Raw genomic sequence first — 72,089 nt, forward strand, 5'->3', positions numbered from 1 at the left:
ACGTTTTAACATGTTTTTCACGTTTTCAAATGTTTTCACGTTTTCAAACGTTTTCACGTTTTTTACACGTTTTAACACGTTTTCACACGTTTTCACACGTTTTCACACGTTTTTCACACATTTTCACATGTTTTTCACGTTTTCACGTTTTTCACACGTTTGTCACGTTTTCACGTTTTTTACGTGTTAAATGTGTTAAATGTGTTAAAAATGTGTCAAACGTGTCAAAAACGTAAAAAACATGTGAAACGTGTCAACAACGTGTTAAAAACGTTTTAAACGTGTTAAAAACATGAAAACATGTCAAAAACGTTCCAAACATGTGAAAAACGTGTTAAACATGCCAAAACGTGTTAAACGTGTCAAAAATGTGGTAAACGTGTCAAAAATGTAAAAAAAAGTGTTAAATGTGTTAAAAACGTGAAAACAGGTTAAACGTGTCAAAAACGTAAAAATATGTGTTAAATGTGTCAAAAACGTGAAAACGTGTTAAACGTGTCAAAAACGTGTTAAACATGTGAAAAACTTGTTAAACGTGCCAAAATGTGTTAAACGTGTCAAAAATGTGGTAAACGTGTCAAAAACGTAAAAAAATGTGTTAAATGTGTCAAAAACGTGAAAACGTGTTAAACGCGTCAAAAACGTGTTAAATATGTGAAAAACTTGTTAAACGTGCCAAAACGTGAAAAACGTGTAAAACGTGTCAAAAATGTGATAAACGTGTCAAAAACGTAAAAAAAACGTGTTAAATGTGTCAAAAATGTGAAAACGCGTTAAACATGTCAAAAACGTGTTACATGTGTCAAAAACGTGAAAACGTGTTAAACGCGTCAAAAACGTGTTAAATATGTGAAAAACTTGTTAAACGTGCCAAAACGTGCAAAATGTTCCAAAACATAAAAAACGTGTCAAAAACGTGTTAAACGTGTTAAAAATGTGAAAATCATGTTAAACGTGTCAAAAACGTGTTAAACGTGTCAAAGACGTGAAAAACGTGTTAAATGTGTCAAAAACGTGTTAAACATGTCAAGGACGTGAAAAACGTGTTAAATGTGTCAAAACGTGTTAAATGTGACAAAAACGTGTTAAACGTGCCAAAAACGTGTTAAGAACGTGAAAATCATGTTAAACGTGTCAAAAACGTGTTAGACGTGTCAGGAACGTGAAAAACGTGTTAAATGTGTCAAAAACGTGTTAAATGTGCCAAAAACGTATTAAACGTGTCAAAAACGTGTTAAACGTGCCAAACTATTAAAATATGTTAAATGTGTAAAAAACGTGTTAAAAACGTGTAAAACGTGTTTAATGTGTGAAAAACGTGTTAAACATGTCAAAAACATGAAAAACGTGTTAATTTGGAATTACAATTCCGACCTAAAAAGATAAGAATTGAGAACTATCAAATTACACTATATTGAATTCCATTGGAATTCCAATTCCAATTCTTAATATTAAAGTGTCTAACAAACATAAAAATTGGAATTGGACCCTCCAATTCCAATTCCAATGCCAATTCCAGGGCTATCAAACACACCTTAAAGTGATATTATAAATTTAATAAATACCGAAAACCTCTGCTTACTTTGACTTGTTCGTGTATTTATTTTGCACAATCAATAATTCATTCATTTATATTTGGTTTTACTCAGTCAACCATAATAGCTTGGTCAACTTAGATTTGAAGTTATTGATGAAAAAGAGGAAACTGGAAGGCATCTCAGCTATCAATGAATATGAATATTGAGGACACACATACAATAAATGATGATCTCCAAGGACCTATTTAATTTATATACTTTTTATTACATTAATTTCTATGGATTTATTTTGAGTTGTTTCAAAGAGAAATTATTGTTTCAAGGCAAAATTAATAACAATACGTCATTACTTCAATATTATCGAGACATCAATATGGAATTAATGATAAAAAGTTATCATGATAGTATATCATGAGTTTTCAAATGTTTTTAATTTTTTTACAATAAGATACTAAAATACTAAGTAATTCTATTAAGATGTCGATCCTTAGCAGAATTTATATTTAATGTTAAATGTTTGTGAGAACAGAACCAAACAAAAGAGAAGTCATAAAGAGAAGATATGTTGTCCCTCTTCTAAATTCATACAGGTAAATTAAATTGATGAAAATTATGAATGTTTTAATCTGGATTGTATATTTTCAATAAATTGAATGACTAATTGTCTACTCACAAATAATTTTGAGCTAAGTTTTTAGCTTAAAAATGTTATTATTATAAAAGATTATCTTGTTGTCATGATTGTTAACTCATTTCAATTAAAATATTTTCAATAAGATTTAAATTTATAGACTCCAACCTTTTAAATACAAAGTCTATGAAATTAACTTACCGTTATGAATGTGTAGAAGAATAACTTTCATTATTATGAGTGTCATATTAGTTTTTTCTTATTTAAAATAAAAAATAACTTTCTTAAATACCAAGATGACTTAGTATATATAAAATAAGAATAATGATAGAGGGGCGACTAGGGCAACGACTCCCCCGTGGCATGTCAACGTGGAAAAAAATTTAATTCATTTTCAAACCTCAGAGCGCCATGACGCTTCGTGTTTCTATTAACCCCATAATCCAGAAAACTCACAAAATCCACAAAACTATCGTGCACGTATGAAGATTCAATACCATAGCCATCGTCCGTTCTCTTATTGTCGTCGTCGTTCGCCTATCGTCTAGTAAACCTAAATCGTAGCATTCTTCTAGTCTCCTTCTCTGTTCTACATTTTTGTTCTACATCAAGTTCAGTTAAAACTCTTCCAGTCGCATTTCAGTTCTACCTAGCCATCGTTCGTTCACTTATCATCACCATCGTTCATCTATCGTCCAAAAACTATAAACCGTAGCCAATTGCCCACTCTTTTCTACGTTTCTGTTCTACATAAAGTTCAATTAAAACTCTTCTAGTCGCATTTTCGTTCTACATCAACTTCCGTTCTTGAATCTCAAAATGAAGAATAGAAGAAATGTCAATTCTTCTAAACTACTTGGGTACATGTGTTTTTTTAATTTATGACCTTCTATGATGTTCAAGATTCAGAAAAACAAATTGTGGTCTTTGATGCCTCGAAGAATAACGAAGCCAGGAGACTAAAATCCAAACAAGGAAGAGTCCAAACGAAGCAAACGAATCTAAGAAAAGGAAGTTCTCTGACAACGCTGCAACTTAAATGTAAGAATCGATTAAAATATTTTAGACAATGAAATGTAATGTTAGAAATGTTAGGCAATGACCGTTAAAATGTTCATCTTCAACTGTTAGACATTACAGTTTAAGTTATAAGACATTACAGTTTATTATAAGACAATACAGTTTAATATATTAGACATTATATTTTAGTGTACAAGATACTGAATTTTAGTTTAAATAATATTATAATTCAGGTGCGAAGAAGAGAACTCCCCATCCATAGAGAAAACAACTCACACTCCCTGCGAGGTTGAGATCTCCATTTATAACAAAAAGGATAAATGATAAAACAAATGTCAATAAGCTTGTCACTCTAGAGCAAAATTTGAATGAGCCTCTATACTCAAATAACCACTCGAGCATAACTCGGTGGATGTTGTAGGCAATGCAACATGAAAAGTTTCTTGATGACAATATAATTAACGCACGGGTCATTAAATTGAACAAGACTGCACAAAATCCCTCGTCCTCTTCCGATAAATGTCAGATCTTCTTCTCAGCATTACACAATGTAAGTTATACTCTTTCTTACAACATAATCATATATTTGTTGTACCTATAGTTTTTAACACATTGTTAATGTTCCACAGTCCATCTTAGATTGTGTAGAGTCTATATACAACGATACACTCAATGATGAAGTTAAGACATTCAACATTACCCTTCAAGATCTTGACCAAACAGACCTTGTAAGTGTACTTATAAATACTGCATTTATGTGCCTAAGACTAAATTCATTTTTATTTATGTGTAGATCTTTTGCCTTTGTGTGTAAGTGATCAATTTTACTTAGCCGTTTTCAATAAGAACAAGCACGAACTCAAAATAATTGACAATAAAAAACTCCCCGAGGGTTTACCTATGATGATAAGTCTGCGCGAGTTCTGGAGATATTGAAGAAATTTATTGATTTTTTGCACTACATGAAGTCTCCAACAATTTATTTACTCTCCACCTACAAAATGAAGTTATTATCCATGTCATGACAATATAACACAAACTACAACAGTTGTGAAGTGTATCTCATGCATCATATAGAGATCTATTTTGGTGAAGAAAGTCAATGGGAGTGTGGCAAAAAATTTCCCGACTACTTCACTCAAAAACCAACAATCTCAGAACTCATATTTCTTTGTAACTCTTTGTTAATTATACTTGAATACTATCACATTATGTATAAACTTGTAATGTTATGTTCTATTAACCTGAACTGTTATGTTTATTAAATTGAAGTTTAATGTTTGATAAATTTAATTGTAATGTCTGATACACTGAAGTGTAACGTCATTTAAACTTAAGTGTAATGTTTGATGAACTCAACTAAATTGTAATTTATTATAAAACTCAACATTAACATTTTTTAAAACTCAACTAAATTGTGTTTTAAACTGAAATATAATTTCTTTTACACTGAAGTGTAATGTCTGATGAAATCAAGTGTAATGTTTGATACACTAATGTGTGACATCATATATCATAAAATATCATTTCTTTTATACTAAACATTAACGTTTTTAAAATTCAAGTAAATTGTGTTTAAAACTGAAATTTAAATTCTTATATACTGAAATATAATTTCTTATATACTCAAGTGTAATGTCTGAAGAACTCAAGTGTAATGTCTGATGCACTCAAGTGTAATGTTTGAGACACTAAAGTATAACGTCTGATATATTAAAGTGTAACGTCATATATCATGAACTATAATTTATTTTACACTAAACATTAACGATTCTTAAAACTCAACGAAATTGTGTTTTAAACTGAAAATTAAATTCTTATATACGGAAATATAATTTCTTATATACTCAAGTGTAATATCTAATATACTAAAGTGTAATGTCTGATACATTGAACTATAATGCCTGATACACTAAAGTGTAATTTCTGATACATTAAAGTGTAATGTTTGATATATTGAACTGTAATATCTAATATATTGAAACGTAATGTCTGATATACAAAATTTAACATTTAATTCACTAAAATGTAGTATTTACAAATATTTACAAATATCCAAATATATTACAACATACAAAATGTTCATACAATTACTATCTTCGGGATATTTTTGAGAGGACAAAAGTTACGTGAAGGAAAATTGAGTCGACACTTGATCATTCCAATGTTGTTGTTGTGTTGAATCCTGCACTATTGTTGTTATTGTTGTATTTTCCTAATAAATAAAATGGAATTTGCATTTCAATGTAGTATTTATAATAGTTTACAAATATTTAAATAACATCACATCAAAGAAACTAACCTTATTTCCACCCATTTTGTTCATAACTCTTTCAATGGAATCTTGTTTATATTTTGTGTGTGGTCGACCTCTAAATCTTACTCTCATGGGAGAGTGGATCAATTTTGTTGGTGTAGAAGGTGTTGGTAAAGAAGGTTTTGGTGTAGAAGGTGTATGTGCAGAAGGTGTTGGTGGAGAAGCTAATGATTTCGAATATGCAATAAATTTTTCCTTCGTTTCTTTTACCACTTCAACCAAAATAGAAGTATTATGATCAGATTGTGCTACAATTTGTTGGAGCTATTGCAACATTGGAGTAAGATAGTTAGACCAAATTCTTTCAATGTTACCCATATCAGAATCATAAATGTTATTGATACTTTGATAACCTGTTTTCAAATCTTTGAACCAGTGGTCCAAGATATAATTATCTGACACCTTATTCACCTTCATTCTTCTCAAAATTTCCAATATATGTCTGCACAAAAGCCCTCTAAACTCAAACATTTGACATTGACAGTTTACAGAAGTCTCTATTGGGGTGAAGAGTACTTTTATTGAAATATCTCTCGAATGTTCTCCATCAGTACCTTATGGTCTCCACCACTCCAAATATAGTTGTTGTTCCGACGTCTTCAAGTATGGAGGTGTCGCAAAACATCAATTATTTCACCTCATTCTAGAACAACTTAAAAATGTCGTTAGTATATACACTCTAAAATTGCATTTCTAAAGAATACCTACTCACAATTGGAATAGTGAAATTATAATATTGAAAATCCAATTTCTTTTCTTTCTCTATGTTCTTCTTAAGTGCCCTGTCATATTGCTCAATAAATTGCTTTAGGATATTTTTTAATGTACAGAGTCATCATAAAAAGCATTCATACTTTCACTTATTTGCGATGTTGATATACCTGCCCAGAAGTGACATTTAACATACACAAAAATATATTTAGCTCTTTCTACGTGTAAGGAGTTCAGCCAATTATTGTCTTGCAACTCAAAGTCTTCTATCATTTTCATCCAATTCTCTTCACAATACTCGATTGTGATTGAGTTATAGACAATATCCTTGAATGTCTTTTTTATACCTTTATACTGAGCATGAGTAGACAATTTTTTAGGGAGTTTCTTCATTATATGTTAAATATAAAAACGATGATGGGTGTTCGAAATAACTTTTCAATAGCAATGACCATTGATCGGCATTGGTCAGTGATTATTACCTTTGTTGCAGGTTCGTTCATATATGTCAACCAAAATTTAAAAAGTCAAATAAATTACTCTTAATCCTCACTAGACAGTAAGCCACATCTTAACAAAATCGATTGTCCATGATGATTAACTCAACAAAAGTAGCAAAAGCCATATCATAGTGATTTGTCAAATATGTTGTGTCAAAGGTGATGACATCCGAGAAGTACTCATAAGAATTTTTGCATCTTCCATCAGCCTAAAACACATTTCTTATCCGGTTTTCCTCATCCAGATCATAAACATAAAATAAATTAAACATCTATTTTGTATTCGGTAGAAATACTAAGAAAGCGCTTCAACATCACTATTTTATAACCTCAACCGTCTATCTTCAGAAATATAGTTTCTACAACTTTTCTCATTAAAATTCAAATTATCATATCTACAAATTTCAACTACTAATGATTGAAATGTTTTTGCCAAAGTAATTCCAACTTCGTCATTTAAATATAATATTCTCTTCGCAATTGTATCTAGAACCTTGTGAGATCTAAGATGTCTCGACTTTCCCGAGCTCAAAATATGGTTATGTTCATTGAAGACACTAGTAATCTCAAAATCACCTTCATTCCTAACTGCAATGTGTATCTTACCCTTACAGTTCGTCTTGGTAGAAAGGTCTACATTGTAAAATATTTTTCCTCTTTATAGAACATGCATCACTTTTGGCACAAGCAATGGAGAACCACTTTTTCTTGTCATACGGACAATTCCTTGCTCCTAACTTAAAAATGAAAAAACCCTTTAATTGAGCATAGGCGATATAATATTCATGAAAATCCTTTTCATAATGAAAAGTCATTCCAATAGTGGGGATTTAAACATCGGTAATTTGAACATCGGGATCCATGAAGCTACAAAATAAGAGAGAAAGTGTGTTAACAAAAATTACACATCAGTTTAAATGACAGTACACTTTAGTGTATCAGACATTACACTTCAATATATTAGATATTACACTTCAGTTTATCAGACATTACGCTTCAATGTAAAAAAAAAATACATTTCAATATATAAGAATTTAGATTTCAGTTTAAAACATAAGTTAGTGGAGTTATAAAAAACGATAATGATTAATGTAAAAGAAATTACATTTCAGTATATAATAATTTAAATTTTAGTTTAATGATATTATAGTTGAGTTCATCAGACATTACATTTGAATTTAAATTACGTTACACTTCAATGTATTAGATATTACACTTCAGTGTATCAGACATTACACTTTAGTAAATCAGACATTACACTTGAGTTAATCAGAAATTATACTTAGGTTCATCAGACATTACACTTCAGTGTAAAAGAAATTATATTTTAGTATATAAGAATTTAAATTTCAGTTTAAATAGCATTACATTTGAGTTCATCAGGCATTCCACTTGAGTTTAAATGACGTTACAATTTAGTGTATCAGACATTACACTTCAGTATATCATATATTAAACTTCAGTGTAAAAGAAATTATATTTGTGGTATATAAAAAATTTAATTTCAGCTTAAAACATAATTTAGTTGGGTTTTAAAAAATGTTAATCTTTAGTTTAAAATAAATTACATTTGAGTATATATGACGTTACACTTCAGTGAATCAGACATTACATTTTAGTGTATCAGACATTACACTACAGTATATAAGACATTACACTTTAGTTTATAAGAATTTACATTTCAGTTTTATAACACATTACAGTTCAGTTTTTAAATGACATTATAGTAAAGTTCAAATGACATTACATTTTAGTTTATTAGACATTACAGTTAAGTTTATCAAACATTACACTTCATTTTTAAAAATAACACTAAAGTTTAGACATTAGTTCACTTTAAAATGAACATTACAGTTTAGTTTATCAGATATTACGCTTTAGTTTTAAAAATACCATTAAAGTTTAAACATTACAGTTCACTTTAAAAAGAATATTACAGTTTAATTTAAAAATAACATTACAGTTCATAAATTACAGTTTAGTTTAAAAATAATACTTGTTAACGTCTTCTTTGTAGTGGTCGTCTTTTTCTCAGTTTTTTTTTGCGATAGTCGTCTTCTTCATAGTGGTCTTCACGATGGTCTTCTTATCAGTGATGTTCTTAGTGCTTGTCGTCTCTGCAATAGTCGTCTTCTAGGTTATCGTTTACATCAATTTGGGTTTCTCATTGAGAGAGAAATCTAAAACATGAACTTATGAGCTCTTTTCGATAGGAGAAGGTTATGATTTTTGGGGGGAATTATTTTCTTTAAATTGGACAATGGATTAAGTATGTAGCCCGTAAACACACTTAACCATTTAACCAGGAGCAGAATTTACCGCCTAACGGGATCGAACCCAAGAACTTAGAGTTAGTATCCACTTCTTATTGCCGCAAGGTTAGAAGATAGGATAGAGAAGGCTATGATTTGATCTGAACTGAAGAAGAGCGCACGCACTCACTTTATTTTTTCCACCGTGATTTTTTTCCACATGGCTGCCAAGTGGAGGAGTCGCTGTCCCCATAGTCGCTCCCCTTATCACTCATAAAATAAAATAAGTACATTTATGGAATGTTTCATCATAATAAAAAACAACTTAATAATGTTTGAAACCTTTTAATTTATTTTTGATAATTAATCAAAATGTAAAGACATGAATTAGGTCGGGGTGGCTGGTAGTTTTGGGATCCTCAAAGTACTTTTAAGATATTTTATTTATTCTAAGTAACTTTTATCAAATAGTTCATAAAATTTTATTTATAGTTATTAAATTATATTTATATTTGTGTGTCTTGATACATATTTTTTATATAAAATTTTGACTACATATTGACCAACGAATTTTCTATATCTAACTCATTTACAATCGATCTTAGTGACATCCGTTAACCATTTTTATTATGTACAATTGGTTCGGTTCGGTCGATTTGTACGCCCAAATACACAAAAAACTAGTTAAAGTTAGTTCGAGGAAATTCTCAAATCATCGATTTTTTATTTAACGAATAAGTGAAAGAACATGATGTTATTGTCTTCAAACGTTGTTATTCCTTTTCTTTTATGTAATTTTCTCTTTCTTTTGTGAATATATTGTTTCTTAGCATCAACGCCAATTTTTTCTAATTGTTCATTTGAACCTCTATTTTTCCTTTATTTTTTCTCTGTTTGTAAGTGATGGGAACGATTCGAACACCCTTCTTTTTCTTTTGTTTATCACTCTTTTCCATAATTGGTGATTGGACTGTTTTATTTGATGATGACTGTTTGTGAGCAATGATTACCTCGTTTCCTAGGACATTCTTAAGAAGCTTCCCTTTAGTTGTACCAAAACTTAACTGAAAAAAAAATGTTAGAATTTTTAAACTAATTCTATAAATTCCATTAATGAATGGAAATTAGAATGTGGGTAATAAAATTAAATCAAATTCACATGAAATTCAAACGTGAATTAAAAGGTGAAATTTGATCCAAATGTTTGAATTAATTAATTTAAATTAATTAATTAAAATGCCTTGATGACCAATTAAAAAAATGTTGTTAATTTGTAGCGTGACTTACATGAGTTTGTTATTATTATTAATTGTTATGATAATTTAATATTATTATTAACAGATTAAAAAACCATGTAACGTGAGTATTGCAAAATAAATGTCTTCATTAATTTTGGCAAACAATTACCCTTCAATAAGAAGAAATATTAAGGCAAATAAAGAGGAAAGCAATGGCAACCGTTGGATCAATTGATGATTTAATTAATTATTTATTATTTTAATAATTTAAATAGCCATTCTATCCCACACCATCCCATGGACAAAAAATACACATCACTTCATCCTTAATTTTTCTCACTCTAGAATTCCAAAAGCCCTCTTCTTATTTTGTGAGTTTTCTTCGAGTTCTTCGCTCGATATTTTTCGTTGAAACCCACCCGGTGATAGTTCAGGTACACTGATCAAGCTCGACGAGTAGTGATTTCAGTGCAGAATCACTACTGGATTCGTTGTACCATGGGAGACAGTCATCTACGATAAGCTCCAGCACAAACGGGAGACGATGGAACTGTTTTAAGAGAAATGTGTCTAACACATGCCTCGAATCAACATTTAATCTGGTGATTTCGTTCTTTGTAATATTGTATTTATTTAATTTATTTGTAACATCATTTTATATATATTTTCTGTTATTTCAAGACATTATTTCTAACAAAAAATGATTATGTTTTAGTATTACTACCCGTAGTGTTATCAATTATTGCCTCCTTGCTTGTTCCAACTTGCCTTTACTTGTGCATTCCCTTACTTCAACTTTACCCGAGTCTGCTTTTCTCTTCTCATCTGCACTTCCATCCCTTGATTTTCTCTCTTGATTTTCGGTAGTACTCTTGGCAATCTGATTATCAGTTTTTTTTGTTACTACCCTTGTCTTTCTTTCCATTTGTCTGAACTACTTCTTATTTCTCCATAGATTCCTCATTTCTCTCTTTTTCTCTCTTTGGTTGTGCTCTTGGCTTCTTTTATAGGTTGTCATATTCCTGATTCTCCAGTTCCATTTCCTTGACCATTCTTTTCCTGAGATTTCTGGCTTTTCTGATGTTATTCAATTTCTTTTGCGCATTAAGTGATGGAATGTTCAAATGTATTGCAGACAACACACTTGTATGGTCGTCATTCATATTTAATGCCTATGATATAAGAATCGTCATTTCTGTCAATTAATGTGGATGATCTAGGAGTACACTTCTTGGCTAGACTTCAATGCTAATTTTTTCTTTTGTAATTTTTTCATATCTTTTACTATTTTGATCCATATAGAGTGGTTTTCCAGAAGACTAGCAAAATGACTAAGAGCCTAAGCGTTGTACATGTAAGGTAGAATATTTATGAGGTTGATCAAGATTTGGGCTATCTCCTTTGAATGACTGTTAAATTTCATACATTCTATCTAATTTTTCTAACTTCATGTAGTTATGTTCAATGAATGTATGCCCATCTTTTAAAATGAGATCTAAGTTGGACCCCTCCTTGAATGTTTAAAAATACAACCCATACGTATTAGAGCAAACATTTTCCAGTCCATCTTTTTCCCATTGTTTAAATAGAGCATTCATAGATATATGTTCTTACCAATGAGATTTCTATCTTATAAATTTTACATCAACTTCCTCAGGAGGAAGTTTAAACTTAGGGTGAGTTAAGAATTTTCACTTTAGGATTGTATACCCCAAGAAAAGTTTGTCCACTAATTTTCATATATTTTTCTCATTTACCTCCACACATTGTTGACTTTCCAGAATTTCAGAGTGATTGTTGGGGGATAAAAATGAGATTGAAGTAGTATGAATGAAATGTTTGATGTAATATAGGATTTACAAATGGTTTGAGTTAAATATTTCTTTTTATCTGATTTTATTTGTGGATAAATGTATTTGTTTTTATTTAAATTAAGGTTGGTTAATACAATTTTGATATAGAAGTAGAATTAATTACATCATTAATCCATTATATTTATATATATGTTAAATTTATTAATAAACTAAAAAATATTCATTTTATATATAAGAACTTGCAAAAATTAGTTAAAGTAAAAAAATTAAAATTAAAAATAATTAAGATGAATAGTGAATGAGAAAATTATTGTAGAAGCCAATAAATGTGGAAAGAAACTTTGAATCCAGATAAATTCTAAATAATACATCACATTAACTTCATAAGAAAACTATCTTATAATCTACTCACATATTCAATTTCTCCAATCTTCTAAAAGATTTTTCATAGAGTTACTAATATATGAGTTACTTAAACATCAATACAGACTAGGCTTTCCACACAAATGTCCGCTTCAATAAATTCTTCGATACCATGAATCCTAATTTCCTCAAATGTCTTCTCTTCTAAATTATACCAACCAAGTCTCTCATCATCCAAGTTCAATAGTACTTTCTTACCACATTTTGAATAGGCAATAGGAACCATAGTGGATTGAACCTGGAAAGAAAAAGTTGGTGACCATGTAATTAACTTCGACCAATGTTCATTCTCTCCACCATATTCCTTCAGCAAAAATAAATCCATAGTCAATGAAAGGTAACAAGAACAACTTATTGAAAGGCATCCTTCTAAATTATCCAAAAACAAGCAGTCATAAGGATCTTGACTCTCCGGCGGTGATATTACTCTATATTTTTCTGTCCTGAAATCAAAGGCAACAATCATCCTTTTATTTTGTGAGTCCAATTTCATGTCTGATATCCAGTGCATAGCTCCACCAGCCACAGAATTTCCAATGCTCTCCGTACTCGGATAATAAGGAAACTTCTCCGACGTATGCCACGAATCTGTTTTCATACTATAAACCTTAACTTCATAATCGGGTTTTCCAAAATATTCTTTTAAATAAAACGCAAGTCTCACAACTTTGTAATCGTCATTGATCTTATCGTAACCAAGTCGATAAACACACTCTTTCGAAACGGCATCGTCAGGGTTATCAATACATGTGGAATCCAGATTAAAACACTCTCTCGTTGATGGATTCCATAAAACAACATAGTCAGCGTTCTTGGCATTTGCCATACAGATCAAGCCATCACAGGACCCGCAAAACTCAACTTCAGCATGACTACAAATCAATGGAATGTAATCGACCTCGGCCAGTTGAACAACGCTACCATCTTCGAGGGAATCAAAATCCACCTGAAAGATATCTTGGTTCTCTAGGAAGAGTAAAAGGTTCTTGGTTTGAACTGGACTAGTGAGATGCATTTTGATGAAAGAGGGGCTACTGATTTGTGCAAGCCAGAATTTAGATAAACACTTTAAACGGAGCAAAGACTTAACAGGTAATCGGCTAAATATGTTTGTTAAAATCTCATTAGGAATCAAAGACATCTTCTGCAAAATAAAAATTATATCAAAGTTGTATAAAGTTTAGTAAAATTAAATTTATTCCATATAAAGAAAAAAATGAAAATCAAAATGTAAACAACGATTTGATCTAGAAATGTCAAAAGAGGAAAGGCATAAGATATATTAATGTCCATTCTAACACATTTATTACCAAAATAGAGTATATCACTCATGCATGCATTCTAGAGTAAGCTACTTAAAAGCAAGAACACATTCTAAATTAATCCTCCATATGTCCCATGGGTTTAACTAACATATCAGTCTACTAACATTATAAGATAAGTGATTAATTCTTCAGAAATTCAAAAATCAATCAAAATGATAGTTGAGTGTAAGAAGTGGTACCTCTGGTTGGAGCTTGAACTGTGTTGACTAGGGCAGACTTAGAACTTTTGATGTTTAAATAAGTAAAGAAGAAGAATAAGTGTTGACGAAGGAAGACTTAGAAGAAGAAGAATTAGGTTTAAAGACGGCGCCAATCTGGAGAAAGAAAAGAAAGAATGGTAAACCTAGAAATATTGGGCCGTGGGACGCGTGCATGCATGCATGCTATTATTATATTGGGCCTAATTTATTAATATTATTTTGGGGTTGCTTTTCGATTATGTTTGTTGATTTTAACAATTTTGTTTATAAGGCAACCTATATGCAGTCTTTATCTTTATGTCTAAATTTTTCAATATTATATTTATTACTTTTATTTTATCTTTTTTTTTCTTTTCTTTTTATATTTAATATATTATATATATATATATATATATTTAAATTTTTTTTTTATTTAATTTTCAATTTTTTTTTATTATAATATATTAATCATTTATATCTCATTTTATATTATATATAAATATTAATTATATTTCACGCGTTTTGTACTTTAATATTATCACCCTTTTCTATTTCTATAATAAGTTAAAATTTAAAAAAAAATTAACTTACAAAATTTAATATATATATATATATATATTATTAACAAATTTAGGGTTCATAAAATTTGAATTTTTATTTGGCTCAATCTTCGTTATAGTCCTACCCTGTATATTAAATGTATATCGAAAATACCGCAATATATAATTGAAAATATTGATTTTTAAGGTGTACCGAAAAAATGTAAGGTATGATACCATACCGAATTTATTGGTACGATAAATGTATAAAATTTTAAAAATTTTGGTATATCGAGATATAACAGATATAACGAAATACGGAAATAGTATTAATAAGTTAATATATATATATAATATTTATAAGGAAATAATTAAATATATTTGATATTAATTTAATTATAGAAATATAATGTTCTCAACAATATAATTATACTGACATATTATTCAATATATATAATCTCTACCTTATCAATGAGATTAATTTTTTTAAATTAATATATTTTTTAGGTATCAAAGGTAGAATACCGATTATCGAAATTAAGGTATATCAAAATCAAGGTAAGATAAATGTATGAATTTTTTGTATATCAGAATTAAGGTATATCGAAATCAAGGTATACCGAAATCAATGTAAGGTAAAAGTATACATTTTTGCAAAATTTTAGGTAAGGTATAAGATATAAATAAAATATTAAGGTATAACACATCCCTAACCCTGCCACTCTATTGGAATTGTGTTACAAATCTTTCTATTATTTTTATTAAATTTAAATATATACATATATATATATAATAATAGAGTAATGATAGGGGAGCAAAAGATTTGCAACGAATGTGAATCTAACTGAACATCAAAACTTAACTGATGTGGAAGGCTTACTATGCATGATGACTCTAACATTTCAAATATTTATTTATTTCTCTCCTATTCATTCATAATTTCTCTCTCTTCTCTTTATTAATCATTTATTTTTTATCTCTTCAATCTTCATTAATAATTTATTTATTTTATTAATTTGTAAATATATGTTTATATATTTTATTATTTAACTTATTTATAAAATTTAAAATAATAATAGAGAAATAATAAATTAAATAACAAAATATATATTTTCAAATATATATTTAAGAGAATAAAAAATTAAATATAAAAATTCTTTAATTTTGTAATTAATTATTTCTGTTCTCTATTAATATATATATATATATATATTTGTTAATAATTTATTTATTAGTTTTTAGAATAAGTTATAATAGAAAATAAAAATTTACCAATATGAACTTACTCAAATCAAATCATACTAATATTCAAAATAAATATAACTCAAATTATGATATTATGATAAGAGTTAACCAAATATAATAATATAAGAAGGGAGAATATATAACATTTTGAGTTAATTAATTAAGTTTATAACAATTAAAAAAAATGAAATATAAAAAAAATTAAATAGAGAAAAAAGAAAAAAACAACTATTAAAGAGTTTAAGTAAATATATATATATATATATATATATATATATATATATATATATATATATATATATTTATATATATATATATATATATATATATATAATTTCAAAAATTATATATTTATTTATTTTTCCTATTATAACTCATTTTAAAAACAAATAAATATATAAATTAGAGAGAGGAGAGAAATCATTAATTTAAAAAAAAAAATAAGAATTTTAATATTTAATTTATTATTATTTTAATTTATCAAATATGATATATATATTTTTATTTGATTTGTTATTATCCCTATTATTATTATTCAAAATTTCTTATAAATAAATAAGTTAAACAATAAAATATATAAATATATATTTACAAATTAACTATAAAAATAAATTATTAATAGAGATTGAAAAAGAGATAAAAAAAAAATGAATGATTAATAAAAAAAAAATAGAGAAATTATTAATGAATAGGAGAAAAATAAATAAACATTTGAAATGTTGAGTCATCATATCTAGTCACTCTTCCACATCAGTTCGCTACACATTTTACAAATTTTTCGCTCCACACTATTACTCATACTAATAACTTTCTTTTTTTTCTAGTGTTACTATAAGTATAAAATAATCAAAAAAAATTTAACGTAATTTTCTCTATTAAAGTGTTATATATTTTCATTATATTTAATTTACTTTATTTAGATTTGACTCATTTTTTAAATTTATTTTTTTTAAAAAGAAATTCCTACTTTTTATAACCGTTCATCTTTCAATTTAGAAAACTTAATTTTATAAGATAAATAATACTGAATATTACATAAATGATTTAAATAAACTTAATGAAAAAATATTATATATAAATTATAAACAAACACAATCGCTTGTTTGGCAACACATATACAATATAATTTTATCAAATTATATAATTATTTGGCCAAAATAACAAATTAGGGGTGGCCATACTTCAGCCCAGGATAAGAAAGAGGAAGAATCTCTCCGGGAGGACTACAGCTTCCTCTCAATTTCCTCGCTTTGATCCTTTTTGACAAGGAAGGATGGGTCAGGGACACAGGAACGGAGTTGATGCTCCCACATCCATAGCATGAGTAGTTAAAGCAAGTGAATGATTTGAAATTCGAGTTATTTCACAGAATAACACTCGTATATATTGAGCTCGTAATGGCTCCTTATTGGAAACTTACAATTTGGGACCTCTTTTTTTGAATTTCACAACTTAAGACTCCCTTACTGGAGTCAATTATAATTTGAGACTTCTTCTTTCAAACCTTATAATTTGGGGCTCCTTATTAAGGTCAACTGCAATTTGGGACCTCTTCTTTTGAAACACATAATTTAGGGCTCCACATTGTAAAGTTTGTACATATTGAGGTTTTGCCCTAAAGGACATGAATCTCCATAAAAAAAATGTATTAAGTAGAATTTATATTTAAAAAATTAATATTCATATGTACTTCTTTGTCACCTATTTTTTTTATAATAAATGTCATTTCATTGAAAACAAAAAATGAAAAAGAAAACCCTATATCAATCCCAACTCAAATTAAACTCGGTCATGTCTTCATCACTTGTACCCTAGTTTGACTCCTCTACCCTTCATCTTGCAATGTTCGACTACCTTCACCTTACCCTAAATCTCCTTTTCTTCACATCGCGATGAAATAAAGTTGAGTCGGGTTTAGGTAATTTAGAATTATGTGTCACTCTTAAAATTTTAATTATAAAGACAACGTAATATAGTTTTTTGATGGACGTTCATGTCCGTTAGGACAAAACTCATTTTGTACAAACCTGACAATGTGAAGCCCCAAATTGTGAGACTCGAAAGAAAATGTCTCAAATTGCAATTTCCTCCAATAAGGTGTTCCAAATTATGAGGTTCAAAAAAAATGTCTCGAATTGTAATTGACTTTCAATAAGAAGTCTCAAATTGTGAGATTCAAAAGAATAGGTCTCAAATTGCAATTAGCCTCCAATAAATAGCCTTAATTTGTTATTTCGGCCCTAATTATTTAATGAACTATTTCTTAGCATATAATAAAGAATTATCAATTTTATTTCCATATTTAAATACAAGTAAACTTAAACAACATATATAATTTAAGCATTATTCTAAACATTAATATCTAACATTTTAAAACTAAAATTTTGTAATAATATTCAAGTTATGTTATTGGAATGCTTAATCAAACCCAATTTAAAGAATTTCTTTCTTTGAATTTTTTTTCATTACTCAATGTGAAAATATTCCAATCAACATATCATGGATAAAATACAACATTACCAAAGCAATATATATCATAATATGAATGATTATATATTAAACCAAATGCCAAAAAAAATCAATAAAATGTGCTTAATCAAACACGAGTTATAGTAATAATGTTATAGTTAAATCAATTTCAAATATTAAAGTTTTGATAAAATAGTCATGAGACTAACCAAATATATTGTTGATCACAACGATATCACTATTCACTACTACGAAACATATAAAATGTTCGGTGATATAACAACAATTAAACCTACTTTCAATAAATAATATTTACCCCACAAAATATTTAGTACAAATTTGTTTGATATATATGACAAAATTAAATGTTACAAAAATTAATACATTTTTTACTTGTATGCATGAAAAACAACAATATTTTATTTTTCTTTACAAGTACACATGAAAAAATTTAAACAATAGAGAAAATCTATTTTTTGGTTATATTATAATTAATATTATTAATTTAAATTTAAAAATCTGATTTTAATATTGATATGAGAATTTACATTATTAAGATAGCTTAAATAATAAAGAATATTGTAAGTGTATCTATCTAATTAAATTATTAGACCAAGTAAATCAATCATTATCTCCTATGATGCAAGTGCACTATTTTCTCCCTTTTCTAATTATGTAAATTTATAAAATGTATTTGTATTAATTTGAAGGTAGAGCAAGTTTCATTGCTAATTTTATATGAAATTCATTTGTTTTTTTAAATGATATGAAATAAAAATTAAATTAATATTCTAGTAATGATTTGGTAAATCTTTTAACATGATATAAATATTAGGCATATATAATTCATGCTTCATTTATTAGTTACATGTAAATATTACTTTTACTTATTTATAGAATCTACCATTAATATTAGTTTATTATGAACATTAATTTTCATATTTTTCACTGTATTGACAAAAATAAGATAATGACACTCCAAAATAACTACTAACATTAGAAAATATTAATTTATTGAATCAAGAATCTTCAATTTGATAATTTTTACTGACTACAATGTATAAACTAATTATTCACAAACTATAATAACAAACAAATTGACAATTACACAGTTTCAATCATATTGGCATATATTTCTTGTGTATTATATGAAAATTACATAGATTCGTTTTCGTGATTGACTATTTATTTTCATTCTTACCGATCAACCAGTTATTAAGATTTATGTTTTAAAATGTTAAAAGTACCACAAAATCATTAAATATAAATTATAGTAAAATATTACTATTACGAAGTTCTTTAACTATTCCCTAATTGATTCTTTAAAACTTGAAACATATGTTTGAACTTATCTCAAATATATGTAATTTTTCTAATACAAATTATTATTTTTTCTTCTTTCTCCATTTTGAGGATGAAAGATTTTAATTTATCCTCATCTTTTTTTTTTTAAATTAGTTTATCTAATTATGTTATTATATTTATAAATATAATTATATTTATATAAAACAATAATTTTAAAAATAAAATATTTATGAATTTAATTCTATCATTTTAAAATTAATTATAAAAATAATTAATTTTTGATCAAATTTTAAATAATTTTTTGGATTTAAAATAATTAAAAGATAAATTTTATATAAATTAATTAAAAACAATTAATTTAAAAAATTATTTATTTGATAATGAGTATCCAATTGATTTTCAGTTTTAAAATCAATAAAAAGGTATACATATACAAACATATTTTTAATTCGGGTTTCGTTTTGGTTCGTAGTTTGGTGATACTTAAGAAAAGATTTTCGCGCTTCATCCTCCATACCCGTTATAGAATGGTCTTTACTTTTATAAAATCCTGGTTTTAAAAATGGGTTGTATAACGTTTTATTTTAACAAATTATTCTTACGATCCTAGACATGTGTATTTAAAATTGTAACAACAATATTTAAATGTTGGTACTTGTTGTTAATGATGATGACTATGAAGGAATATACCTAAAGAATATTAGTTTAAAAGGTATTAGAGTTTACAAAATAAATCATAAACGAGCCCTTATAAAAATATTTTTGTGGAAAATATTCCAAAAATATTTTCAAATCATTTTCTATTTTTTTGGATATTTACAAAATAGTTTGATATCCCAAAATTACAAAAATAATTTTGGAAATTAAAAGTGCAACCAAACAGACCCTAGGACCGGTGTCCTCGGTCTAGGGAGCGATTTTATCAGTCGGGGCTAAAACCCTCGATCCTAAGGTTGGGACTCCCTCGGGTCGCGCTTAGGATCCTCAGTTAGAGTGCTGAAATCACTAGTACTAGTTAGCATGTGACTAACTTCGTCAGTCCTAGGTTTGGAAGTTCTCGGTTTGGGCGAGGCTCCTCGGTCCTAAGTTGAAATCTTCGGTCAGATCTCTGGGTCCTAGTTGAAATATTTTGGTCGGACCTTTCGGTCCTAGTTAAAACTTCTAGGTCAGACCACTCGGTCCTCAAAAACATCAAAACTGCAGGTTTTGTAGTTTTTATTGAAGCTTAGATTCTTTGACCTAAATTCTTAGGTAACTTCACATAGCTCCCAATATTATTATGCACATCATCCTGAGGTGTCATTCGATCGGGTTGATGATCCATTCAATCAAAATAGTTTTGATGTAAAAATCGAGTTTTTTGTTTTTTAGTTTTAATGAAGTATAAGAATTTTTCCAATTGCTTCCTTATACTATGATGTTGTTTTGGCTGTTTTCCGGCTAATTGTCAGCATATGCATCAATGATGTGGCTAGATATATGATAAATGATTACCAAAGTAGGGTGATCATTTCACCTTTTGAACGGAGTCAAATGATTAAGAAACAACGAAATTTCATCTTTATAAAATCAAAGATGCCTATGGATGCTTATCCACCCAGCATCGCGAGGAAGACAAAGACGCATATAAAAGGACAATGTTTCATGCTTCCGCGTTTGAACGTCAAGGGAGGGTCAAAACGACGTCGTTTTAGGGTGCGCCAGTCACATAGCATTCTGTCAATGTCTTGTTCGCGTTGGAGAAGACGACGTTGGAGCAGCCGTTTGGCGATCCGCTGCTTCGCGCACGCATCTTCTTCTATTGCAGCGGGTGACGCGGACAACTCTTGAGTGTTGGATGAAAATCTAGCACCTATCCAAAGGGTGTAATTTCGGCTGTAGCGCTTCTTCTAGATTTTATTTATTTTCTTTGTCCATTATCTCTAACTAATTTTGGATTTAATTACTATAATTATCCAATTAATTGTTTGATTAGGTTTGTTCTTGGTTTTAATTATATTAATTTTATTTATTCAAAAATAATTAAAATAATTAGTTTATTGGCAATCTGACTATCAGTTTCTTTGTTACTATCCTTATCTTTCTTTCCATTTGTCTGAACTGCTTCTCATTTCTCCAGAGATGACTCATTTCTCTCTTTTGTTATGCTCTTTCTTTTATAAGTTGTCATATTCCTTATTCTTCAGTTATGTTTCCTTGACCATTTTGATCCTGAGATTTCTGGCTTTTCTGATGTTATTCGATTGCTTTTGCGCATTTAGTAATGGAATGTTCAAAGGTATTGCAGACAACACACTTGCGTGGTCGTCATTCATATTTGATGCCTATGATATAAGAAACGTTATTTCTGTCAATTAATGTGGATGATCTGGGAGTACACTTCTTGGCTGGACTTCAATGATAATTTTTGCTTTTGTGATTTCTTCATATCTTTTAGTATTTTGATCCGTATAGAGTGATTTTTCCAGAACGCTAGCAAAATGACTAAGAGACTCAACGTTGTACATGTAAGGTGGAATATTCATGAGGGTTGATCAAGATTTGGGCTATCTCCTTTGAACGACTGTTAAATTTCATACTTTTTATCCATTTTTTTTCTAAATTCATGTGATTATGTTCAATGAATGTATGCCCATCCTTCAAAATGAGATCCAAGTTGGACCCCTCCCTGAACATGAAGAAGTACAACCCATGCGTATTAGAGCAAATCTTTTTCAGTCCATCTTTTTTCAATTGTGTAAATAGAGCATTCTTTATGTTTTGGTAGGATACACGGTTCTTACCCATTAGATTTCCATCTTATACATTTGTCCTCAACTTTCTCAGGAAGTTTAAACTCGAAGGGTGAGTTAAGGATTTTCCCTTTAAGATTATATGTCCCAAGAAAAGTTTGTCTACTGATTTTGTATCATTTTTCTGATTTTGCTTAAACATTATTGACTTTCCAGTTTGGATTTGAATTGCTTTTCAGAGTAATTCTTGAAGTAGTTGTTGAAAAAAAAAATGAGATTGAAGTAGTATGAATGAAATGTTAGATGTAAAGTATTTGTTTTTATGTGATTTTATTTGAGGAGATAAATGTATTTGTTTTTTTATCTAATTTTATTCTATGACACGATTAGTATGACTATATTATTATAATATTTTTTAAATAAATGTGAGTGTTTTTAGTGAAAATTAAATTAATTTTTTAATTTTAATTTAGGTTAGATTTATTCTTATTACTATATATATATATATATATATTATTCTTATTTTTAAATAATAGTACATTCAATATATATACATTCAATATATATATATATATTAATTAGATAGCTAAAGTTTTAGGCTAACTCTATACCATTTATAAAGCTTAAAAAATGCAAAAAAAATTGCATTCTTTTTGTGGCCAACGAAAATATTTGAAATTTTCTTAACCTAGAATCTTTTAAAATAAAATGAACATTTTTATTTAAATTAAGTTTGGTTAATACAATTTTGATCTAGAAGTAGAATTAATTACATCATTAATCCATTATATATATATATATATATATATATATATATTATTAAATTTACTAATAAACTAAAAAATATTCATTTAATATATAAGAACTTGCAAAAATGAGTTAAATGAGTTAAGTAAAAAAAATAATAATAATAATAAAGATGAATAGTAAATGAGAAAGTTATTGTATAAGCCCAACATTTTGAAAACACTTCTAATAAATGTGGAAAGAAACTTTGAATATATTAGCTTTTATGATTTCATCTGAATGCATCACATTAACTTCATAAGACAATTATCTAATAATCTACTCACATATTCAATTTCTCCAATCTTCTAAAAGATTTTTCATAGAGTTATTAATATATGAATTACTTAAACATCAATACAGACTAGGCTTTCCACACAAATGTCTGCTTCAATAAATTCTTCGATACCATGAATCCTAATTTCCTCAAATGTCTTCTCTTCTAAATTATATCAACAAAGTCTCTTATCATCCAAGTTCAATAGTACTTTCTTACCACATTTTGAATAGGCAATAGGTACCATAGTGTATTGAACCGGTGAACATGTAATTAATTTCGTGTAAATGTTCATTCTCTCCACCATATTCCTTCAGCAAAAATAAATCCATAGTCAATGAAAGGTAATGAGAACAACTTATTGAAAGGCATCCTCCTAAATTATCCAAAAATAAGCAGTCATAAGGATCTTGACTCTCCGGCGGTAATATTACTCTATATTTTTCTGTCCTGAAATCGAAGGCAAATAGCCATTCATCTCTCAAAAAATTCAGCTTTTCATTCGAGATTCAAACACATCGACGTGAGATATCATTGGATACGTGATGTGCTTGAGGCAAAAGAGATGAACTTGGAGAACATTCATACAAGTGAGAATGATACCGATATGTTTACGAAGTCCTTGCCTAAGGACAAGTTTGAAGATTGTCGGGAGAGAGCGGGTTTATTAGATCCCGCGAAGTTGCGCTGATGGGGGAGATTTGTTGGGTCAGCTCATTTGGCAGTTGGGCCTGACAAATTAATAAAACCCATTAGGGCATATTTGATTAAGGAAAAAAAACACAGCAGTTTAATTTTTGTTCTTTGTCCCTCTTCCTCCATTGAAGCAGAATGTTATTCTTCTATTTTCCTTTATTCCTTGTCCATTTGGTTAGCCATCTTTAGTGATCATGATAATGTATGTGAATGGCAAGTTAAGATGAGGTTAATTGATAATTTTATTAGATTACCTCTAGACTTGTATTGAACAACATTGTATACCCATTTGATATAGTGGATGATTTAAGTGGCCCAAGTGTCCCGTGGTTTTACCTAATTTGAGTTTTACACGTAAAATTTTGGTGTCTTGCTCTCTGTTTATTTGATTGTTTGATGCTCAATTGAATTGACTGCCTATTTGATTATACAAAAGGGGAAAAAGAATTGTTAGGTTTTTTGTTGTAGCTTGTCTATTTCTGGATTGTTAAACATGTGCTATTATTCGATTACTCCAACAGAATATAAGATATAATCTATTTATTTTATTAGTAATAATAATAATGAATGATGATTATATTAGATCGTAACCTTTGTTGAACATCCATTAAGATTAACTAGGTAGATATGGTATATGCTCGTGGCTATAGCGGTAAGTAAATAGCATCACATGCTATCAAAGTTTACTTGATTCAAGTTGTTCATAAAATCTAGTGATTGTTGCTTCATTATTATATTTCTTGGCAATTTTGTTTTTTTGCTGGATTGCCAAATACTAAGGACGAGTTTCTTTCACGCTGATCCTCATCCTGGAAATTTGGCTATTGATGTGGATGTAGCACTAATATATTATGATTTCGGTATGATGGAAGAGATTATGTTATTTACTAGGGAAAGATTATTCGATTTATTCTAGGTTGTTTATGAGAAAGATGCAAATAAGGTAGGTCTTTTTAAAACCCCCTTAGGTTCAAATCTTAGCATATGATTGAAGGAACAAGTTTATAAAAAAAATGGAGGTTATGGCTATTCTCATAGATCTTGGAGCACCTACCGGTAATTTGACACCACTATGTTACATTTAACTGAGAATCAATCAATATATGTTTTAATTGTAATCTGTATATCTTTGTTCTTCTTGAATAACTTGTTAGTTTGACAAACTTTTGCTGCAATTGGCGAGGTATGGATATTTTGCAAGCATGGAGATTTTACATAGAGAAGAACCAAATGATGTAATAATATTCATGGGTTGGTTTTTAGGATTTGTTTGCTATAGAACAAGATCAGTCTTTCCGTTTTCTAGCCAATATCACATTTGTGTTAGGGGCATTTTCAACTTTTGAAGGTACATTTTTATGTTTGTTATTAACATATTGTTCATTTCCTTTCATAATTCTAAATAATCTTATAAACACCTTTCTTTATAGTAGGAATGGCATATATTCTTGATTCCAACTTCTCATTTGTAAACTAGATAGTAAATCTAATAAGTTATTTTTGTTAAATGTACATATTTACATAAATGAAGATATAACCATGATCAACTTTTGAAAATCACATTGGATGGGGGTAAAGAATATACATACTAATGATCAAATATTTTGAATGTTTTTTTTATACTTTTTAGAACTTAATTATTTGATGGATTTAATTTGAAAATGTATTTTACAAATGTGTATTGAATTAGGTTAACAATGGATTAATCATATAAATTGATGCTTGTTTTTGGTGATTATACATATAAATTAAATAAACAATCATTTGAAAATTATTGAATTGAATTAGTAATATTAGTTTTTTAAACAATGTGCATAAAGTTAAAAAAAATTTACAAAATTTAATGCAAAACAAAAAAATTATTGTACAAAAACTATACAAATCAAGTATTTTATACATGATTAAAAATGTAATTTAAATAATGCACAACAAGTTGCAAAATTTTTACAAATTTAATACAAAATTTAAAAAATATTATACAAAATTATGCAAATCATGTATTTAAAATAATCAAAATAAAGTGTCCAAAATATTTTTTAAATTTTGCATTAAATTTAAATAATACACAAAAATTTGCAAAAGTTTTAAAATTTAATACAAAAATTTTTAAAAAAAATATGCAAATCATGTATTTAAAATAATCAAAATAAAGTTGTAGAAGTGATTGTTAATATTATTGCAAATGTATGAATAAGGTAATTGTAGACATAGTTCCAGAATATGCGAGAATATGTTGTGATATTGTTAATAATTTAATTTTATCCCTCTACATTGTAAAAATCGTTGCAGATTAAATAAATAAATATAATACAAATACTGTGGTATGTGTTGAAAGAATTAAAAAAGATAATTGCAAACAAAGTTGAATTAGTATATAAAAATATATTGAGTATTTATAGGTAGCATTTGTTATATGGTATTAATTATATAGGTATTAATTATAAGGGTATTAATTATAAGGGTATTAATTATAGGGGTCATAAATTGTAAAGGGTATTAAGAGATATAAATTATATATGTTATTTGTATTTGATTGAAAGTATAAGAGAGTATAAATTTATAGATTTTATAATTTTGTGTTCGGTTGGTAGTATAAAAATGTTGTATAAAATGTAAAATACATTTTTGCCCTTTATATTTATATATATTTAATTTAATTGTTAAATTAATATTTATTTAATTTTTTTAATTTCTCTCTATTTATGTTATTTTTTTTATTTCTCTCTATTTATGTTATTTTTTTTTATTATTGCTTATAATTTGTGAACACAAAATAAGATGAGTATAAGGTAAAGATCTTAATTAGAGACAAATGGGTGAGTTTTCAGAAATAGGAAAGTTATAAAGTCCTCATATGCTAATGAGTCTGATTGGAGAAAAAAATCAAAAAAAAAATTATGATGTTTCAATCAAACAAAGACAAAGAAAGGTTGCTAAAAAAAGTTCTAATTCTCACCAAATATCCCTTATAAAGAAAATAAGTTAAACATGGGCATCCATGCTGAAGAACGAAAAAATAATATAGAGTTTTCAAAGATAATAAAAAAATTAATGGTAAATATGAAAATATTGTTTTTATTCTTATTTGTAACTAGTAGAACTAGGTACAAACTTGTGCTTTGATGCATAAAATATATAACATATAATACTATTTATATAAAATATTTTAACCATGATCTAATTTACTGTTAATACTATTATAATATATATATATATGTTAGTACTGGTTAACAAACATGGGTTAAGTAAAATTTCAAAATAGTTATTGTAAATAAATTTAACTTGCAGATAGATTTGAAAATAAATAAATAAATATATATATATATATATATATATATATATATATATATATATATATATATATTGTAAATATGGTTGGATAAAAGATTGTAAATTGTATTATTAATTTTCATATATATTATACTAGTTATTGTATTACGTAATTTTATAAAATATTAAATATATATTTTTATTATTTAATAAATTTATCATATTTTAATTTAATTTCAAAATAATGGGTTTATTAATAAAATGAATAACGTAAAACGTGTTGCATATTTATACTAACCACGGCTAATTAAAGTTTCAGATAAAATAGATTTTTTGAAGCACATTTGAGTTCAGTGCAAATGTTGTTCTAGAAAATATTGTACTACCGACATATTGCAAATTTGCAATCTGGACTATTTGTAATATTAACGATTTCTTGTAAATTTAATTGCGAAGGCGGTATATATGCTAAGAAAAATTAATAAAATCCATTTTTAACAAAAAAAAAAAATTAATAATGTAGTTAGGTTAATGCTGCAAATCACAAATTTTTTAAGTGATATTATAAATTTAATAAATACCAAAAACCTCTGCTTACTTTGACTTCTTCGGGTATTTATTTTGCACAATCAATAATTCACCAGGTTGATGGTGGATGAAGAGGAAACTGGAAGGCATCTCAGCTATCAATGAATATGAATGACATACAATAAATGATGATCTCCAAGGACCTATTTAATTTATATACTTTTTATTACATTAATTTCTATGGATTTATTTTGAGTTGTTTCAAAGAGAAATTATTGTTTCAAGGCGAAATTAATAACATTATGTCATTACTTCAATATTATCGAGACATCAATATGGAATTAATGATAAAAAGTTATCATGATAGTATATCACGAGTTTTCAAATGTTTTTAATTTTTTTACAATAAGATACTAAAATACTAAGTAATTCTATTAAGATGTCGATCCTTAGCAGCAGAATTTATATTTAATGTTAAATGTTTGTGAGAACAGAACCAAACAAAAGAGAAGCCATAAAGAGAAGATGTGTTGTTCCTCTTCTAAATTCATACAGGTAAATTAAATTGATGAAAATTAAGAATGTTTTAATCTGGATTGTATATTTTCAATAAATTGAATGACTAATTGTCTACTCACAAATAATTTTGAACTAAGTTTTTAGCTTAAAAATGTTATTATTATAAAAGATTATATTGTTGTCATGATTGTTAACTCATTTCAATTAAAATATTTTCAATAAGATTTAAATTTATAGACTCCAACCTTTTAAATACAAAGTCTATGAAATTAACTTACCGTTATGAGTTATGAATGTGTAGAAGAAGAACTTTCATGATTGTGAGTGTCATATTAGTTTTTTCTTATTTAAAATAAAAAATAACTTTCTTTAATACCAAGATGACTTAGTATATAAAATAAGAATAATGATAGAGGGGCGACTAGGGCAACGACTCCCCCGTGGCATGTCAACGTGGAAAAAAATTTAATTCATTTTCAAACCTCAGAGCGCCATGACACTTCGTATTTCTATTAACCCCATAATCCAGAAAACTCACAAAATCCACAAAACTATTGCGCACGTCTGAAGATTCAATACCATAGCCATCGTTCGTTCTCTTATTGTCGTCGTCGTTCACCTATCGTCCAGTAAACCTAAATCGTAGTATTCTTCTAGTTGCCTTCTCTGTTCTACGTTTTTGTTCTACATCAAGTTCAGTTAAAACTCTTCCAGTCGCATTTCAGTTCTACCTAGCCATCGTTCGTTCACTTATCATCACCGTCGTTCATCTATCGTCCAGAAACTATAAACCGTAGCCAATCGCCTGCTCTTTTCTACATTTCTGTTCTACATAAAGTTCAATTAAAACTCTTATAGTCGCATTTTCGTTCTACATCAACTTCCGTTCTTGAATCTCAAAATGAAGGATAGAAGAAATGTCAATTCTTCTAAACTACTTGAGTACATGTGTTTTTTTAATTTGTGACCTTCTATGATGTTTAAGATTCAGAAAAATAAATTGTGGTCTTTGATGCCTCGAAGAATAACGAAGCCAGGCAGACTAAGATCCAAGCAAGGAAGAGTCCAAACGAAGCGAACGAATCTAAGAAAAGGAAGGTTGTTTTTGGCACAATTAGAATCCCACATCAGAAGATAATGGGAGTGAAAGAAGTTTCTTAGTATATAAAAGAAACTATATTCACAATTAGCATAAATCCCACATCGGAAGATGATGGGAGTTGGGGAAGTTTCTTAGTGTATAAAAGAAACTCTCCCCTCTTTGGTTTATTGCACCCAAATTTGTATCTCTTCTTCCTTATTAATTGATAGCCTTAGTGCTCGGAGACGTAGGCAACATTTTGGCCGAACTCCGTTATCAAATTCTGTTAGTGTGTTCATTATTTTGTTTTCTTCTTTTGTGGTTCTGTCAGGGTTTTTCCCCAACAAGTGGTATCAGAGTCGAAGGTTCGTCCTTGGCATGGTGGAGTCTTCAAAAGGGGCGTCAACTCCTTCGTCATCCTGGACGAGGACACCGATGTCGAATTTGAAGTTTGCGGTGGAGATCTTTGATGGAACTGGGCATTTCGGCATGTGGCAAGGTGAGGTTCTAGATTGTCTTTTTCAGCAGGGTCTAGATGTTGCTATTGAGGTTAGAAAGCCAGATGGTATAGAAGAAAAAGAGTGGAGTATCATGAATCGGTTGGCGTGCGGAACAATTCGGTCGTGCCTGTCTAGAGAGCAGAAGTATGCTGTGAAGAATGAAACTTCTGCACAGAAGCTGTGGCAAGCATTGGAGGACAAGTTTCTGAAGAAGAGTGGTCAGAATAAGCTCCTTATGAAGAAGCGACTGTTCCGGTTTGAATACCAATCAGGTACTACGATGAATGAGCATATAACTAAGTTTAATCAGTTAGTAGCGGATTTGTTAAACCTTGACGTTAGGTTTGAGGATGAAGATTTGGCTTTGATGTTGGTATCGTCCCTTCCTGATGAATTTGAACACTTAGAAACAACGTTACTTCATGGGAAGGGAAATGTTTCTCTTGATGCTGTAAGTTCTGCTTTATATAGTCATGAATTGAGAAAGCAGGATAAAAGGAAAAGCAAAATAGATACATCAGATGAAGCATTGATGGTCAGGGGTCGTCAGCAGAGCAAATCAAAAGGGAAAGGAAGAAGATCTGAAAGTAGAGTTGCCAAAGATGAATGTGCTTTCTGTCGTGAGAAAGGACATTGGAAGATTAACTGCCCAAAGTTGAAGAAGAAAGAGAAAGATTCTGAAGATGCGAATGTTGCAGAAAACAAAGGTGATGCAGATTCAGAATACTCTTTATCGATGTCACACACAACATCACATCCTGATGCGTGGATATTGGACTCAGCCTGCACTTATCATATGACACCAGTTCGAAAGTGGTTCTTTGACTTTAAGGAGCTAGATGGTGGAGTTGTTTACATGGGAGATGCTAATACATGTAAAATAAAGGGGATAGGTTCAATCAAGCTGAGGAATGAAGACGGATCCACCAGAATTATTAGAGATGTTCGGTACATACCGAATATGAAAAAGAATCTCATTTCTTTGGGGGCCTTGGAGTCGAAAGGCTTACATGTGAAATTGGAAAATGGAGTTCTTAGGGTAATATCTGGAGCGCTAGTGATGTTGAAAGCTATCAGGAAGAGTAATAATTTGTATTATTATCAAGGTAGTACAGTTAATGGGACATCATGTGTATCAACTTCCGGGAGCAGTAAGGAGTTAGAGGCAACAAAGCTATGGCATATGCGATTGGGGCACGCTGGTGAGAAATCTATGCAAACTCTTGTTAAGCAAGGATTGTTGAAAGGTACAAAAGTTTGTAAGTTAGATTTTTGTGAATATTGTATTCTGGGAAAACAAAGGCGAGTAAAATTTGGCACTGCTATGCATAATACCAAGGGTATTTTGGACTATGTGCACTCAGATGTCTGGGGACCTGCCAAGACTCCTTCTCTTGGAGGTAGACATTACTTTGTTACTTTTGTTGACGATTTTTCCAGAAGAGTATGGGTGTTTACGATGAAGAACAAATGTGAAGTGTTTGAGATTTTTCTTAAATGGAAAACTCAAGTTGAAGACGAGACAGGAAGAAAGATCAAAATTCTCCGGACTGATAACGGTGGAGAATACAAGAATGATCCATTCCAGAAGTTATGTCAAGAGTGTGGCATAGTTCGACACTTCACAGTTAGAAAAACACCACAACAGAATGGAGTATCGGAACGTATGAACAGGACATTGGTGGAGAAAGTTCGATGTATGTTGTCTAATGCTGGGTTAGACAGGAAATTTTGGGCAGAAGCTGTGTCATACGCTCAACATTTGGTAAATCGCCTACCATCATCTGCACTTGGTGGCAAGACTCCATTAGAGGTATGGTCTGGAAAACCTGCAACTGATTATGATTTTTTGCATATTTTTGGTTCTACTGCATATTATCATGTAGTTGAATCAAAGTTGGATCCACGAGGAAAGAAGGCTCTTTTTATGGGATTTACTACGGGAGTTAAAGAGTATCGCCTCTGGTGTTTGGATGCAAAGAAAACCATTATCAGTAGATATGTTACTTTTGATGATTATTCAATGTTGAATAAGGTAACACCAGACAAAATTGATTGTACTCCGCAACAGGTGGAGTTTGAGCAGATAAAGATGAGCCCAACTAGAAGTGACTCTCCGACGATAGACGAAGAGTTAAATGAGGAAGAGGTTCTGACCCAAGAACCTTCAGAACAAAGTGAATCAATTGTTGTTAATAGGCCAAGACGAGTTATTCAAAAACCAGGTCGGTTTGTTGACATGGCGGCCTATGCACTTTTAGTCGTAGATGATGTTTCATCCACTTTTTCAGATGTCAGTCGAAGTACTGAAAATGGAAAAAGGAGAGGTGTTATGGAAGATGAAATGCAATCTATTCAGAAGAATGAGACATGCAAGTTGAAGCATCTACGAAAAGAGAAGAATGCTATTGGTTGTAAATGGATCTTTGCTAAGAAAGAAGGATTTCCTGAAAAATTTGATGTTCGCTACAAGGAAAAATTGGTAGTTAAAGACTACGCTCAGAAGGAAGGAGGTGATTATAATGAGATACTTTCTCCTGTTGTTAAACACTCTTCCATTAGAATTTTGTTGGCCTTGGTAGCGCAGATGAATTTGGAGCTAGCTCAACCAGATGTGAAGACCGCAGACATACACGGTCATTTGAATGAGGAAATCTACATTTATCAACCAGATGGATTCAAAGTTGCTGATAAAGAAAATTGGGTTTGCAAGTTGAACAGATCATTGTACAGGTTGAAGCAATCGTCGAGACAATGGTACAAGCGACTTGACAAGTTTATGATGGAGCACAGGTACACAAGAAGCAGATTCAGTTCATGTGTGTATTTGCGCAAGTTGCAAGATGAGTCTTATATCTATTTACTCTTGTACGTTGATGATATGTTGATAGCATCAAAGAGCCAATATGAAGTTGACAAATTGAAGGCTCAATTGGGTAAAGAGTTCGAGATGAAAGACATGGGGAAAACCAAATCTAATTGTTTAGATTTGGTAAACATCTTCCGCGTTTGAGTCGGCGCTGAAGAGCGCCAATTGGAAGCACTGAAGGACTATTTTTAATATTGAAGAATTAGTATTTGGATATTGTGCTAAGGTGGAGATTTGTTGTTTTTGGCACAATTAGAATCCCACATCAGAAGATAATGGGAGTGAAAGAAGTTTCTTAGTATATAAAAGAAACTATATTCACAATTAGCATAAATCCCACATCGGAAGATGATGGGAGTTGGGGAAGTTTCTTAGTGTATAAAAGAAACTCTCCCCTCTTTGGTTTATTGCACCCAAATTTGTATCTCTTCTTCCTTATTAATTGATAGCCTTAGTGCTCGGAGACGTAGGCAACATTTTGGCCGAACTCCGTTATCAAATTCTGTTAGTGTGTTCATTATTTTGTTTTCTTCTTTTGTGGTTCTGTCAGGGTTTTTCCCCAACAAGGAAGTTCTCTGACAACGCTGCAACTTAAATGTAAGAATCGATTAAAACATTTTAGACAATGAAATGAAATGTTAGGCAATGACTGTTAAAATGTTCATCTTCAACTGTTAGATATTACAGTTTAGGTTATAAGACATTACATTTTATTATATGACAATACAGTTTAATATATTAGACATTACAGTTTAGTATATCCGACATTACATTTTAATGTATAAGATACTGCATTTTAGTTTAAATGATATTATAATTCAGGTTATAAAATATTGCATTTTAGTTTATCACACATTACATTTTAGTTTATAAGACATTACACTCTGGCGAAGAAGAGAACTCCCCATCCATAGAGAAAACAACCCACACTCCCTACGAGGTTGAGATCTCCATTTATAACAGAAAGGTTAAATGATAAAACAAATGTCAATAAGCTTGTCACTCTAAAGCAAAATTTGAATGAGCCTCTATACTCAAATAACCACTCGAGCATAACTCGGTGGATGTTGTAGGAAATGCAACATGAAAAGTTTCTTGATGACAATATAATTAACGCATGGGTCATTAAATTGAACAAGACTGCACAAAATCCCTCGTCCTCTTCCAATAAATGTCAGATCTTCTTCTCAGCATTACACAATGTAAGTTATACTATTTCTTACAACATAATCATATATTTGTTGTACCTATGCTTTCTAACACATTGTTAATGTTCCACAGTCCATCTTAGATTGTGTAGAGTCTATATATAACGATACACTCAATGATGAAGTCAAGACATTCAACATTACCCTTCAAGATCTTGATCAAGCAGACCTTGTAAGTGTACTTATAAATACTACATTTCATGTGCCTAAGACTAAATTCACATTTATTATGTGTAGATCTTTTGCCTCTATGTGTAAGTGATCAATTTTACTTAGCCATTTTTAATATGAACAAGCACGAACTCAAAATAATTGACAATAAGAAACTCCCCGAGGGTTTACCTATGATGATAAGTCTGCGATAGTTCCGGGGATATTGAAGAAATTTATTGATTTTTTGCACTCCATGAAGTCTCCAACAACTAATTTACACTCCACCTACAAAATGAAGTTATTATCCATGCCATGACAATATAACACAAACTACAACGGTTGTGAAGTGTATCTCATGCATCATATAGAGATCTATTTTGGTGAAGAAAGTCATTGGAGTGTGGCATAAAATTTCCCGACTACTTCACTCAAAAACCAACCATCTCAGAACTCATATTTCTTTGTAACTCTTTGTTAATTATACTTGAATACTATCACATTGTGTATAAACTTGTAATGTTATGTTTTATTAACCTGAACTGTTATGTTTATTAAATTGAAGTTTAATGTCTGATAAATTCAATTGTAATGTCTGATACATTGAAGTGTAATGTCATTTAAACTTAAGTGTAATGTCTGACGAACTCAACTAAATTGTATTTTTTTTGTAAAACTCAACATTAACTTTTTTTAAAACTCAACTAAATTGTGTTTTAAACTGAAATATAATTTTTTTACACTGAAGTGTAATGTCTGATGAAATCAAGTGTAATATTTGATACACTGATGTGTGACATCATATATCATAAAATATCATTTCTTTTACACTAAACATTAACGTTTTTAAAATTCAAGTAAATTGTGTTCAAAAATGAAATTTAAATTCTAATATACTGAAATATAATTTCTTATATACTCAAGTGTAATGTCTGAAGAACTCAAGTGTAATGTCTGATGCACTCAAGTGTAATGTTTGAAACACTAAAGTGTAACGTCTGATATACTAAAGTGTAACGTCATATTTCATGAACTATAATTTATTTTACACTAAACATTAACGTTTCTTAAAACTCAACTAAATTGTGTTTCAAACTGAAAATTAAATTCTTATATACTGAAATATAATTTCTTATATACTCAAGTGTAATATCTAATATATTAAAGTGTAATGTCTGATACATTGAACTATAATGTCTGATGCACTAAAATATAATTTCTGATACATTGAAGTGTAATATCTATGATATTGAAATATAATGTCTGATATACTAAAATGTAACATTTTGATTCACTAAAATGTAGTATTTACAAATATTTAAAAATATCCAAATATATTACAACATACAAAATGTTCATACAATTACTATCTTCGGGATATTTTTGAGAGGACAAAAGTTACGTGAAGGAAAATTGAGTCGACACTTGATCATTCCAATGTTGTTGTTGTATTGAATCCTGAACCTTTCAATGGAATATTGTTTATATTTTGTGTGTGGTCGACCTCTAAACCTTACTCTCATGGGAGAGTGGATCAATTTTGTTGGTGTAGAAGGTGTTGGTGAAGAAGGTGTTGGTGTAGAAGGTGTATGTGTAAAAGGTGTATGTGCAGAAGGTGTTGGTGGAGAAGCTGACGATTTCGAATATACAATAAATTTTTCCTTCATTTCTTTTACCACTTCAACCAAAATAGAAGTATTATGATCAGATTGTGCTACAATTTGTTGGAGCTCTTGCATCATTGGATTAAGATAGTTATACCAATTTCTTTCAATGTCAACCATATCAAAATCATAAATGTTATTGATACTTTGATAACCTCTTTTCAAATCTTTGAACTAGTGGTCCAAGATATAATTATCTGACACCTTATTCACTTTCATTCTTCTCAAAATCGCCAATATATGTCTGCACAACAGCCCTCTAAACTCAAACATTTGATATTGACAGTTTACAGAAGTCTGCATTGGGTGAAGAGTACTTTTATTGAAATATCTCTCGAATGTTCTCCATCAGTACCTTATGGTCTCCACCACTCCAAATATAGTTGTTGTCCCGACGTCTTCAAGTATGGAGGTGTCGCAAAACATCAACCATTTCACCTCATTCTAGAACAACTTAAAAATATCGTTAGTATATACATTCTAAAATTGCATTTCTAAGGAATACCCACTCACAATTGAAATACTGTAATTATAATATTGAAAATCCAATTTCTTTTCTTTCTCTATGTTCTTCTTAAGTGCCATGTCATATTGCTCAACAAATTTCTTTAGGGATGTTTTTTAATGTTCAGAGTGATCATAAAAAGCATTCATACTTTCACTTATTTGTGATGTTGATATACCTACCAGAAGTGACAATTAACATACACAAAAATATATTTAGCTCTTTCTACGTGTAAGGAGTTCAGCCAATTATTGTCTTGCAACTCAAAGTCTTCTATCATTTTCGGCCAATTCTCTTTACACTACTCGATTGTGATTGAGTTATAGACAATATCCTTGAATGTCTTTTTTATACCTTTATACTGAGCATGAGTAGACAATTTTATAGGGAGTTTCTTCATTATATGTTAAAGATAAAAACGATGATGGGTGTTCGACATACCTTTCCAATAGAAATGACCATTGATCGACATTGGTCAGTGATTATTACCTTTGGAGCACGTCCGTTCATATATGTCAACCAGACTTTAAAAGTCAAATAAATTACTCTTAATCCTCACTAGACAGTAAACCACATCTTAACAAAATCGATTGTCCATGATGATTAACTCAACAAAAGTAGCAAAAGCCATATCATAGTGGTTTGTCAAATATGTTGTGTCAAAGGTGATGACTTCCGAGAAGTACTCATAAGAATTTATGCATCTTCCATCAGCCCAAAACACATTTCTTATCCGGTTTTTCTCATCCAGATCATAAACATGAAATAAATTAAACATCTATTTTGTATTTGGTAGAAATACTAAGAAAGCACTTCAACATCACTATTTTATAACCTCAACCGTCTAGCTTCAAAAATATAGTTTCTACAACTTTTCTCATTAAAAGTCAAATTATCATATCTACCAATTTCAACTACTAATGATTGAAATGTTTTTGCCAAAGTAATTCCAACTTCGTCATTTAAATCCAATATTCTCTTCACAATTGTATCTAGAACCTTGTGAGATATAAGATGTATCGACTTTCCCGAGCTCAAAATATGGTTATGTTCATTGAAGACACTAGTAATCTCAAAATTACCTTCATTCCTAACTGCAACGTTTATCTTACCCTTACAGTTCGTCTTGGTAGAAGGGTCTACATTATAAAATATTTTTCCTCTTTATAGAACATGCATCACTTTTGGCACAAGCAATGGAGAACCACTTTTTCTTGTCATACGGACAATTCCTTACTCCTAACTTAAAAATGACAAAACCCTTTAATTGAGCATAGGCGATATAATATTCATGAAGATCCTTTTCATAATGAAAAGTCATTCCAATAGTGGGGATATAAATATCGGTGATTTGAACATCGGGATCCATGAAACTACAAAATAAGAGAGAAAGTGTGTTAACAAAAATTACACATCAGTTTAAATGACAATACACTTTAGTGTATTAGACATTACACTTCAGTATATTAGAAATTACACTTCAGTTCATCAGACATTACACTTCAATTAAAAAAAATTACATATCAATATATAAGAATTTAAATTTCAGTTTAAAAAACAATTTAGTGGAGTTATAAAAAAAGATAATAATTAATATAAAAGAAATTAAATTTCAGTATATAATAATTTAAATTTTAGTTTAATGATATTACAGTTGAGTTCATCAGATATTACATTTGAATTTAAATTACGTTACACTTCAATGTATTAGATATTACACTTCAGTGTATCAGACATTACACTTTAGTATATCAGACATTACACTTGAGTTAATCAGACATTACACTTTAGTTCATCAGACATTACACTTCAGTGTAAAAGAAATTATATTTTAGTATATAAGAATTTAAATTTCAGTTTAAATAACATTACATTTGAGTTCATCAGGCATTCCATTTGAGTTTAAATGACGTTACAGTTTAGTGTATCAGACATTACACTTCAGTATAAAAAATTATATTAGTGGTATATAAAAATTTAAATTTCAGTTTAAAACACAATTTAGTTGAGTTTTAAAAAATTTTAATCTTTAGTTTAAAAGAAATTACATTTGAGTATATATGACGTTATACTTCAGTGAATCATACATTACACTTTAGTGTATCAGGCATTACACTTCAGTATATTAGACATTACACTTTAGTTTATAAGAATTTACATTTCGGTTTTATAACACATTGTAGTTCAGTTTTTAAATGACATTATAGTACAGTTCAAATGACATTATATTTTAGTTTATTAGACATTACAATTAAGTTTATCAAACATTACACTTCATTTTAAAAAATAACACTAAAGTTTAGACATTAGTTCACTTTAAAATGAACATTACAGTTTAGTTTATTAGATATTACGCTTTAGTTTTACAGATACAATTAAATTTTAAACATTACAGTTCATAAATTACAGTTTAGTTTAAAAATAATACTTGTTAACGTCTTCTATGTGGTGGTCGTCTTTTTCGCAGTTTTTTTTTCGCGATAGTCGTCTTCTTCATAGTGGTCTTCACGATGGTCTTCTTATTAGTGATGTTCTTAGTGCTCATCGTCTCTACAATAGTCGTCTTCTAGGTTATCGTTTACTTCGATTTGGGTTTCTCATTGAGAGAGAAATTTAAAACTTGAACTTTTGAGCTCTTTTCGATAGGAGAAGGTTATGATTTTTTTGGGGGAATTATTTTTTTTTTTAAATTGGACAATGGATTAAGTATGTAGCCCGCAAACACACTTAACCATTTAACTAGGAGCAGAATTTACCGCCTAACGGACTTGAACCCAAGAACTTAGGGTTAGTATCCACCTCTTATTGCCGCTAGGTTAAAAGATAGGATAGAGAAGGCTATGATTTGATCTAAACTGAAGAAGAGCGCACACACTCACTTTATTTTTTCCATCGTGACTTTTTTCCAAATGGCTGACAAGTGGGGGAGTCGTTGTCCCCATAGTCACTCCCTTATCTCTCATAAAATAAAATAAGTACATTTATGGAATGTTTAATCATAATAAAAAAACTTAATAATGTTTGAAACCTTTTAATTTATTTTTGATAATTAGTCAAAATGTAAAGACATGAATTAGGTCGGGGTGGCTGGTAGTTTTAGGATCCTCAAAGTACTTTTAAGATATTTTATTTATACTAAGTAACTTTTATCAAATAGTTCATAAAATTTTATTTATAGTTATTAAATTATATTTATATTTGTGTGTCTTGATACATATTTTTTAAATAAAATTTTGACTACATATTGACCAACGAATTTTCTATATCTAACTCATTTAGAATCGATCTTAGTGACATCCGTTAACCATTTTTATTATGTGCAATTGGTTCGGTTCGGTCGATTTGTACGCCCAAATACACAAACAACTCGTTAAAGTTAGTTTGAGAAAATTCTCAAATCATCGATTTTTTATTTAACGAATAAGTGAAAGAACATGATGTTATTGTCTTCAAACGTTGTTATTCCTTTTCTTTTATGTAATTTTCTCTTTCTTTTGTAAATATATTGTTTCTTAGCATCAACGTCAATTTTTTCTTATTGTTCATTTGAACCTCTATTTTTCCTTTATTTTTTCTATGTTTGTAAGTGATGGGAACAATTCGAACACCCTTCTTTTTCATTTGTTTATCACTCTTTTCCATAATTGATGATTGGACTATTTCATTTGATGATGACTATTTGTGAGCAATGATTACCTCGTTTCCTAGGACATTCTTAAGAAGCTTCCCTTTAGTTGTACCAGAACATAACTAAAAAAAATGAGTATGTTTTAGTATTACTACCCGTAGTGTTATCAATTATTGCCTCCTTGCTTGTTCCAACTTGCCTTTACTTGTGCATTCCCTTACTTCAACTTTACCCGAGTCTGCTTTCCTCTTCTCATCTGCACTTCCATCCCTTGATTTTCTCTCTTGGTTTTCGGTAGTATTCTTGGCAATCTGATTATCAGTTTTTTTTGTTACTACCCTTATTTCTCCATAGATTCCTCATTTCTCTCTTTTTCTCTCTTTGGTTGTTCTCTTGGCTTCTTTTATAGGTTGTCATATTCCTGATTCTCCAGTTCCGTTTCCTTGACCATTCTGATCCTGAGATTTCTGGTTTTCTGATGTTATTCAATTTCTTTTGCGCATTAAGTGATGGAATGTTCAAATGTATTGCACACTTGTATGGTCGTCATTCATATGCCTATGATATAAGAATCGTCATTTCTGTCAATTAATGTGGATGATCTAGGAGTACACTTCTTGGCTAGAATTCAATGCTAATTTTTTCTTTTGTGACTTTTTCATATATTTTAGTATTTTGATCCATATAGAGGGGTTTTCCAGAAGACTAGCAAAATGAATAAGAGCCTAAGCGTTGTACATGTAAGGTAGAATATTTATGAGGTTGATCAAGATTTGGGCTATCTCCTTTGAATGACTGTTAAATTTCATACATTCTATCTAATTTTTCTAACTTCATGTAGTTATGTTCAATGAATGTATGCCCATCTTTCAAAATGAGATCTAAGTTGGACCCCTCCTTGAACATTTAAAAGTACAACCCATACGTATTAGAGAAAATATTTTCTAGTCCATCTTTTTCCCATTGTTTAAATAGAGCATTCATAGATATATGTTCTTACCAATGAGATTTCTATCTTATAAAATTTACATCAACTTTCTCAGGAGGAAGTTTAAACTTAAAGGGTGAGTTAAGGATTTTCATTTTAGGATTGTATGCCCCCAACAAATGTTTGTCCACTAATTTTCATATATTTTGCTCATTTTACCTCCACACATTGTTGACTTTTCAGAATTTCAGAGTGATTGTTGGGGGATAAAAATGAGATTGAAGTAGTATGAATGAAATGTTTGATATAATATAAGATTTACAAATTGTTTAAGTTAAGTATTTCTTTTTATCTGATTTTATTTGTGGATAAATGTATTTGTTTTTATTTAAATTAAGGTTGGTTAATACAATTTTGATATAGAAGTAGAATTAATTACATCATTAATCCATTATATTTATATATATGTTAAATTTATTAATAAACTAAAAAATATTCATTTTATATATAAGAACTTGCAAAAATGAGTTAAAGTAAAAAAATTAAAATTAAAAATAATTAAGATGAATAGTGTATGAGAAAATTATTGTAGAAGCCCAATAAATGTGGAAAGAAACTTTGAATCCAGAGAAATTCTAAATAATACATCACATTAATTTCATAAGAAAACTATCTTATAATCTACCCACATATTCAATTTCTCCAATCTTCTAAAAGATTTTTCATAGAGTTACTAATATATGAGTTACTTAAACATCAATACAGACTAGGCTTTCCACACAAATGTCCGCTTCAATAAATTCTTCGATACCATGAATCCTAATTTCCTCAAATGTCTTCTCTTCTAAATTATACCAACCAAGTCTCTCATCATCCAAGTTCAATAGTACTTTCTTACCACATTTTGAATAGGCAATAGGTACCATAGTGGATTGAACCTGGAAAGAAAAAGTTGGTGACCATGTAATTAACTTCGACCAATGTTCATTCTCTCCACCATATTCCTTCAGCAAAAATAAATCCATAGTCAATGAAAGGTAACGAGAACAACTTATTGAAAGACATCCTTCTAAATTATCCAAAAACAAGCAGTCATAAGGATCTTGACTCTCCGGCGGTGATATTACTCTATATTTTTCTGTCCTGAAATCAAAGGCAACAATCATCCTTTTATTTTGTGAGTCCAATTTCATGTCTGATATCCAGTGCATAGCTCCACCAGCCACAGAATTTCCAATGCTCTCCGTACTCGGATAATAAGGAAACTTCTCCGACGTATGCCACGAATCTGTTTTCATACTATAAACCTTAACTTCATAATCGGGTTTTCCAAATAATTCTTTTAAATAAAACGCAAGTCTCACAACTTTGTAATCATCATTGATCTTATCGTAACCAAGTCGATAAATACACTCTTCCGAAACGGCATCGTCAGGGTTATCAATACATGTGGAATCCAGATTAAAACACTCTCTCGTTGATGGATTCCATAAAACAACATAGTCAGCGTTCTTAGCATTTGCCATACAGATCAAGCCATCACAGGACCCGCAAAACTCAACTTCAGCATGACTACAAATCAATGGAATGTAATCGACCTCGGCCAGTTGAACAACGCTACCATCTTCGAGGGAATCAAAATCCACCTGAAAGATATCTTGGTTCTCTAGGAAGAGTAAAAGGTTCTTGGTTTGAACTGGACTAGTGAGATGCATTTTGATGAAAGAGGGGCTACTGATTTGTGCAAGCCAGAATTTAGATAAACACTTTAAACGGAGCAAAGACTTAACAGGTAATCGGCTAAATATGTTTGTTAAAATCTCATTAGGAATCAAAGACATCTTCTGCAAAATAAAAATTATATCAAAGTTGTATAAAGTTTAGTAAAATTAAATTTATTCCATATAAAGAAAAATATGAAAATCAAAATGTAAACAACGATTTGATCTAGAAATGTCCAAAGAGGAAAGGTATAAGATATATTAATGTCCAAATTAATCAGATAGTTATAGATTTGAAATGTTATTAGTTATAAATTCTAACACATTTATTACTAAAATAGAGTATATCACCCATGCATGCATTCTAGATTAAGCTACTCAAAAGCAAGAACACATTCTAAATTAATCATCCATATGTCTCATGGGTTTAACTAACATATCAGTCTACTAACATTATAAGATAACTAATAAATGAAAACAATCAAATGAAATGAAAACAATGTTTTAAGAATAACACTGTCCGAAAAACTCATTCATAAATAAATCAAAATGATAGGTGAGTGTAAGAAGTGGTACCTCTGGACGGAGCTTGAGCTGTGTTGACTAGGGCAGACTTAGAACTTTTGATGTTTAAATAAGTAAAGAAGAAGAATAAGTGTTGACGAAGGAAGACTTAGAACTATTGACGTTTAAATAAGCGAAGAAGAAGAATTAGGTTTAAAGACGGCGCCAATCTGGAGAAAGAAAAGAAAGAAGGGTAAACCTAGAAATATTGGGCCGTGGGACGCGTGCATGCATGCTATTATTATATTGGGCCTAATTTATTATTATTATTTTGGGGTTGCTTTTCGATTATGTTATGTTTGTTGATTTTAACAATTTTGTTTATAAGGCAACCTATATGCATTCTCTATCTTTATGTCTAAATTTTTCAATATTATATTTATTACTTTTATTTTATCTTTTTTTTCTTTTCTTTTTATATTTAATTTATTATATATATATATATATATATTTAACTTTTTTTTTTAATTTTTTTTATTATAATATATTAACCATTTATATCTCATTTTATATTATATATAAATATTAATTATATTTGACGATTTTGTATTTTAATATTATTACCCTTTTCTATTTCTATAATAAATTAAAATTTTAAAAAAAAAATTAACTTACAAAATTTTAAAAATATATAAATATATATATATATTATTAACAAATTTAGGGGTCATAAATTTGAATTTTTATTTGGCCCCAATCTTCATTACCGCCTGCCTAGGGGTAGAAAAAATATCGATATTAAATGTATATCAAAAATATCGTTATTTATTTGATAATGAGTAGCCAATTGATTTTCAGTTTTAAAAATATACAAACATATTTTTGATTAGGATTTCGTTTTGGTTCGTAGTTTGGTGATACTTGAGAAAAAAATTACGCGCTTCATCCTTCGTACCCGTTTTAAAACGGTCTTTACTTTTATAAAATCCTGGTTTTGAAAATGGGTTGTATAACGTTTTATTTTAACAAATTATTCTTCTGGTTCTAGACATGTGTATTTACAAATGTAACAACAATATTTAAATGTTGGTACTTGTTGCTAATAATGATGACTATGAAGGAATATACCTAAAGAATATTAGTTTAAAAGGTATTAGAGTTTAAAAATAAATCATAAACGAGCCCTTATAAAAATATTTTTGTGGAAAATATTCCAAAAATATTTTTAAATCATTTTCTATTTTTTTGGATATTTAAAAATAGTTTGATATCCCAAAATTACAAAAATAATTTTGGAAATTAAAAGTGCAACCAAACAGACCTTAAGACCGGTGTCCTCCGTCTTGGGAGCGATTTTATCAGTCGGGGCTAAAACCCTCGATCCTAAGGTTGGGACTCCCTCGGGTCTCTCTTAGGATCCTCAATCGGAGTGCTGAAATCACTAGTACTAGTTAGCCTGTGACTAACTTCGTCGGTCCTAGGTTTGGAAGTTCTCGGTCGTGGCGAGGCTCCTCGGTCCTAAGTTAAAATCTTCGGTCAGATCTCTGGGTCCTAGTTGAAAATTTTCAGTCGGACCTCTCGGTCCTAGTTAAAATTTCTCGGTCAGACCACTCTGTCCTCAAGAACATCAAAACTGCAGGTTTTGTAGTTTTTATTGAGGCTTGAATTCTTTGACCTAAATTCTTAGGTAACTTCACATAGATCCCATTATCATTATGCACGTCATCTTGAGGTGTCATTTGATCGGGTTGATAATCCATTCAATCAAAATAGTTTTGATGTAAAAATTCAGTTTTTTGTTTTTTAGTATTAATGAAGTATAAAAATTTTGCCAATTGCTTCCTTATAATATGATGTTGTTTTGGCTGTTTTCCGGCCAATTGTCAGCATATGCATCAATGATGAGGCTAGATATATGAGAAATGATTAAGAAACAACGAAATTTCATCTTTAAAAAAATCAAAGATGGCTATGGATGCTTATCCACCCAGCATCGCGAGGAAGACAAAGACGCATATAAAAAGGACAATGTTTCGGGCTTCTGCGTTTGAACTTCAAGGGAGGTCAAAATGACATCGTTTTAGGGTGCGCCAGCAGTCACATAGCGTTCTGTCTATGTTCTGTCTGCGTTGGAGGAGACGACGTTGGAGGAGCCGTTTGGCGATCTGCTGCTTCATGCACGCGTTTTCTTCTATTGCAGCGGGTGACGCGGACAACTCTTGAGCGTTGAATGAAAATCCAGCACCTATTCGAAGGGTGTAATTTCGGCTGTAACCCTTCTTGTAGATTTTATTTATTTTCTTTGTCCATTATCTCTAATTAATTTTGGATTTAATTATTACAATAATTAATCCAATTAACTATTTGATTAGGTTTGTTCTTGGTTTTAATTATATTGATTTTATTAATTCAAAAATAATTAAAATAATTAGTTTTAAATTTATAAATTGAATATATAGATTTGTAGTGCTTACCATTTCTCATTCATTTTCGTTCATTTTTTTTTTCCAAATATCTTTATTATATATATATTTATAATTATAATCTAGTATATGTATATCTATTTAAAAATATAAAATCTTTTTATTCTCCATAAGTAATGTCTTAATTACAATTTTGTTTCAATTTGTTTATCATATTTTAAGAGTGAGATGTGTATTTATTTTATAATTATAATTATAATTATAACTATTTTATATCTATTTCAAAAATATTTTACAAATTAAAAATAACCAGAAGTCTTAACCACTACTCGATAAAAATTTATTATGTAATCTAGCCACTAAAGTTTGGTCACCTAAGCATGTATTTTATTTTAGATAGTTGCATTTATTTGTAATTCTATATATTTAATAGAAGAACAAATTTTAAAAGTATAAACATAAAGTACCTTTAGAAATTTATTATAAATTATGTATTTATAATTTTCAAAATTAATTTATATTTTATTATATGTGACATTTTTTATAGTGATATGTTGGTTAAGAAAATTAAAAAAAAAAAATTGTTATTATTATTACTTTATATTTTATATAAAATAGAAGAACAACACTATTATTTTTTTTTGTTTGTAGATCTACCATAGTTATCCCTCAATTACTAAAAGATTCAATATAGTAACTCCCTCAATTACTAGGTCCAATCGCAAATGAATCAGTAACCATTATAAGTTGGAGATCATGGAGGAGCGGACGTCTCCGAACTCTAAAGCTACTTCAGAAGTAGCCCTGACTCAATCTGATGTAAACAAAGAAATTTTTGAAGACTTTGTGTGATGTCTCGAAGCTCATAAATCAGATGATCATGATCAAGACAATTTTGCTAAAGAACAATTTCAATCTTCACAAAGAGATAAAGTCTTCAAATGAATTTCTCGCCCTCCAGATGCTCGAAATTTCTAAATCCCTCAATGTTCAAGAAGCTGAGTGAATCGAAGATGCTGACGCAGTCGCTCCACGCTTCTAAGCTGAAGAAGATGCGGCTGCTAAAGCTGCTGACATTGCCCTTGATAATGATAAAAAGGAGGAAGGTGGCAATCAAGGGGGAACCGAAAGAGGAGGAAGATCAGGCAGCTGCGGTCGGGGTCCTCGAATTAAAAGAAAACCAGACTGTGGAGGTGGTCGCGGTGGAGGTGGTCGACGAGGAAGTCATCTACAACAAATTACGTTCGGCGATAAAGGTCTCGAAGACTGAAGATTCAAGATTTAAAAGGGAGTGATCTAAAACCTTGTATATCTTATGTTTTTCATATTTATATAAATATATTGATTACCATTTAATCTTATGTTCTTAACTTAATTTTAACCTAGTTTTAACATCATTAAAAGGGGAAATTGTTAGATTAAATTAAATAAAGAAAGAGAAAAATTAATTAAGGAAAAATATTTTAAAAACTTAGATTAATAAGTTTAAATAAATACAACATAGTTTTAATGATGAGTTCATGAACAAAACTAAGTCGTGAAATTGTCTATGTGCAGGTACAGCACAAGACGCGTGAGCAGACGTCTAACTTCTACAGACGGGTTAGTCTGAAGAAATGCGCAAGCCGACATCTAGATTCTACAGACAGGTTAGTTTGAAGAAGTGCGCGAGTAGACGTCTAGCTTCTACAGACGTGTCATTCTAATATGATTCGCCATCATGGTTTCCTCCATTGATTTGTACGGGTTTCTCATTATTTTAATCATATACGTAGATGGTTAGTTATTAAATGATAAAACGTTTTTTGACGTTGCTTACCAACCTATGGGCAATAACAAATTTTACTGTCACTCAAAATTTTTAATTGAGATTATTCCGACACCACATGATTGGTTTGTTTGGCTTACAAAAATTTTCACTCAACGTTATGAACTCAAACGAATTCGTATTTTGAGTCAATCTCAAGAAATTCAAAATTATTGAATCTACTTAATTAGAATTTTAGTTTTGCAAAGTTGTCGTACTATTTAGTATCTATATTCTCATTTATTTATTTCAATTTTTTAAATGTTATTTTGTATTATATACAAATTAACTATATCTGACTCTTAGTTTGAATTAATAAGAATTAACTCCTTATCAAAAGTTAAAGTGTAAAATATTGTCAATAAAATCAAAAACAATTAAATAAAAATCTAGTTGTAACGATGAGTAGTGATGAAGTCTAGTAAGTCGAACAAACCTATCAAACGATCATCTACATATATTGTCAAATGTTATATCAAATGATAATTGGTCATCTACATATATTATTAAAAAAGTGAGAAACCTATAAAATTATGGGAGGATACCTCTAAGAGGGTCTCCAAATGAAAGACCTATTTTAATGACTCTTTATTAAAAAAACAAATTCTATATGTCATGTAACTTATTCTAATTTGCTGCTAAGAAGGGGACCGATAATGACCTGAGAAATGAACCAATAATGACCTAAGAAATGATAATCAACAAACGACCCACCACTAAGAACAAGTGATGAAAAATCTGATAGAGCTAAACAATATGTCGAATTGAAAAAATCACAACACTAACTTAAATCTGAACAATGAAGATAAACCAAGGCACCTTCTTCGATGAAAAAAAAAACTATCTAAAGGGACAAAAAAAAAATAAACTTCTTAAATTGAAAAAATAAATAATAAAGTGTATTTATAACATAATTTTGACATTAATTTATAAATTAGAAAAAAAAACTCATTTAAACATATATACTTATATAACTGAGTAACACGTATAAATTAATAAAAAAAATTTAAACAAATTAGCTCAGGGGCTAATAAACTGTGTTAATTTTTTTTTTAAATAATAATATTTTTAATTAAATATTTATTTTTTCTCTAACAATTAATTTATTTATCTCTTCCTATTTATTTCTTGCTCGTCTATTCATATGTATATTGGCAATTTGATATTGGATTATTTTAACTTTATTTTCTTTTACTATTTTTATATTAACATAGATTATTTTTAAAAAATTAATCTTTTATAGGACTAGTATTTGAATATTATAGTTACTTATTGTAATGACAGAAATAGTTCCATTCTTATTATAAGGTTTTCCTATGAATTATCCTTTTAACATGATAAGATACTAATTTATAATTTTAGGGTTCAATTATTTACACACATATTGAAAAATTTGATCAAATCACCATTAAAAGAGGATTATTCTCAAAAGTAACTTTTATAATAAGAATTTGCATATATAATCATTTTTTAAATTTGGACAATTTTACCCTTATTATTAATTTTTTTTATTCATTTTCCCTCCCTTTCACGGTTCCCCGTTTCACTTTTCTCTTCTCCTTTCCCTCTCGCCCCCGATCCAACCAACGACTCCTGCAACCCCCGCTTCTCCCTTTTATCTCCCCGACTCCCCAAGCAACGACGAGACCCACCTGCAACGACAAGACCCACATACAACGGCCACTTACAACACCGGAGGACGACGAGATCCAACAACATTGTCGTGTAGACCCGACCAACTAGAATCATCACCTTTAAAATGGGTATGCTCATTTCTTTCATTCCCATTTAACTGAACACTCAATATGTTTGGTACGTTTGAAATGCTGTGTCAAAATAGGTATATTTACTGCACTACCCACGCAAATTCAGTGGCGTCCCACGACCCACGAACGATTACATCCCACGACCCACGCACCACCACGACCACGACCCACGCACGATTGCGTCGCACGCAATTTGAGTGGCGTCCCACGACCTACGCACCACGACCACGACCCATGCCACCCACACACTATTGTGTCACCACCCATGCACTATTGCGTCCCACGACCCACACCACCCACGCACTATTGCTTCCCACGACCCACTCACAATTGCGTCCCATGACCCACACAATTTGCGTTTGTGTCCCTCGATAATACCACGCACCACACCACGATAATATGGTTTTGTTTACTACACTAACATTTCAATTTGTATCAATTGCATATCCCACTTTATTTGTTAGTTGTTTTATCTCTATGATGGAGAGTGGAAGATGATGATGGTGTTAGTTATTTTGTCTCAAGTTCATGCGTAGGTGTGTCTCTATCCCTAAATACTATATATGACGAATTAACTAACATTGTCTATGATGTTATTCGTGTGGACAAATTGAGATATGATTTAGTGTTCAAAGTCAAGTATAATTTGGTTTTGAAAACTGCTCCTCCTGTTGTTATCCGATATGATAGAGAAGTGATGTTCTATGTAAAAGAAATTTCAACTTCACACCACAAGTTTCACACTCCTTTGTGTGTCTCTTTAGTAGAGAAGTCATTACCTTCACACCCAACTAATGAAAGTAAAATACCAGTAGAGGAGGTTTCTGAATTCCCTATATTTAAGCAGGATGTCTTATAAAGTCAAAATGACATACACCATGTAGATGAAGAACAACAAGTCCCATGTTTTTGTCCGAGTGAATTGGTTGCTAGTATTCCTCCTTCTTTTGCACCCCGGCAACCCATCACTTCCCATATTGAGTTTTTTGATTCATTTGAATCAATCGAGGTTGAAACACATTCTCAATTAACCATTGAAAGCGGATTGAAAGTGGGTACGTTTTTTAGGGAAAAAAAGAACTTCAATTGAAGGTACATAGATATGTGATGGCTAATCATTTTAAATTCAAAGTGGAAAAGTCAACAAAAGATCTTTGGTTTGTGAAATGTGTGAATGAGAATTGCAAGTGGAGCTTGCGTGCTGTGAAAGGAAAATTCCAGGAGATGTTTGAGATTCGAAAATTAGTAAATGAACACGCATGCTCAATTTTGACGAGGCAATCACCATAATGGGTAATTGTGGAGTGCATCAAACGTAAGTACATGGACCATCACCATGACCACATGCCTAAGAAAATAATGGAAAACATGCAGACAAGCTATGGGTTTAAGTTGACCTATAATAAGGCTTAGAGGTCCAGGGAAAAAGCCTTAATGGCGGTGCGAGGAACTGTGGAGGAATCCTATGGAAAATTGCCATCATACCTGTTCATGTTGGCAAAGAATAACCCAAGTACCATAACTGACATCCAGACGGATGAGCATGGTCACTTCAGATATATGTTCATGTCCCTAGGCTTCTCAATTAGAGGTTTCAGGTATTGTCATCCTGTATTGTGCGTTGATGTCAGTTTTCTTAAGCACAAGGTTGAAGGTTAACTATATCCCGTTGCATTTGGCGTTGTTGATTCGGAGAATAATAACTCTTGGACATATTTCATGCAACAACTAAGGGTGACAATTGGAGTAGTCCTGGATCTCGTCTTCGTATTTGATAGACACCTAAGTATTGTCAATGTCTTGTCCGCGGTTTTTCCAAAAGTACATCATGGTGCATGCACATACCACATCAAAATGAATATTATGGCCAAATTTAAAACCGATAACTGCCACATTGAGTTTGATATGGTTTCACGCGCATATACAGTGTCACAGTTCCATCAACATTTTGACAAGATCAAGGCTAAGGACCCTCAGATTGCTACTTATCTAGAACAAATAGGACTGAAGAGATGGAGTCGTGCATTTTTCACTAGTTTTCGATACAATCAAATGACAAGCAATTACGCTAAGAGTTTTAATAGTCAGAGCAGGATGCTAGGAAATATCCCATAAGATTCTGAAACTTACCTTCCTCCTATTATCAGATGCGAATAGATATTGATAAATGAAGAATATGAGCCCCATCTTCCATGAATCCTCTTTATTAGAGCATTCGATGAAAATGGTTTCAACCTCTTTCAGTCTAACATTCATTTTACCCTTAAAATATTTGCGGACAAGGGTGAATATTCTTCAAGCTCCATGTTTTCCACCAAAGAAATCTGCCAAAGTTGAGGCCTGTCACTAAGATATAATCCTTCATGCCCCAGCAGACCTCCTCACCATTGACCAAGAACCTTATCTCCTTCGAATTTGAGCTGATTTTTCTAATAAGCATCTGATGGAGTATGATTCCTGAAAAAATAATGTTGGGTTTTGAATAGATACTGGAATTGGGTCTGCAAAGCCCTATCCAAAAGATCATGGTGAGTAAACTTCTCCTTTATCTTTGCCAAGATGGTGCCGGTGGATTTCCATGAAACACGGCCAATAAAATCATTAATAATAGTTTCGGTTGGTGCCATCTGAAAAAACAGTAAAATCATATACACAATGTAAGACGCAAACTAGGAAAATTACATTTGCGTATGTATCATGCAACTCAATTGCGTATCACGCAATTCAATTGAGTACCACGCAATTCAATTGCGTACCACACAATTCAATTGCGTACCACGCAATTCAATTGCGTACCACGCAATTCAATTGAGTACCACGCAATTGTGTTGGCGTACCACGCAATTGTGTTGGCGTATCACGCAATTGTGTTGGTGCACCACGCAATTCAATTACCCACGGGAAAATGTTCACAAATCATTCAGATTAAGGAAAGACTATATATTTTTCAGATCAAATCATTTCAAACCAAAACAATAGAACTCACTAAAGCCTAAACCCTAAACTAAAACCCTAAAACCTTTCATACTCAACATGCAAGAGAGGGAGGAGTAGTCGAACTAACCTCAGAAATGTTGGGAGAACGTCGGGGAGACGTGATCAACATTCGGGGCTTGGCGATTATCGGGGAGTCGGCCTGGAAGCATTTGGAAATCGTCGGGTAGTCGGGCTCGAGGGGTAGGCATCTGGCGATCGTGGGGGAGTCGGGATGGAAGCGTCTTGGCGATCGTTTAGGAGTCGGGGATGATTGTAGTTGGGGGAGTCGGCTTGGGGCGTGGGAGTCGTGGGGAGAGCAACGATCGCGGGGGAAGAGAGGGGAAAGAAAACAGAGAAATGGTGGGAAAATGAAAATGGAATAAAAAAATAAAAAATTATATAAGGGTAAAATTGTTAAAATTTTTAAGAAAAATATTAAATTCAAATAATCAAAATATGTAAATGTAAGGCTTTCATCATCGTTGTCTTGAGCTTGAGATTCAATTGCTCCGGTTTAGGAAGAAAGAGATTCATGGATCCCTCCCATTTAGGAGTTCGCCTCCCTCCCTATTAAGGTTCAAACTTCAAACCCAATTTATCTATCCTTAAGTCAATTCGGAGCCCTATTTGTTGTCCTGATGCTAGAACTCAACTGATCTTCAGTTTATTTTGTTTCATTCTTAATGAGTTGTCTTTCTTGAAGGATCGGATCGGTGTTGAATCCTCTTGAAAATTCCACGGGAATCTGCAATCTTGTGAATCATGAAGTCGAGGAGGTAAGTGCCTTGGTTGATTCTAAATGCTGCTTAGTTTCTTTCATCTGCTTTCGTAATTTTCCATGATCCCTGTTAGTATACTAGAGGATGAGTATCCTACTAAGATATCTTTTAATCAGATTTCTATGTTCAATCTATATTTCTCATCCAATTCTATAAAAAGGTGTATAACTGGTATCAAGAGCACCGTTCATCTGCCTGTGATAAACTCCTTCCAAACATCGCAGTGCAGAACAGACTGATTCTTTTCAAGCAGTGCAGAACATGTGAGAACTTCCTTCCTACAACCTTTGCTTCTGGAAAGCAGCACAAAATGAACCGATTCTGAAGGGTGAACAAATCTCTGCTCAGATTTTAAATCATGATTGCCATTCGCGTCTTGTTGCATTTCTTCCGTGGAGAAGGTTCTACGGTTTCGATTATTGTGAGTCGATTGCCCTGTTCAACTTGTGAAGATAGGTTCCATTTTTTTCCAAGTCAATTATTGAATTGATTAGTGTTGTGTTCGATTTTGTGATCGATTGTGAAGTTGTTCCGATTGTTGTTGAATCACCTGAGTTATAAATTCTGATCACTCTGTCCTCAAGTTCGAGCCTCACCTCCAAAGTATTGTCAAACCTGTTGTCATAGTTGTGTCACCAAAACAAAAGATTTAGTTTCCTTTTTTGTTAATCTTCTTTCTTTATGTCAGGATTGTGGACAACAAATTTACCAAAATGTTGAATCAATTCCCAATAATCTCCACATTGATTATCAAGTTATCTCCCTCTTGTCTCCCATGCTTCTCTTTGTTAACAAACAATATCTTCCTATATCCCAACTCCAGCTAGCTACATGTAATGTTGTAGCTTAGTCTTAGGAACTACCTTGGTTAGTATATCAATAATATTGTCATATGTTTACACCTTCTTGATAACAACTTCTCCTGGCTCTACTATGCTCTTTATGAAGTGCAACCTCACCTTAATGTGTTTAGTTATCTCATGGTGTATTGGGTTCTTTGATAAGTGTAGAGAACTTTGATTTTTTTTCATGTGCTTCAACCTCTATCTCTTCCTTGATCTTGACCACAAACCTCCTTCTTCAAAGACTAGGCCAACCTTGGATGAAGTCTTGAGATATCTCAACACCCACTTAACCACCTCCTAATGTTGCTTCCCTTATTAACATAAACTTGTTCACAAGATTATATATAAATCCCAAATCAGGTATTGTGTAAACCACTCCATATATAATATTATCCATAGTATTGCATAAGGTCAAATTTTCATGTTTCTCTTTTTCTTTTGCTTTTGGACAATCCTCGCTAGAGACTTTAAAATAAGATGCTAAATGAGTTGGAATTCCCTTAACTCCATCCATGCGAAATTTAAAAACAACTATCTCAAGATATTCACTTTGAGAAATATGCATTTGTCTCATCTGCATATTCTTTTGAATACTCATTCCCAAAAACTCTCTAGTATGCTCCAAATATTTCATCTCAAACTTATTCTCAGCATAGAAATATGAAAAACAAGAGGATATATATGGAATGAAACTGTTTTCAGTTATTCTTGATTGCATGCTTGGTTAATTTGATGATGTGAAGATCTTCGAGCGATTGATTATATGTAAAAATTAAGGATATAATTTATATTCTTTCATTTCTTGTAAATAGTAGTACAACTTGTATCTGTATATATTTTGACACTTTGTGTAAATTATAAAATACAAGAAGCTACAAACATTGTTTGCAATCACCTCTCTCGACTGAGGAGGAGAACTAGGCATCAAAAGCGGGATTTTAAGTGGAGAATGAGTTAAGTCTTCAAAAATTAAATGGTAAATAAACAAAATGAAAATATCCAATTTAATATACTTGGTGTGTTAAGTTGATTTGATTTTATGTTGTAAAAGTATTATTGAAACCATGGATTCCTTATCAACCAGCCTAACTATTATTTGATCAAGGATCACATGTTCTTAAGTTTACACTGCAGACATGATTTCTTAACTGTTCATGGTATATCCTAGATAATGTCCTCTGGTTCAAACTCACGTCTCCTTGCATAATTTTGTGTTTTTTCACTAGATACACCATAAGTTATTGTGTATTTATATTGTATATACTGTCTGATATGGTTGTCTTTGGTGGATTATCATTACCTTTTTGTTTTGTAGTCGTACTTTCAGCACCTCATTATTAGCTTTATGCTATTCCCATCGTCTAGATTATGTTGTGTACATACCATGAGGCATGAGCTATATAACGTTTATGAAATGTTTCTCCCCTTTCCTTCTTTACTATTTGAGATGATCTCACCATGGATGATTGGTTATCAGGGACTATCGCAATGGTAAAACCACTCTTCTTGATGAGATTGAAGAAGGTGGTATTAGAGCCTCATCATCTTACTCACACGAAATTGATGAACATGATAATGATAGAGCACTTGATGGGTTGCAAGGCAGAGTGAACATGCTGAAAAGGGTAACTTGGTTTCAATTTGAAGTTTTTAATTTTTATTTTATTCATGCAATTACAGCAAAATTTTGAGGTCAGCATGCAAAATATTCCATCATACTACAAATCATTTCTGTAACTTCAAATTTGTCATCTTTCTCATTACTGCGAATTATTTCTTGATATAAATATCTTATAGTTTCTATTGATAAAGAAAGACACCTTGAAATGCTGCTTTAGAGCAATATCAATGAACCCAAGACATAGATGGATTTGCATCTTTCTTTTTGTTCCATGTTCCCCTATTGTCAAGTGTCAACATTAAAGACCTAGTCAACTCATAAATGAGGGGATAAGAGATTTAGCAGCTAATGTTCACGTTTTTTGGGATGGATAATAGGACTAACACATTCAAAATTTGATGAGTTACAATAAATGAATATTACTGTTTTACGTTTGATTGAATCTACACGTTAAACATACCAATCTTTTAGTTACCCTGACCCAATGAAAATTTGGCAATTTATTTTGAGATAAAAGATTTTCTGTCGATTTTGATCCACGTTTGTGTTTACAGCTGTCTGGCGACATACATGAGGAAGTAGAAAGCCACAATAGAATGCTGGACCATATGGTTTGCACAATTTAATCTATAATAAAAGTGAGTAAATGTTTTACAATTGATACTGTCTTTTAAATGTGTATTCTTAACTGGTCAGGGAAATTACATGGATTCATCAAGAGGTATCCTGTCAGGAACTATGGATAAATTCAAGATGGTATGTCATTTTGTAGTTTCAAGATCTCTATTTTCACTCTTTCTAGGATATTATGGTGTTTTACATTACATGTTTGGTTATTTTCAGGTGATTGAGAACAAATCTAGTCGAAAAATGTGTACACTTGTAGCTTTATTTGTCGGCTTATTTCTGGTTCTTTACTATCTAGCTAGATCTTTAGCATTATGAACCTGAACATCCCAATTGGAGGTTTTACCGAGGAAAAAAGTTGAGTGTCTGCTCAAATGGAGATTATGTAATCTCATTATTGCTATTTTTAGTTACCCTTCTATCTTCCTCAATATTTTCTACCCTTTTGACAAATATATTACCCATTGTACAACAAACTACAATAAAATTAAAATGCATTATTCTTTTCCTAAAGTATAAAAAACATTTTTTTATTTTTCAAAACAATTTCTTGTACTGTACCTAACCTATAATATAAGACTTTGATATATATATAAAGAAAGGATGAAACGAATCCTTAAAACCGAAAACTTGCTCAGTAAAAGAAGCATGTCACCACCAAATAGTTGAATTAGTTTCTTGATAAATTGGCTATAGGATTATTTAGGCTTCCATGAAATATAGACTTTTTTTTGTTTTATTATTATTATTATTATAATAAGAAATTAATTCTCATTAACTAAATTAGTGTTATATAATAAATAAATTAATAAATAATATCAAATAAAATGAACTCAAATAATCTAGATATTAAATTGTAAGAATAATTTACAAAATTAAAATTCTCGATAGAGATGAATGAATAATCATGTAATTTGTTGAGAGTCATTTTAAAAAACGAATTCATTTGAGTTCTTAAACGATTAGTATTAAAGTAGAGCAAGCCGAAAGAAACTGTTGGGAGAATCTCTACCAAATATTTTAAGTTGCAGTTGAAATTATCCTTAACTGAGGATTGATAACAACGCAAAAGTCCTGTCAAATTATAATTGATCATATACATATATGATCGAAATAATAAAAAAACCTTTACAAATTATATGAGGATACATGTTAGAAGGCATTCATATAAAAGATAAAATCAAATAACTCATTGAAAATATGAAAAATAAATGTTAGATTCAATAATTTCGTCTCATTTGCGGTTAAAAAGGAGATGAACACAGACTCAAGAAAGTATCATCAACACAGTTAGAGAATATGAGCAACAAACGATCCATCAAAGATTGAGTGTTATTTGGATCACACAAATTCGGGATAAAAAATTTAATCCATCTAAATAAGATGTCTTATCGAACAAAATCTATGTTACACGAATACAGATACGAGTATTGTATCAAATACGATACGGATACGACGATACGACAAATTTTGAAAATATAGGATACGATACGTTTAGAATACGGATATTATTAAAAATGTATATATAAAATAATAAATAAAATATATTAAGAATTAGTTAATAACTTAATATGAATCTTAAATTTATCTAAGAAGCACCTCTAGGATATTTGTATACTAAATAAATAGGCTAAAAAGTATGTAGTGAAGCTTTACTAGTTAGTGGTGGCTATCAATCAATAGAGGGCGAGTTGAACAGACGAGCAAAGTAAGATGAGATAGGAGAGGACATATTAGTTTAAGGTTAGTTTTATTTTAAACATTCAAGTCCTCTTAAAATTTTTATTTTTTAAAAATTACCCAAAACGTATCCAAGTCGTATTCAAACTGATACGGTTTGGCCAACTCCATAAAAAGTCAACGATACTTTTTTTTCATATCCGATACCCGTTTTATCGTATCTTATCTGATAATATTTTTTGGAATATCCGTCCTACTTAGAACAAAATATAATATCAACACAAATCTGAGTGGTATAAAAAAAAACATAATAATAATAAAAAAAGTCATTTAAGAAATCATAAAAGATATTTTTATATTTTTTCAAGTTTTATAAAAACTAGCATTTAGCCAGTGCATTTGCACGAGTAATAATATAAAAAACCGTGAAAAAAAATTACGGATAACATTTTTAATTTTATTTTTAACCGTTTTAAGTTTATAGGTGGGTCAATCCACAATCCGACCTAAGTATCCAAATTAACCACAGCTCTCGACCCAGCAATCCGAAAATTTTAAAAATTAAGCATCATTATATATATATAGATTAGTTAGTTAAAAAGTTTAACTTATATTAATGTTAAAATGTTCCGCGTTTATCAAATTTGGTGTTGAATTTAAAATATAAAGTCTTAGTAGTTTAGTTGGTTAAAGAGTTATACTTGTTTTGTTATGTTGCAAGTTCGAAACATACCTCTAACATTTTTAATTTTATTTTTAACCGTTTTAAATTTAAAGGCGGGTCAACCCACAATCCGACCCAAATATCCAAATTAACCACAGCTTTTGACCCGGTAATCCGGACACTTTAAAAATTAAGCATCATTATATATATATATATAGATTAGTTAGTTAAAAAGTTGAACTTATATTAATATTAAAACATCCCGCGTTTATCAAATGTGGTGTTGATTTAAAATATAAAATCTTTGTAGCCTAGTTGGTTAAAGAGTTGTACTTATTTTGTTAGATTACAAATTCGAAACATACATCTAGCATTTTTAATTTTATTTTTAACCGTTTTAAATTTAAAAACGGGTCAACCCACAATTCGACCCAAGTATTCAAATTAACCACAACTTTCGACCCGACAATTCGAACACTTTAAAAATTAAGCATCATTATATATATATAGATTTTGTTTAGTAGGTGAAAAGAGAAAGTTACTTATTATTTATGTTGATTAATTTGAAAAAATGTCAATCATACTTAAATGCTTAAATTAAAGTGTGAGAATATATACTCAAACAATTCACCCACATTGCAACTACATTGACTACAATCATACATACTTAACCATGACAAAATTTCAATAGAAACAGTTATATACAGTTACAAAATAATACAATAGCATGCAACATAATATAATCAAGTTATAAAGGGAAGGGATCTGTTTTACACATACCATTAAATCTGATTTAGTAATAATTGCATGTAATTACCTTATTTTATTTTTTTAAAACGGTTACATATAGTAGCAAATACATGTTTTGCAGCAGAAAACCTTAAATTATGTGTCAAATTATAATTATTTTGCAACAGTTCTTTAATTACAAAAACAATTGGAATTTGCAAGTAAAAAAAATCATTGCAAATTCGTTGCTAATTAGAAAACATTTCAGTTGCAAAATTATCAATTTGTTTTTTTTATATATACTTTAATTTGAACCAAACAACAATGTGCTTCACAAACAAAACATATTTTCTTTTTCTCACAAGTTTTATTAAGGACTTTGAAAATAATTTTATAGGTCATCAAATTGGTAGAAATCTCATTGGATAAAAGCTGCATTGAATACAATATTAGGCATCATTTGTTAAAGGGTTAATTGGATTTATCTCATCAATATTAAAATCATTTATTAAAATATTTTTATTTTATTTTTATAATATTTTAAAATATTAAATTAAAATAATATTTTAGTTTTAATCTAAATAATAAAGTTTTTCATCAAACATGATTTATTTTTTATAAATAACTCAGATTAATTAATTCTAAATAACCTATTTCAAACAAACTTAAAGCTTTCCAAACAAAATACTATTTGATAAAAATGTAATTTCCTTATATTTTAATTGGTTTAATTATCTTAAATATTTTTTTATTTAAAATTAATAAAATTAAATAAGAGTATTTTAATATTTTTGGTTGATGAAAATAAGTAATTTAATTATTAGGATGATAGTAACGTGATAAAGAGATAATTTAGAAAAACAGTTAGTAAAATTCTTTAAAAAAACCAAAAGAACCAGATCAAACAAGGTCTTAGAATTTTGATTAAAAAGAACATGAAACCAATCATTTGTCACAACAAATTTAGCTGCATACAGAATTGCCTATGTTTCAGCAAAATGATTGGTTTCCATTTAACATTAGTAGAGAAATGCACAACAAATTATAAAGCAGAATTGAAACAAACCTGCATTGTCAATGGGCATGAATTCCATTGTTTCAGTCTGCCCTCACAAAATGCCCCTTTTGAACGGGTTCTCAACCAGAGTCGGCCCTGGGACAAGCACCCACTCCCCAGGACAGTCCATTTATTAAAATAAAGAAGAAATATTTAGTATTTATTAAAGATAAATAGTTCTAGTTAGTGATTTAGGATGTAAATAAAAGATTTATATTGAGTCATTAGTTCTAACCTCATCAAAACTTTTTTTTTATCATTTTTTTAACTGTCAAAATTGACGTTTTTTTAGGTTAGGGCAGCCCAAAACTCGAGGTGGACACTGTTCTCAACTTGTAGGTAATGTCTAGATAATTGTTTTTGTAGTAAGTAAAAACCAGAATAGATTAACGAAAGATCATGAAATAAAAATCTATAAACCTTTCTTCTATTTCTATATCTCCATTCCTTCTTTAGTTTGAAGTTGGTTAAATGACTAAAGCTTGACCTACAAAGGTGGCTTCTGATGTATGACCTAAATCAATTATCAATGTATCACATATAAATAATGATAACTGCACAACATTATGTTACTACGATATATACATTCTTTTTCATATAGTGATAACTGCCTAATCGCATGTTTGAAAAATATATGACATACATAAATCAAGATTGTGGAACCATATTAGAATGAAAACCATTAGGAACATGAGATTCTGTCCATTTAATTACAACATGTCATGAATTTCATAATGTACAAAATCTGGTGAAACTTTTGACATTTCATATCAAAGGTTCCGAACTAACCTAATTTACAAGTAAGTAACCAATGGTAAGGATAACAATGTGAACCTATCTTAGCCTTGTGTGATGAAGGGATCTAAATGACCCGAATTCATCTTTCAGTAAAATTATTCAAATTATTAAAAAAATAACCTTCATGTTTTATAAAGTTTTAAACTATTAAATATTCTAGTCATTTAACCTAAATAACCCTTATAATCTACTTTTTCATCAAACAAGTTTTTTTCTCACAAATCTCTAAATCAAACAAGCTCCTCATGTTTTTCTAGAAACATGAAATATTGAACAAAGGAAGACAACAATAAAAAGATATGTTATGCTCACCAAAAATTTTCAATCTGTCCATAGAATTTCCATGTCCTTTCAAAAATCTCTTCAACTTTGCTAGGGGTTTCTGGCTGTACCCTTAATTAAACTTGTCCTGGATATCCTTGGTACCTTTGTCATTACAAAAAGTATAAAAAGAAGTTTTTAAATTGTTTATCAAGCAGAAGAAATTGACATTCTAATTAGATGTTTTTCTATTCATTCACCAAACAAACATAGACATACCTGAATGCAACAAGGGACTGCGTTGGATCATTGATTCTGGGGCTACCGAGCTCATGACCGAAGATGCAACTCTACTACTATTCGGATTGATGATAGAACAACTGCTAAAATTATAGATTGTGGTTCAATAACACATCACACAGCAATACTACTCTTTATGTTCTTAATCTAAACTGTAATTCGTGTGATCACAGTTGTTCTTTATGAAATATTGTCTTTCTAAGGTTCAAATAAATCCTACAAAGTCAAATATATTATTCTGGTACCAAGAGTAAGCTAACACAAAAATGATGAATTTTTAATATTAAGTAAATATCCAACTCGTTTTGTACGAATTAGGAGTAAAACTATAATTTTGAGTAAGATACCTAGTATGTACAGATCTGTGTAGGCATAAACTACAATTATCTAGAAGGAAAAAAAGTGTAACATATATAAAGAAAAAGTTCCATCAGAAGAAGTCATCAAATGCCCCTTCCTTGTCGCTTTCCCAATTATCCGCCCCTGTACATTGCAACAAAATAAAGGAAATATATGATACATATACTTTAAACAAGTTTGATTTAAGCAAACGATAGAGAAACTACACTGACCTGAGATTTCAGGGGTTGAAAGATCCTGAACTATCATCTGAAAAGCATCTGGATTAAGAGAAGAAAAATTTGCTGGAGTTGGAGCAGGAGTAGGAAATGTGAAATCAGAGTCAGTGGAAGTAGTATCAGAAGAAGCAGTAGACATATTAATCCGGTCATTTCTAGCAATAAGTCCAGAAGTTGAACTCAAGTTGGATGAGGTAGACAAGATAATCTTCAGCTCTGACAGTTGGTCTGACATGCAGTATATCACCCTGAGACACACTAGATCATATCTAACATTAGTCGAATCACCTCATGAAAGTTCAGTTCCATATGCAACATCAACAACTACTTGCAAACATTTGTCTTGATTTTTCATCATGTTTTTATCACTTCTCTTATCTATGCTCAATCACACTTGTTGGGAATGGAAATCCCAAGTTCACAAAATTACATAATCCAATTATGCCATAAACCAAGCACAAACAAGAAGACCAATGACACTAAAGAATTATAGGGGTTCTGCAAAAATTCCTACATCTACTTGCCAAGGCTGGGCTATGGCTTTTTCAACTAGAATTACAAGTGCTTACAGATGTTACAACACAAAGCACTCAAGATGAACTCTCAACACAACACCTTCAAGAACCTGACTTTCGGGTGGAGTTGTTTACTCTTGCTCTCCCTTTCTTTCTCTGGTGTGTAAACTCTCTCAATGAAGTGTATAATTCAAGTATTCAAGTGTATGATCCTAAGGCATCCCCTTTCCTATTTATAGACTACAGGGAGTGGCCTTACAACAAAATGAAAAACTAGACTTAAAATGAAGTTACAACTCAGCTACATGTACAATTTTGTAAAACAGCTACTATCTTTTCTTTTGTACTTCAAACATATGAAGCACAGATTGTACAAATTGAGATAGAAAATACTTAAACATTACAAGTGAATCACATGACTTGCATTTCTAAGCATTTTTTGACCTTAATGTTTATCATGTGAAAAAGGAAGTATACTGTAATGTGATGGGGCAGTACAATACACTTGTTTTACATAATAAACAATAAGGGTTGAAAATGCATAGAAAATGAAATTCTTGTGCTTCACCTACCAATATTTAAGTAATTCCTCTCTATTATGACTATATACATATATTCATATAAATAAACACATAGATAAAGTATGGAGTAGAACTATGTCCTCGTGATGCACTGTAAGTGGTAAAAGAAAACTAAGAAATCGGAAATAAATCCAAAAACAAAAACTTCAACAATAGTGCACCAGCGCTACCTGTTAAAGGATTCTTGAAGTTGATAAACTCTTCTTTCTGTTTCTTCTAACTTCTTTCCCCGTTCTTCACATGATTGCAAGGCTTCAGAATATTTCTTTTCAGACTCATCAGCACGATGTTTTTCAGATTGCAAAATAGCCTAGCCCAAGTAAAAGTGAGTTAACACAAGCGAAAGCATATAAAGACAACTTAGCCTTACTTGTGAGGAAAAACACAAAACACAACCCTATTTCAAATCCATTCTCAACAGTTTTCTAAGTCCCGACATAGAAATCTATTAGCTTGAAGCTTTTAAATGAGTTGGATAACATGGTATTAAAGTTCAGGTCCTTGGACCGAATTCCTCCACCTAAATATCAATTGTCTTGATCTAGTATTCTATAATTTTTGTTTTCACGGTGCATTTTAGGTTGCATGCATGCATGCCATATTCTTAACTTCATATTATTACATGTCAGGAAATTGAGAATTGTTCGTTTTGGGTTAATCTCAAATAACCCACCATCCCGTCAACCAAAATACCCTCATTTTCTAACAAATTAATTTTCTAATATACCCTTAATGTCTTTTTACACAAATAACCCAATTTCAATAACTCAAAATGAACAAGGTTGTTCAGAAATAACTACCTGGTTATCCTGTATAACCAGGTTTCGAACAAGGTCTTGGTAACTGCACACAATCTAATGTAGTAGGAGAAACTGTAGCTTACAATGAACATTAATTCCTAGATAAAATACATAAAATTAACTTAGAAAGTAGTGCTCAAACTTGATATTATGGTCATACCATGTCATTTCCAATCTCATCCTGGATAAACTACTATTTGTTTATTTAAACATATTTACTTGGTTTAAATTGAGAAATACTGAATGACTCTTGACAGTAGCCCCATTTTCTCAACAATTCAGTTCCATCCCATTGTCAGCATTACTTATCAAGTTCTGACTGAAATGGTTAATTATTGTTACAGCTAGCATTATAGAAAATGGGATCATGGAGGCAGGTCATGCAAAACAAAAGAAGGTGAAACTGTAACAATTTTAAGTATGCTGCATTGCTTGAACAAAAGAAAAAAAAATTCAAGCATGAATTAAGTATGTAAATGCAATCAGTAGCACCTTTAAGCTTTCTATTTCAGCAGTTAGCATCTCAATCTTTTCTGAATCTTCACCAAGCATTGGTGTCTCGTTTACAACAGAAGTTGAGTCTCCAATGGCATTGTGTGAAGTTTCACAATCATTGGAAAGTAGGGAATTTCTTTTCTGAATTTTACATTCCATAGCTTGCAAGGATTCCTGCAACTTTTCTATCTCCTGTGCTTTTGCCTCTTCCATGTCAGTCTGTAATGAGTTTTAAACTTCCATCATACTTCATAAGAATATTAGATAGAAAATAAGACTAATCATTAATGATGAATGGTATTAAGAAGGTGCAAGCTATTCCTATACTGCCTGTATAACATATTAAACAATGTGATAAGTGTATGATTTAGTATGGGCCTTTTGGGGTAGTTGGATAAATAGTTGAGTTATTAGAGGGCCTTGTAGTGGATTGGCCTTGGTTAATATTTATTTTTGAAAAAGAGCCTTAGTTAATATTTAAGTTGATAGCATTATAAATAGTGACCTAAGCTTCACTTGTAGGTGTGTAATGTCTCTCTCTCTCATCCAGCCTTTAGGCATTCCTTTCTCATCTTAATAAAACTGTTTCCTCATCTCCTTCAACATTTCTTGCCCTATATTATTTCCTCTGTATCACAATGTTCATTAAAATATGCTCCTTACATGATGCTACAATAATTGGGTGAATGTATCATAGAAAAGTTATTTGAGAAAATCAAAAGAAAGCGCCACAAAGTATTTATCTTGTAGCAATATTTCTTCCATACCCTTAAACGTTTTTCCATCTGTACACGACATGTGAGCTCATCAACTTGTTTTTCAAGTTTATCCTTTGCTTCTTGCAGTGCTCCTGTCTCTCTTGAAGCCTAGAAAGCAGATAGAAAAAGAAAAATTGTTATGGGAACATTAAACTACATCATTTCAAATACTATTATACATAACAGATATCAAATTCCTGTCTATATCTCATACACATTTTGATTCATCTCACGAAATCTTAATTATAAGGCTACATGCTAATAATCATCCAATGAATAATTATGCCTTACTAACTTTATATGACTTTCATTCCACTTTAAGTAGACAATGTCTTCAAGCTAGAGCACCATCTACACCTAACACAACCTGGAAGGTTTCTATTATGAGAAATAGGGGCAAGAGGATTGCGATGGGCTGGATGACCTAGGATTATTATTAGTAGAGTAGGATTTATATTATGCTTCTTTAGGTAAGATTAGACTTTAGGATAGAACATTGGGTGCCAATTACATTGGTCAAAAAAGCAACTATTTCTAGTTTATCTCTACTCCAAATTCTCTTGGCTTCTCATCTCCTTCTAGGAAGCCTAACAAACTCAAGTGTTTGCTACAGTTTCCTTCTCCAGCAGCATACATATGGCTTCTTAAGCCTACTTGTAGAAGCAACAAAAAAATATAAATTATAAAAATCTTGATGGCAATAACGCAAAGACTACCATCTTAAGTTTCCGAAGCTCTCTCCTGGCCATTATTCCTCTCCATCGGCTTTGTGTAAAAATTGATGCCCATTTAAGTTTCTTGTAGTATGAAGAAGCTTGATGACCACGCCAATGGGCCTGCAACAATTAGTATTAAAGTGAACTTTTGTAAAATTTGACAAAATAGTTCCATCAACCAAGCTTCCCAATGAGCATTTAGTGAAATACTGACCTGGATAACAGTAACTGCCTTAGTGTGCTTTCTGTTCCTGTACTCATTATGAGCAGCCATTGACCTTAAGCCCATCTGCAAGATGAGAACTGAGAACTTGAGTCGGGTGTAAACAAATCTTGACTGGTGCCTACGTGAATATGTCTGAATTTTAAGGGTCGCTGCCTCCTTCCTCATGTCCCCGTATATCTTGCATGCAAGACTTCCTAAAGTCAAATGAAAATATGGTATGTAAGTCTTATCACAGACAAATCATTCTCCTTCTTAGCATGTACATATATGAACTTTCACATAAAAACTTTAAGAAGCAGTTTCCAGCACCTCTGCACAAAGTTTGAACACATATGGCAGCGTCCCGAATTGAAAGAAAATGTCTTCTAGCAATGTGGGATTTGGCTTTTCTTTGGATTGTCTTTCCTGCAATGTTGCGCTTTTCTATTCTTCGTGCATCTAAATCAGCTATTTGACTAGCCCTCAGAAAAACTTTTGTTTTACCTAACTGAAAACAAATTTAAAGCCATATGTAGCAAAGCTCACTGATAACAAAGGCGTAACCACAAGAAAATTAAGCATATAGCAGTCCATAACGATAAAGCAGTAAACAGCATAAACATCAGCTCATTTGGTTTTCTTTAAAGTACATAACAAGCAGGGAATGACATATCATATGGAACACTCTTACGTCTCAGGACTAAGCTTATAGAAAATTTAATCCATGTTCACGATATGGACTAAAATATGATTGTAACATCCATCCATGTTAAGATTGTCATTCAATTATTTTCAAATGTTTCAAAAGTGCAGTACTACAAGCACGCACTGAATGATTGAAGACGAATAAAGCTCTTGGAGCGAATGGCGTTACATTGGCTTTCTATCAGAAGACCTGAAGCTTATTCAAACATGAAATTTTAAAGGCAATGTAATATTTTCATGGTAATGCATTTCTTTTGATAAAATCTAGACTCAGACTATTGTAACACCTGAACATCATTGTGCACCAGGACAAAATTAGCCACCAAAGCTTACAGGTGCCACGAATTGGAAAGGCGTATGAAGTCATAAAAGGGATCAGTCCCCTTGATGCCCAAAACAAAAATCAGGCAAAAGAGAGAGAAACATAGACTTCGGATGAAAATTAAATCTTTGATTGGTTGGTTTCGCTTATAAAGGAGGAAATTCAGCAATGATAAATGGACGAGCTAGAATATTTGGTAAAAAATCCTTAGCCTTTTGCAGTCTTATTATATCATGTATTTATTTTGAACAAATGATTTATACACACATTGTTTTACTAAAACAATGTTACAAAATGATGTTTTCAAATTTGTTTTATTAAAATTTGGATAAAGTATACAGGTATAGCATGATAAAGTGATTTTATTAATGTATGTGATAAATGATTTGAAATTATTGGAAATGACTACATGATTTATTGACTAAGATGACTGAACTGTTTTCATTGCTCTCAACATGATTTTTTAATTACTTCTTTGTAATGGACATAATTTTGTACTTACTTCTTTGGAATGGACTATACCGATTAATGCATCAATAGATGATTTATGATGGCTTATGAGTTCACACACATTTATCTTTTGTAGATGGATTTTACTAACTTATCCAAGTCAGTGTGGTCATTATCTTGATCCTAGGGATAGCATAAAATGCTGATTCATGATGGTTATAATTGCTTAAACTGCTTTCCTGGTTTTTTTTTCGTGCCCATTTAGCTCATTCCACGTAATGAGTTCCTTTGAGAAATTTCATTAGTGTTCTCACTTCCACAAACAAGGTGTCTCATACCTTCTCAGTGTGAAATATCATGGACGTGGAGAGAATTAGACAGTGACTTGTTTCTCGTTTGAGTTGTATTTCTTGTCTTCCTTTTTCAATTTGGATGTTTTGTTATGTATTGTCCCTTTTGTTGTCTTCTTGATGTCTTTTTATGAAAATGAACTTTATTAAAAATAAAAGGTATCATTTATTAAAATATTTGATCAGTCTTATTCATTTTAAAAAAATGTATCATTTCGTTCTGTAATATATCATTTAAGAATAAATTACAGTAATTAGATATAGGACAAACTTAGAGCACAAACTTACACAGGCCATGATCCTGTGTAAAACTATGCCAAGAGAAACATAATTAAGAAAAATATGTCATGACCAAAACACTCAGGATGATTAACCTTATTGAGTCATGGTAAAGTAAGAATTGAAGACGAAGAGATAGGACGTCCACCGGTTTGAAGAGGGATAGATTAGTATAAATAGAGGAAGACTTGATATAATTAGTTATACTGAAAATTAGTTGTTGGGTCTGTTATCTCTCCTCATATTTCTATCTTCTCTCATCTCAAGTTGTATCTCAACCCTAGTAGTTCGGGTCCTCCACCTCAATTATATCTCCTATGACATCAATCTATTTCCAATCTCAATTATACATTTATATGAATCAGATTCATGAAAAATATGCCTTTGTACAATAATTAGATGTAGGAACAAACTTAGCATGAAATCACACTGGCCATGATTCTGTGTAAAACTATGTCAAGGGAAACATAGTTAAGGAAAATATGTCATGACTTCAAAACAAGACGACAACTTTATTGAGTCGTCAGAAAAGTTCTTAAGAACACTTCTTGAGTCCATGAGTGCAAGTTTAGAGCTTTTAAAGGGACATATTTTAAACATCTGGAAGTTGTATCAATGCTTTCAGAAAATCCAACACATCTTGAATGATCATACATAGTGAAGAAAAAATTAACCATGAATAAGGGGAGCTATATGATACCTGGAAATCACTTAGCCCCATCTTTTCCAGAATCATCTTGCAGGCAAGCTTTTCATCATTGCTGCACAAAAATGATAAAAATATAAGAATAATAGAATCTACATGGTACCAACACCTCTAGGAGACCTTCCAGGATTCTGATACATGAGGTAGTTAGGACTAATTGAATAAAGAAGAATTGAAGACCAAATTATATCTTCTAACAAGTCTTCCTCTATTTCTACTAACCTACCACTAACAGCCCTCTTCGTAACCTCTAGACGTCCCATCTCTTCGTCTTCAATTATTTATTCAATTAGCCCTAACCCTACATCATGTATCAGATTCCTTGTAGAATGTATAATGAAACTACATTGCACCTATATTTTTAACTGATATTTATGCAACAATTTTTGTTAAGAGCAAAAGGCAAGGCTTACTTTCCCTCCAATGCCTCTGGAGCAAGAAAACTGAACCTATTGAGGAATTCCAAAAATGTCTTCTGAGCGGGGTATCCAGCACAGCTGATACGAATTGCCTCCAGAACACCCTAAATACGTTCAGAAGGTTGATTGAAGAAAGTCAGACAAGACTGAGTGGCATATGCATCAAACAGAGCTCTTTATCAAATATGTGGTTCAAAGAACCAAATTAATATGTTTTACTTACTCCACAACGTAGCTGATGCATGATGTTCACATTCTCAAAAATACCAGGTTGAAGAAGATTATTTGGCTTTACACATCTAATATAATGGGGTTCTGTAGAATTCAGAGTTTCCATAAGTTGCTGCAGTTGCAACTGCACAAATAAATAAAGAAGTCAGAATGTCAACTTCTGTAGTGAAACAGCTATAGAAATCTTGTCCAAAACTGGATGAATTCAAGTACCTTAAAACGAGAACCAATAGATGAAAATTTAGTCGATTTAGATGACTTTGTTGTTTCCTCTAGAATAGGTGGGAAAAGCCCTGCTACAAAGGGACATCCAGATGCGGTCAGCAGATCTTGATGCTCGGGAACAACATAGTCTTTATTTTTGTCAAGAAATTGATCTGATTGATACTGAACCTGGATTTAGAATCATCAGAATTGTATTCTTAGAAACATAAGCATGCTAACAGAAAATGCTCAAATTCACACAGAGAATAAGAATATGATGTATCAAGAGTATAACTTTATTTTCTACATAACCTACCTCACCAGCATAATGGGAAATGGAAAAGTCTGTAAGGGACAACTTTGGTTTGATAAATCTCTTGTGAGACTTGAATGTCTGATAAAGCTTTTGCGAAAATGTTTCGTGAGTTGACTTTGGAAACATGCTGTAAATAAAAAATGAATTTGTAAGGGTTACCCGACAGATTAATATACACAATTAGGACATTTAGGAAACATCAGTATAGATAGATGTACATGGAAGATATACAAATTTGCAGTATCTCCTCCAACGAAAAAAATTTGATCGCAAAAAGTGGAAGAGCAATAACTATGCAGTAAGAATTATAGGAGGAGCCTTTTTTTTCATTTTTCGAAAATGATAAATTTTAAAAAATAAAATCGTTTAAGCACACAACGACAAAATCATAATATAAAAAAATAATTTATAGGAGGAACTATGGGATGCATGATTGAGTAAAGAAGTTTATCCTACCAAGCCTCATCAAGCAGTGCAATAATTCCTCCTGGTTTCTGCAAAAGTAATAAGCAAAATGAAATCAATACATAAGATGAGGCACCTATATATCATCCCAAAATGATGTTCAATTAACTAGAAGAAAATGATAGAGTGGTGATGAGCTAAATATATTCTTTATAGATGGGATTACAGCATATGCTGAATGATGAATGAAATGTTGCTGGTAAGAAAAACTAAAACTCCTAAGAATAGAAAGACAAATACCTTAAACTGAGATGCAATTAAAATGTAAACAAACGTGTGTGATCATCTAGGATAAAAAAAATTCTAACATAAAGTATTTCGTCCAGACAGATCATTCATTCTGAATAAATTATGCATGGGGCTTCAAGTTCAACATCCACTCCACACGAGACTCCAACTAACCCATATTTGCCTACATGCAGCTCAGAATTGGTACCTATGCCTAATACCTTTATAAGATACATCAAATGAAACATTTGAAAACTCGTTTAGTATATAGCTAGAAAGGTATTTCAAGAGAAACCTTTTCAATAAGATCAAGAACATCTTGATTGTCAACGAATTCTATGTAGCTCCAGGCAATTTCCTCTTTTGTGTATTCTTCTTGTTCCATTTTGAAGACATGCTGAAACCACCAAGACAACGTTTAGAGTAAGTTGAGAAATGAACAAGTTATACAACTCAAATTTTACAGGCATGGATAATACCTGATTGAAATGTTGCTGCAGCTTTTCATTGGTAAAATTTATGCAGAACTGCTCAAAACTGATGCATAGATATCCAACTTTATAAGGATATTGGGATTGCATGAGGAATTAGGTTATATCAAACAAAGAATGAATACCTGTTAGTTTTAAAACTTTCAAATCCATAGATATCAAGTACCCCAATTAAAGATTTTGAGGTAGGATCCTGGCCAATAGAGTTATTAATTTTGTCCACCAACCTATAATTCAAAATATCTATTCAATAGCAGTATCGAGGAAGCACTTTAATTGACTCCTAGCTTTAGCCCAATATATGAACAGTATTCATCAAATGAAAACTAAACAAGAAGAGATCAGGACAATGCCAAATTACCAATCAAATAAACGGGAATATGTTGTCTTGGCTAAACCATCCCTGCTTACTGCTGCTCCAATGGGATCAAGACTTCTCTTGATGACTTCTTCTGGGGTGATCATCACGCGCTTAAGTAATGCATCTTCTAGGGCAACAAGATCACACCTACACAAAATCATTACACAAATATATATCATACCAACTGCGAGGAAACCATCAAAATGTATATAAGAAGCTTTAGTCATACATGAGGAGTTCTGCTGTTGTTTCAAGATGAAACTTAGATTTATCATCTTTTATAACTGATGAATCAATTTCTTTACCCTGGGCAAATTCAATATTGCCAAGATGAAGTATTGAAGCCACAACTCTAAATATTGATTCCTGCAAAAAGATGAAGCATTATTATTCTCTATGTATAGAACATATTTTCAGAGTGAAGAAATACCTGCTCCTTTTCACTTATTCCAACAATATCCATAGCTCTCCTGGTGGCAAGATAATCATGAGCATCACTTATACCCTCA

At 30.7% G+C, this 72,089-nt stretch overlaps 4 protein-coding genes across 4 annotated transcripts in view; 1 reads left to right on the forward strand and 3 right to left on the reverse strand.

Moving 5' to 3' along the window:
- Window positions 1–12,382: 12,382 nt before the first annotated feature.
- On the reverse strand, window positions 12,383–13,612 carry LOC124929651 (F-box protein CPR1-like). Its single transcript, XM_047470055.1, has one exon. It carries the CDS (start codon window positions 13,583–13,585, stop codon window positions 12,494–12,496), a length of 1,092 nt encoding a protein of 363 aa, XP_047326011.1. The 5' UTR covers window positions 13,586–13,612; the 3' UTR covers window positions 12,383–12,493.
- Window positions 13,613–41,431: 27,819 nt separating this feature from the next.
- On the reverse strand, window positions 41,432–43,301 carry LOC124929696 (F-box protein CPR1-like). Its single transcript, XM_047470097.1, has 2 exons — window positions 43,145–43,301; window positions 41,432–42,691 (listed from the first exon to the last, which is right to left on the reverse strand). Exon 2 carries the CDS (start codon window positions 42,686–42,688, stop codon window positions 41,597–41,599), a length of 1,092 nt encoding a protein of 363 aa, XP_047326053.1. The 5' UTR covers window positions 42,689–42,691; window positions 43,145–43,301; the 3' UTR covers window positions 41,432–41,596.
- A 9,236-nt stretch (window positions 43,302–52,537) lies between these two features.
- On the forward strand, window positions 52,538–56,357 carry LOC124929718 (bet1-like SNARE 1-1). The gene is made up of 5 exons (XM_047470115.1): window positions 52,538–52,820; window positions 55,146–55,293; window positions 55,844–55,900; window positions 55,986–56,045; window positions 56,133–56,357. The coding sequence occupies exons 1-5, from the start codon at window positions 52,807–52,809 to the stop codon at window positions 56,232–56,234; spliced, it is 381 nt and encodes a 126-aa protein (XP_047326071.1). The 5' UTR covers window positions 52,538–52,806; the 3' UTR covers window positions 56,235–56,357.
- Window positions 56,358–61,835: 5,478 nt separating this feature from the next.
- The window catches only part of LOC124943059 (myosin-9-like), an 11,979-nt gene continuing 1,725 nt past the window's right edge, over window positions 61,836–72,089 (reverse strand). The window contains exons 7-28 of the mRNA XM_047483627.1: window positions 72,011–72,089; window positions 71,810–71,946; window positions 71,581–71,727; window positions 71,345–71,446; window positions 71,208–71,265; window positions 71,024–71,125; window positions 70,492–70,529; window positions 70,036–70,162; window positions 69,729–69,908; window positions 69,508–69,639; window positions 69,279–69,388; window positions 68,860–68,920; window positions 66,384–66,561; window positions 66,063–66,268; window positions 65,849–65,968; window positions 65,142–65,240; window positions 64,702–64,704; window positions 64,372–64,593; window positions 63,880–63,933; window positions 63,250–63,389; window positions 61,978–62,231; window positions 61,836–61,888 (exon numbers count right to left, since the gene is read on the reverse strand). The exon at window positions 72,011–72,089 is cut by the window's right edge and continues 71 nt beyond it. Coding sequence (XP_047339583.1) covers window positions 61,836–61,888; window positions 61,978–62,231; window positions 63,250–63,389; window positions 63,880–63,933; window positions 64,372–64,593; window positions 64,702–64,704; window positions 65,142–65,240; window positions 65,849–65,968; window positions 66,063–66,268; window positions 66,384–66,561; window positions 68,860–68,920; window positions 69,279–69,388; window positions 69,508–69,639; window positions 69,729–69,908; window positions 70,036–70,162; window positions 70,492–70,529; window positions 71,024–71,125; window positions 71,208–71,265; window positions 71,345–71,446; window positions 71,581–71,727; window positions 71,810–71,946; window positions 72,011–72,089 — 2,602 coding nt within the window. The remainder of the gene's footprint in view (window positions 61,889–61,977; window positions 62,232–63,249; window positions 63,390–63,879; window positions 63,934–64,371; window positions 64,594–64,701; window positions 64,705–65,141; window positions 65,241–65,848; window positions 65,969–66,062; window positions 66,269–66,383; window positions 66,562–68,859; window positions 68,921–69,278; window positions 69,389–69,507; window positions 69,640–69,728; window positions 69,909–70,035; window positions 70,163–70,491; window positions 70,530–71,023; window positions 71,126–71,207; window positions 71,266–71,344; window positions 71,447–71,580; window positions 71,728–71,809; window positions 71,947–72,010) is intronic.

This window comes from Impatiens glandulifera, chromosome 1 (genome assembly GCF_907164915.1).
Source record: "Impatiens glandulifera chromosome 1, dImpGla2.1, whole genome shotgun sequence".
Classification (NCBI taxonomy): domain Eukaryota; kingdom Viridiplantae; phylum Streptophyta; class Magnoliopsida; order Ericales; family Balsaminaceae; genus Impatiens; species Impatiens glandulifera.

Coding starts and splice junctions, on each gene's coding strand:
- LOC124929718 (XM_047470115.1), top strand. Junction 55,901..55,985: donor ATAGAATGCTGGACCATATG/GTTTGCACAATT, acceptor TTAACTGGTCAG/GGAAATTACATGGATTCATC. Junction 56,046..56,132: donor CTATGGATAAATTCAAGATG/GTATGTCATTTT, acceptor GGTTATTTTCAG/GTGATTGAGAACAAATCTAG.
- LOC124929696 (XM_047470097.1), bottom strand. CDS start 42,688: ATGTCTTTGATTCCTAATGAGATTTTAACAAACATATTTAGCCGATTA.
- LOC124929651 (XM_047470055.1), bottom strand. CDS start 13,585: ATGTCTTTGATTCCTAATGAGATTTTAACAAACATATTTAGCCGATTA.